Source organism: Chenopodium quinoa, unplaced genomic scaffold (assembly GCF_001683475.1).
Source record: "Chenopodium quinoa cultivar QQ74 unplaced genomic scaffold, ASM168347v1, whole genome shotgun sequence".
NCBI lineage: Eukaryota > Viridiplantae > Streptophyta > Magnoliopsida > Caryophyllales > Amaranthaceae > Chenopodium > Chenopodium quinoa.
The window spans coordinates 2231441-2302045 of record NW_018742292.1 but is presented as its reverse complement, the minus strand read 5'-3'; the positions used below and the strand labels follow the sequence as shown (position 1 = coordinate 2302045).

The following is a 70605-nucleotide window of genomic DNA, read 5'->3' as shown; positions in this document are numbered from 1 at the left end:
AGGCGTCCCCTAGACGACCCTCAAGTTCAGTCGGACCATGATACCGAAAGTGAATTTGAAGTTGAAGCTCATACAGCTTCAGACGGGACCCTAATGGCCCGACGTACCCGTCATACCGAAAGGAGGGAACGGGAGCATCTTCAAACAGGAAGCGAGCCAGCAGGCGCACCGCCTGTTCGGCAACAGCCGACTGATGGGTCTGCTCCCATCACAAGGAACGAACTCATGACCTTCATGAGGGACTTCAAGGGAGAGATTCAAGAGTTGATCAACAAGAAGCCGCCTGCTCCAGTGAAGGAGCAGTCGGCCAAGAAACCCTCTACTTCACTGAAGAGGAAGCCAGTTTAAGGGCGAGAGGCGACTCCTCATCCTAAATCTAGGAAGCGGGAGCCACCTGCCCTTGATTTCACAAAATTCCGTTATCCTACAGGAAATAGGAAACCTGTTCGTCATATTCAGGCAGACGGGTCGAAGCAAACATTCACAGATGCTCGGCTACTGCTAGAGCAGAAGAAGAGTGACCGATTGTCAAAGTCGGCCTCTACTTCAAACTTTCAAGACAGTTTGCGAAATGCTTCGATGAGGCATACTCAGTCGTATCATGAGAGTCAGTCAGGCGGCACCTCCCGTCAGTCCGGCTTTCATAGCGACCAGGCGGTACCAAACTTACCATTTGTGCCGCAACAACAGTATTTTTTGCAGCCACCTCCGTTTGGTGGACCTGCAGCAAAAAACGTCCAACCTATGGACTGGCAGCTACGGTTGCTTAGACTTGGTGAACAGCCGTCGGCCTTCTCCAAGGAAATTACTGAAGCCGCTCAGCCGGCCAAAGTGAAAAATGTACTAGTAGGCGCCTATGACGGTACTACTAACCCAGAAGACCATCTGATGGCATTCACCAACCTGATGTACCTTCAAGGGTTGGATGATCCTACTTGGTGCAAGTGTTTCCCAGCGACTCTCAAAGGAATCGCACAGCAATGGTTCGGCAACCTGCCGACTGGTTGTGTAAATAGCTTCAGGACGCTTGCTTACTTATTTGCCTCCAACTTCGCCATGAACATCCCTGCGAAGAAAACGACCCTTGATTTGGGAACAATTCAGCAGGGCGAGAAGGAGGGGCTTCGTTCTTACATCAGGCGGTTTAACCTGATGAGAATACAGATTCAAGGGTTACCGAATGAGGTAGCTTATACTGACTTTTTCAGAGGTCTCAAAGACGGGTCTACCTTCAAATTTGATTTGGTTCGAAAAAGGGTGGCGACTCTTCAAGAGGCCTTGATTGAAGCAGAAGCCTATATACAGGCGACTGATCTTTGTACGATAAAACAGTCGGATGGGAAAAGGTTCGACAAAAGAGAAGGACGACAGAAACAGTCGTCTAACAAAGATGAGAAAAGAAAAGAGGTCTGGGCGGCTGATTCCTCTAAACAGCCGGCCTAGAAAAAGAAAAAAGAATTCAAACCATACTCCCCAAAGTATGCGTTTAACAAGGATAACCAGTTTATCCTAAAAGAAATCAAGGGACGGATCTCAATTGAGAAGCCGGTCCCCATGAAGGGTTCTGCAAACAACCGGAACCAAGATAAATTCTGTGCTTATCATGATGATGTTGGTCATCACACCAATGACTGCATCAGTCTCATGCGGTACCTAGACCGCCTGGCTGAGCAAGGTGATCTTGACACTTATGTCAAGAAATCTACGGGGAACACTTCCTCAAAAAAGCAGTCGGCCAAAAAGAATCAGCAGGCCGACAGCTCTGATACAGATGATGCAGTCGTCTACACCATTGCAGGCGGCTTCTCAGGAGGCGGCCCCACTATTAGGGGCAACAAAGACAATATCAGGCAGTTAGATATAAATTCCGTTCACCAAGAACGGTCGTCCAAATATTCATTTCCTGAGATTGTCATCACTGAAGAAGATCTAGGAGGGGTAAGGGGGCCGCATGACGACCCTCTCGTTATTGAATGTAAAGTGGCCAACCAGAGAGTTGGCCGAATCCTCATAGATACCGGAAGCTCCTCAGATCTCATCAGTAGCAAATGTCTGTCGAAACTAAAATATCAGACTGATTGCATACATCCGGCCTCCCACCCTTTAGTAGGGTTTGGAGGAGGAGTCGTCCACCCACTGGGACGAGTAGATTTACCCATCCGCCTAGGCGAAAAAGGGGAAGGACGACACATGGTAGTCCGGTTCTTGGTAGTAGAGGAACTCTCGGCCTACAACATGATTCTGGGTCGACCTACCCTGAATAATTCCAAGGCTGTTATAATCCCATCTCTTATGTTGCTCAAGTTTGAGAGGGATAATGGAACAGTCGGCTCCCTAAGGGGAGATCAGAGGATGGCCCGAGAGTGCTACCTCTCGGATGTCAAGCCCACTGTTATGGCTACTGGGTCAAGCGGTGAAAAAACAGACCTTGACAAGGAGAGTGCGCCTGTTCAAGAAGCAGGCGGCAAAAAGAGAAAGGCATCCCAGACAGGGGCCGCAAGAAAATAGCAATCATTGGCAGAGGAGTGGCCGGATGAGTTCCGCCCACAGCCGGCTGGTGAGCATGCGGACCTTATCTTAGACGACTCACGTCCTGACCGAACAGTCAAAGTTGGGACGACTGCTCTGAGAAACCTTGGTGACGACTTTCACAACCTATTGAAAGAATACAAGGACATCTTTGCATTCGAAGTCCATGAAATGCCAGACATTAGTCCTGATCTGGCGGTACATAAACTGGTCGTGGATCCGAAAAAGAAGCCGGTACGGCAAAAGAAGCGGAACCATGGCGAAGAAAGAAGTCAGGCGGCAGCCGCCGAAGTTAAAAAATTACTTGATGCAGGGTTCATTCGGCAATGTTACTTCCCAGACTGGGTTGCAAATGTGGTGCTTGTTAAAAAGCCGAATGGCACCTGGCGAATGTGTGTAGACTACACAGACTTAAACAAGGCGTGCCCCAAAGACAGTTACCCTCTGCCTAAAATTGATAACCTGGTCGACTCAACAGCCGGCCATGCTTTGATGAGTTTTATGGACGCCTATTCTGGTTTCCATCAAATTCCTTTATGGAAGAAAGATCAGGAGAAGACGGCCTTCGTCACTGATCAGGGGTTATACTGTTACACGGTCATGCCGTTTGGTCTTAAGAATGCCCCGGCTACCTTCCAACGAATGATAAACACTATGTTCTTTGATCAGATTGGGAGAAACGTCGAGGCATACATTGATGATATGATTGTCAAGACTAAACTTCAGAAAGATCATCTGTCGGACCTCCGAGAAACTTTCGCCACACTCAGGCGGCACCATGTCATGCTCAATCCCAAGAAATGTGTCTTTGGAGTTGAGTCTGGGATATTTCTCGGATTTCTTATCAATCAGAGAGGAATAGAGGCGAACCCTGAGAAGGTGCAGGCGGTCATTGACATGCAGTTGCCTCGTACCATCCGAGAGGTTCAGAAGTTAACAGGTTGTCTGGCGGCCTTGGGGAGATTCCTAAGCCGATCAGGCGACAAATGCCTATATTTTTTTCAGGCAATTACGAAAAAGGCAAGGTTTGAATGGGGGCCGGATGCTGAGGCCGCCTTCCAGAAATTGAAAGTTCACTTGCATTCCTTGCCGAGGCTGGTCAGCCCTTTGCCCAAAGAAGTACTCTACATGTACCTGGCCGTCTCTGATCATGCGTTAAGCGCTGTTCTCCTTGCTGAAAGAGACGGTTGTCAGCTCCCGGTCTACTTTGTCAGTCACGTACTGAAAAATGCCGAGTTGAGGTATCCCCTAGTGGAGAAATTTGGTCTTGCACTCTTCATGGCTGTTAAAAAATTGAAGCCCTACTTTTTGGCACATACAGTCGTCGTGTATACAGACCAACCTATCAAGCGGCCACTTACCATCATGGAGTCGTCAGGCCAAATGATCAAATGGGCCATAGAAATACAGAGCCTCGAAGTTACATTCGAGCCTAGAAAAGCAGTGAAGGGGCAAGCCTTTGCTGATTTTATTGTAGAGATGACTCGTCCTCCTGACTCTCAAGTTCCAGACCAAGTATGGAAGGTATATGTGGAGGGAAGCTCTACTTCAAATGGTTGTGGAGCAGGCGTCATATGTCAGTCGCCAGAGGGCGACAGGTACGAGTATGCTCTACGCTTCAGTTTTCAGGCTTCAAACAATGAGGCAGAATATGAAGCTTTACTAGCCGGGATCCGCATGTGTAAGGCGGCAGGGGCAAGAAAAATAGACGCATGTTCCGATTCACAATTGATAGTGAGTCAGTACAATGGCGAATACGAAACAACCCATCCGGCCATGATCAAGTATTTACAGGCGGTCCGACAAGCAGTCGGCTCCCTTGAGGATTTCCATCTAATCCAAGTGCCGAGATCAGAAAACAACCAGGCGGATGCACTGTCAAAATTAGCATCATCCGCCTCCTCTGATACTCCTCGAACTGTTTTTTGGGAAGTATTGGAGAAGAGAAGCATCGAGGAAAACCCTATTGGAATCCTAGACAGAAGCTCAACCTGGATGGATTCAATCAGGGCATATCTGACAAACGGTACACTGCCGGATGATCCTCAACAGGCGGCAGCACTGAAAAAACGAGCCACCTGTTTTGAAATGATAAAGGGAGAACTTCACAAGAGGGGGTACCTTCAACCCTTCTTAAAGTGTGTTACTCCAGAAAAGGGACGAGAGATACTAGATGATCTTCACTCTGGTTACTGTGCTTCTCATATAGGCGGTAGGACGCTTGCTCAAAGGGCAAGGCGGCAGGGCTACTTTTGGCCTACTTTGGAAGCAGATGCAATGGAGATGGTGAAAAAATGTGACAAGTGCCAAAGGTTTGGCAAACTAATTCACCGTCCGGCTACTGACCTCACTACCATTCACAGCCCACTACCGTTTGCTTAGTGGGGCATGGACATTCTGGGTCCATATACGCCTGCTACAGGCGGCAGGAGGTACATACTTGTTGCCGTCGACTACTTCACTAAATGGGTAGAGGCGGAGGCTGTAAAGGGAATCAAGACAAAAGATGTAATTTCATTCATTTGGAAAAATGTCATCACTCGGTTCGGGGTTCCCATGTCTATGGTTTTTTGATAATGGTCCCCAATTTGAGACGCCTGTTCTCAAAAGCTGGTTGGGTGATCAAGGAATTGCAAACTACTTTGCATCTGTCGGCCGTCCACAAGCAAACGGTCAGGTAGAAGCCTTTAATAAAATCATCTCAGACGGTCTCAAGAAAAAGATTGAACGAGCAGGCGGCCTATGGGCGGATGAACTACCACATGTTCTCTGGGCCATTAGGACGACTGAAAAAGGGGCAACTGGAGAAACTCCATTCCTCCTAACTTACGGTGCGGAAGCTGTTCTTCCAATAGAACACTACGAGCCGACTCTTCGAGTAATGCTATATGACGAAGAGGCAAACTGGGAAGCCATGCGCCTGGCATTAGACTCACTTCCTGAAAAGAGGGGCAATGCTGTCTTGCGCCATGAGATCTATCGCCTGAGAATGACTAGATCATACAACAAAAAAGTACACAGGCGTCCACTCAAAGTAGGGGACTTTGTACTTAGAAAAATGGAAGCAGTTGGTAGGGCTAATGAGTCTGGCAAACTAACTCCCAACTGGGAAGGACCCTACCGAATCTATGAGGAAGTCAGGGACGGTACCTACCGTCTGGAAACACCAGACGGACAACTGTTGCCTCGAACTTGGAATGTATATAATCTTAAAAAATATTTCTTTTGAATGATGTAAAGTAAAGAGCTACTTAATAAAAGTTTGCACTTACTATTCAATTTTGTACTACGAGGGGCATGCCGTCTGTACCTTTACAGTCGGCTACTCTCCATTGAGTTTTTCACTCTATCTTCAGAGGGGCATGCCGTCTGTACCTTTACAGTCGGCTACTCTCCATTGAGTTTTTCACTCTATCTTCAGAGGGGCATGCCGTCTGTACCTTTACAGTCGGCTACTCTCCATTGAGTTTTTCACTCTATCTTCAGAGGGGCATGCCGTCTGTACCTTTACAGTCGGCTACTCTCCATTGAGTTTTTCACTCTATCTTCAGAGGGGCATGCCGTCTGTACCTTTACAGTCGGCTACTCTCCATTGAGTATTTCACTCACAATAGGGGCATGTCGTCTGGGCATATAGTCGGCTACTCTCCATAAGAAGATGGCCGACTGGTTCCAAACACATAGCCACCCCCCTAATACTTAGCTAAAAAGATTAGGGCCTGGCCGACCCTGTGTCTAACAGGCGGCTACCCTCCTTTTACTTAGCACCTACGTTCACCAAGAACTTACCAAGGCCACAGGCCGAATGATCAGACCAGGCGCCAAGCCAACTGATCAAATCTACAAAACTAATACGACCTGTCCCAACATCATAGCAGGCGTCCGACGGCATCCCTCCAGATGAAATTCGTCGCAGAGAGCAGCTCCCTTTTGGGTGGAACATTGTTCTATAAACTAATTACACGGCACCTATACGACTGTCCCCAAGGGCACCCACGTAGCCGTTTTTGAGACAAGGATAACTCTATCACTAACCAAACCAGTGGTAGCAGTTGACATCTGAGTCAGATGACCGCCTGTATTAATTGGGATAAATGCAGGGGGTACCTATTGAGTTAATAGCCAACAAACATTGGCGAATCAAGGGGTCTAGCCGGCCTACGCCGCCTGGTACCTCTACTTCTCAAGCAAAAGTGACGGCGACTGAGTAACTCCAACGTTAACTCATAGTCACTCCCTCAAATTTGGTATGGAACCTAAAAGGTTTGAGTAGACCACCTGTTTTTTGGCTAACAGGGGCACTCAAACCCCTATTCCTACTAGGTAACCTATTGAGTTAATAGCCCACAAACATTGGCAAATCAAGGGGATCAGCCGGCATCCGCCGCCTGGTACCTCTACTACTCAATCTAGATTGTGACGAAGACTAAGTAACTCCTATGTTAACTTAATAGTCACTCAACTTAGTTAAGGCCTAAAAGGTATGAGTCGTCCGCCTGTTTTTAACAAACAGGGGCTCTCAACCACTACTCTTGCTAGGTTAACAAATTATGAGTTAAAAGCCAACAAACATTGGCAATAAAGGGAAACAACCGGTACCCGCCGCTTGTTATCTCTACTACTCAGTTCCTTGGCGACTAGGTAATACTCTATTTACTTGGTCAGACCACTTTCCTACTTGGTTAAATTTACAAATGACAGGACCGCCTGCCTAAAAAGGATCCAGACAAAATAGTTCGAATACTGATTGGATAAATGGCCGACTGATCGTCTATCCTGGAAACAGACAACCAGTCGTCCAGGGGCATAGGCGGCGTACTAACTCTCCGTACCTGTCTGCAACGTTCGGCCATGTAAAACAGTCGGTCTAGTGAACTATTGGGTATTAGATATGGAATACTTAGACAAATTTGAAGCAAAACAAAAATTCATTAAAAATAAGCCGGTCATTAAAGACCAGCAAAATATTCAAAGCCCCGGCCCCCTGGCCAGGTAAATACAAAGCAAACGGCACGCAGGCCGTGGAAAGAATACATAAAGCTTAAGAAGGGGGCAGTTCAGTATTAGCAGCTGCCGCCTGGTCAGCACTCTTCTTGCTGGACTCGGCTTCAGCTGCATCCTTTTTTGATGCCTTACCCCCAAGCGGCACAAGCGCCACTACCGGCTCCTCCTCCTCCAACGCTTCCCCCAACGCCTCTTTTTCAGCAGCTGCCAGGATCTCTTGATTATATGTATCCGAACACTGGCGGTACGTTCTTTCCCAAGAGGCAAAGTCGGCACTGGGGAAGAGGCGGCCCCAGGTCATGCGCTGGATTTGAGCGGAGTCTTCCATCATCTCCCGGACCAGCTCTTTCTTCTCTTGCTCGGCCTTTTCCGAGAGCTCTTGGGTAACACTCTTCTCCTGGGTCACCAGGCGTTCCTTTACGCTGGCCAAGGATTTCTCCATGGCTTCGTAAAAGTACATTTTCAGGCAAAGAGGTTTCAGCTCGGCCTTGAGATTTGTGATGGTCGCCTCCAGCTCGTCATTCTTCTTCTGGGCCGCCTCTAACTGAGCCCGAACAGCGGCGGTAGCCTGCGCCTGATAATAAAGAATATCAATGGTCAGTACTTCATTTTGGGCAATTTGAAACATTGCCTTATCACAGTCAGAGGCGGCCATAGCTTTTGCAGCCTTTACCTCTTTGTTCTTCCGATCAAGCGGCTTGCGAAGGCCGTTAACTCGGAGCAGGGCCTAAGTACAAAAAAACAGGCGTCAGTTTCCAAACAAAAAAGAAAACAGGCGTCCAGAAATTCAAATACTCAAAAATATGCTAAGTATACCTCAGCAAGGACCCCTGCAATCCCGTCAAGGTCAAGGGTGCCGACACCCCTGACCGCCTCCCTTTCAGCTGGAGGAACTGCCCTGATCATAGACTTGGCCATCTCTACCAAGTCAGGCTCCTGGGGGCCGGCTGCATCAAGCATAAACAAACGGATTAGACTTAGTAAAAAAGGAGCAAGTCTAAAATTTACAAGGACAACTTCATACCTCTAGGCGGCCCAGTTGGAGTTTTAGAAGAAGTGGCCGGCTGTTTCTCAGCCGCCACCTGTTTCCTGGCAGAACCAGGAGAGCTCCCAACAGTCGTCTTTCGGGCCTTGGGGTCCGGCTGTTGGGAAGATGAAGCTCTTGGAGCACCCGTCTAAAACAGAAGAAAAAAGTCAGTATATGCATAAACACTCCAAAAAGAGGGTGAAAGGTTTGGAGCTCACCAAGGGTGCCCCCTTTTTGGGGGAGTCGGTTGAAGCTTGTTGCATAATAGAGGCCCGCAACATGGCCGCCGCAGTCTTAGAGGCGGTGATTTTGCTCATGGCGTCAGCTGCAAAAACAAACAGCAAAGTTAATAAAAGATAAACAACAAATGTATGGAACAACAGAGTATTCGACAGGCCGACTACCTCTTGAGCACCGACTGCTGAGGCCGCAGGCGGCCAAAAAGTACTCGTCATAGAGCCACTTGAAGCTCGGGACGCAGTGCAGGGGTACTTGCTCTCGTACCCCTGAAGTAGAGTCGACCCTCGACTCTACTTTAAAGAGTCCTTTATCAAGGATCTCTTTCTTAGCCTTAGGGGGAACAGGCGGCATGCTACGGCCGCCTGCAAGAAGGGGCGGATTCCTGTTCCACCTATTGAAGCGCTTGTTCTGCTCAATGTCTGAACTCTCAATGATGAGGAAGGTGCTCCGCCAGTCCTTCCACTTGTTTGCTTTACCTCTTGTCATGAGGTAGCCCCTGTGGCTTGTCAATTGATACCAGCCGGTACCGCCTGTCTTAGGGGTCCGGCTGAGATAGTTCATATGGGCGAAAGCCTCGAAGCTCGGCTCCACCCCGTGCAGTTCGCACCCGGCCACATAGCCGAGTACGTTGACCCAGGAGTTTGGGGCTAACTGCCATAACCCCAACTCATACCCATCCAAAATCCGCTGAACAGCCGGATGTAATGGGAAGCGAAGCCCTGCCTTGATGGCCGCCTCGTAGCAGCCAAAGCAGGCGCTTTCATAACTGGAACCAGCCGGCCAGACGACTGTGTCTTCTGGATCCGGCACAAACACTAGAAAGTCGGGGCCCATGGTGTGGTTTGCAATAAAGCTCTCCACTTTCTCTTGCATGGCTGTGATTCGGCCCCGAGGTACCGTGCAGTAGTAGGGGGTATTTAGCTCTCGGTAAGAGGCGGATGGTTCCGCCCAATTGTCCCCCTTCTCAACTGCGTGAGAAAGTCTCGCCTCTTGCAGGCGGCTGTTTTTCTCTTCTGTACCCAAAGAAGCATGGCCAGAAGAGCTTGACTCGGAATCGTCCTCCGACGAGTCTGAAGAGGACGACTCCTCCCCTCTCCCGGAGGGGCCCGCCTCCTCTCTTTGAAAAGGAGCAGATTTGTTAACTGTTAAATGGGAAGGGGTCACTATGACTCCCCCCACAGAATTGCCGGCATCCAGGCCGCCTTGTTTCATTTCCACATCTGGCGCCTGGTCAGATGTTTCACTAAGCGGCACCCTGTGGGAGGAGCCGTCTGAATTTGAGATCCTAGCTGTCTTTTTCGTTCTGGCCATCCTGCTCTGTATAGACACAGATACAGTCGGACTTTGTATAAAGGGAAAAGATGGGTCCGGAAAAGGGCAGGCGGCACTCCTAGTCCTAAATTCAGCCGTCCCCGGTGACCGGCTGATCACTAACCTAGGTCGTGTCGTGTGCTTCTGTGGTGCCATTTCAGAAAATAAAAAGAAAATTAAGAGTAAGAGAACTGAGTTACCTGAACGAGTGACGGTTGATGAAGTTCTGGAAATCCGGTGCAGTCGGCTTGTCAGAATCGGCGGTAGGCAGAAAAGGTCCAAAATGTCAGAGCAAGTTCAGGGGTCCGAATGTTCTCAAAAATTTCTCAAAGTGTGAAAATGACTCAAGACAACTCTCCCTTATATAGGCGAAGGGTCACTTTCAGAATTCAAAATTTGGGCGGGAAAACCTCTCGTCCTTTCGCCGACTGACACCTGTAGCAGGCCGTCGCGTGTTACAGTGCGACACCTGTCACAGGTAACACGTGACCAATCACGTGCCACCTGTGAGGGGCAAATGATTAGGGGATTTTGCTCCCACCAATCGGAATGCGCCACGTGGGCCAATCAGGACCTGCCAAGTGTCCCCTAGTTGGAACTGTCAGGGCTTGCCACGTGGCACGTGCTTATTCGTCCACCTTGGACCTGTTATGTCACGACATGTGGCATACTCCATGCCTAATGGAGAAACCGGCCACCCAGGCCCAACTTCCGAGGGAAGCCCAATCGGCCCTAGGTTAACCTAAACCTAGGATGGGCACGTTTTCCAAGGTTATAAATACCTCCCTTAATCCTCATTAAGGGGGAACACAGAAACATTACGAAAAAAACACATTAATTACACACAGTAATAACCGGCTGATCTCGCTAACAAAGCAGATTACCTACGTTAATCACTCTCACCTAGAGAGACCTAATCACTTTAATTTCCGCATTAATTACTCCTTAATCAAGTACTAACTTGACCGTTGGAGGCGGAGTTCCCAGGAGTCTCCGTTATTTTGCAGGTACAGGCGTCCGGTTCCAGTCTCGGAATTGTAACTCTCCCGCAGGACATCAGAAAACCCCGAAACAGGAAGGATATCCAAGAAAAACACATGGAGTAGACTGAGATTGAAGCTTGTGTATTTTCGATGAAGGAAAAAGAGGGTAACACAAGCAATCGAACACCCTTAGGTGAGAATAATTGGGATGCTTTTCATAAAGGATTTGAGTAGGAGATTTATAGCCAAGAATTTTTGTAGGTAAGACATTGTGAAGATATTTAGTCATTTCTAAGGCATGATGCCAGAAATATGGCGGCATAGAAGCATGACAAAGGAGCGTACGAACAATGTTATTGATCGTTTTTATTTCTCGTTCCGATTTACCATTTTGGGGAGAAGTGTATGGACATGAGAAGCGAAATACCATCCCATTTTTGTGACAAAAATCTTTAAAAGGTTCATTGTCAAATTCACGACCATTGTCACATTGGAAAGCTTTTACTTCTCGCCCAAATTGAGTACGAATATATGTCTAATATGAATAAATAGATTATAGACCTGAGAATTTAGAGAAATGGGAAAAGTCCATAAAAAATTCGTATAATTGTCAAGAAATAGAACATAATATTTATGACCAAGAGAGCTAACAACCGGAGATGTCCATAAATCACTGTGAATAATATCAAAGGGCATAGTAGTATGAGACATAGAATCATAAAAGGCAATTTTATTAATTTACCCAAGGGGTAAGAATGACAAGAATGTTTCAAAGCTTTAGTACAATTTATAAGATTACTACTACGCAAGGAACTAAGAATTGCATTTCCCGGATGACCTAAACGGGATTGCTACACACTAGGAGAAACAACTGCAAAAGCTGACGGAATGGAAGTGGAAATGACTTGACGATCCGTGAAGAAAGGATAGAGATCGCCACTGCTATTACATCTCACTATTTTGCTCCCCGTCCGCAAATCCTTCACAGAAAACCCAAAAGCATCAAACTCAATAGAAACATTGTTATCAATTGTGAATTTTCTAACAGAAATAAGATTTTTGACAAATTTTGGGACATGAAGGACATTTTTTAGTTGAAGTGTGTTTTGGTTTAAGGAAGTGTGACCATAACCTTTAATCGGAACTGTGCTACCATCACCAACAATAATTGCATTACTATTATTTTTGCTCAAATGAAAGTATGACGACAATTTACCTTGGGAATTCGTCATGTGTGATGTAGCACCGATATCCATGTAGTAGTTTGGGTCGGCCAAAGACATGGTGTGCATAGCCTGCTTGATGTTGGTTGGCATGTAACCCGAAGAAGAGGAAGGAGGGCCATCCATATAGTAGGCTTGCTGTGATCGAGGCCCTAAAAGACCGGGCTGCTGTTGTGAGGGTTGTTGAGGCCAGCCACCCCACTGTATTGGGCCTAACCCATGCGAAGGATACGGACAAGGTGGAGTGGCCCAAGGTGCCTGATTCTAGTATGCCCAAGGATGAGGGAACATCCACCTTTGCGGACCTGTGGGGAATATTTTAAACATCAACTTTGGGCCCCACTATGATCATGCACTTAAGCATGGTGGCGTCCAAAGGGAAAGAAGCTAGAGCAAAAAAGTCACCAACAAGATTTAGGAACTTGTAAACCGTTCACGGGTGTGAAGGTTACACCCCATTCACGATCACGGAGATCGCTAACTCCATAGTGGTCTGAAACCATGACTAGATATTGGGGATGATGGTACGAATCCAACCTAAAAGAGATTGAACCCGCCATAAATTGGTCTCTACTTAGTTCTTCTCATATTCATGTGTGCTTTTCGATCAACATACAAACAAGTTAGCCCTAAACCTGTTTATCTATGTTGGTTGATTATTAATGCACAAATAAATCTATTATTGGCGATCACTTGAATTAAAATCATATTAGCCTACAATCAAATTATTAATTATCTTATTAGGCGTGATTTCAAGTACAAATTCCCTTTAAACCTGCAAGAAAGGCGTGAGCAAGCAATAACAATCAAGAATAATCAAGCAATGTAATAATTAATGACACAACAATCATCATAATGAAGCAATATCTCCAAAATAATATTAGCAAGATCCTAGGCATGATAAAAAAATAGATTAGTAACAAATCCTAGCATGTCACTAAATAATAAAGATTAAAGCTTTATCCTAAACATGATACTAGAAAGCAACATGATATTAGAAATATTAAAATAACACCCTAACATGATATTAGACATCATAAAGACATCCTAACATGATACTAGGAATTAAAATAATATTCTAAGCTTGATTTCTATATCAAAGCAAGGAATAAAGATAGTAGATCTACTCACTTTGATGCCTCGTACCTCTTTCTATTAAAACAACACACACATTAGTATCTTCAAGAAAGATTAAATTAAAAAATCAAATAATAATTGAAATAAGGATTTGGGACCAAACCCTCAGAAATATCAACCTTTCACGTCGAGGGCGAAAGCAACTTCGAGCTTGGCTAGATGTATTAGGGTCTTGCAAAGGACGTTTGGTGTGTGTTTGTAAAAAGGGTTTAGAAAGAGATTTAGAAAATCAAGAGGGAAAAAGAAAGAATAAGCTTTAGCTTAGATTGAGAGATGATGATTGTTGGTGAATGAAAACGGAGGAAATTGGCCCTGTTTATAGAGAAAAACGACCAAAAAGATTAGAAAACGAGTTAGAATTCCATCCGGAATAAAACAGGATTCATCGCGACGTGACAGATTTATCGCGATGCGATGACTCCATCGCGTCCCGATAAATCCATTGCTGCACGACGGATCCGACGCGATGCGATAATTCTGTACGATAAGATTTCGTACGGAATCCGACTTCCAATCAAATTGGACTAGTTGAATATCCGTACTTATCCTTATTAAATCAGATTTAAATTTTTTAAAAACACTTATATATCCGATGTAGAATTTTTAATAATTATCTTTTCAAAATATGATAAATTAGAACCTTCTAGAAGATAATAATCAATCCTAATGTCTTTAGAACTTAAAGCAACCTTCTAAAAAATTCTAGAAGCTTAAGATAAATCCTAATGGTTTTAAAAATACGATTAATATTAATGGACCCTCCACATGATCATTGGGTCCGCATATAAAGCTCATTTGGGCCCAGTTTAGCCAAAACTTCCTCATTATAACTCGGAATTGGGCTTATAATATATCGTTGAAAAGCATTTTTCAAGCCCCATCCAACTACACAATTATTGGACCCAAATTGTGGACCAAAATCAACTGGATTGGTCGTTATTCATAAATAGGACACGAAATGAATGATTTTAAGGACATGAAATGAATTATTTAAACATTTTTAGAAAAAGGAAAATTCACGAGACTCTTCAACATTTCACCTTGCTCGATAACCAATGAGGTGAAAGGTACTCATCACTAGGTTTTTGGGGAGACACAATCAGCTGTCTATAGGACCAGATTGCTGTTGCGCCGAGAATTGTAATTAAAGCTTTACATTAGATTACAACTCAATTCCGGAACAAAAAGAACATTAAGATATTCTCAAAAGATAAGATCAAATCAAATGATGCACACAATAATATCAATACCTAATCAATCCTAAAATTAAGGAAACAATATCTCCTCAAAAATATCTCTAATTATCCTAACACTATCCCCCCTCAAGTTGGAGCATATGGAGTGAAGATGCCCAACTTGTGAATTAAATTATCAAACTGATTTTTGCCGAGAGCCTTAGTGAACACGTCGACTAGTTGTGCATGCGTAGGGACATAAGAGGGATCAATCAAACCATCCTTTATAGCATAACGAATGAAATGACAATCAACTTCTATGTGTTTCGTTCGTTCATGGAAAACTGGATTCTTTGCAATATGAAGAGCCGAATAACTATCACAGAAGAGTTTAATTGCCTTTGGATGATGCCCACCCAAACTCAGTAAGAGACCTTTCAACCATTTCAGTTCACAAGTTATAGCAGCCATGGAGCGATATTCTACTTCTGCTAAAGAACGATAAAATGTATTTTGTTTCTTGGTTTTCCATGAAATAGGGAAATGACCAAGGAAAACTAACCATCCTGTCAAAGATCTACGAGTTATAGGACACGCGGCCCAATCAGAATCACACCAACCCTGCAGGGTTAAATCACTATCAAATCGTAACAAAATTCCTTGACCAAGAGTACTTTTCAAATATCGCATAACCGTTAAGGCTACTTCCCAGTGCTCGGTTCTTGGTTCTTGCATAAACTGAGATAAGACATGAACAAGTATGCCAAATCTGGTCGTGTGACTGCCCGATAAATCAACCTGCCCACAAGTCTTCGATAGGTTTCAGGATCAGAAAGTACTTCATCACTAGCTAAGCCAAGCTTGTGGTTTTGTTCAATTAGGAAGCCAACAGGTTTAGAACCCAACAAACCAACTTCAGAGATGATATCAAGAGTATACTTCCTTTGGTTAAGGAACAAACCTGAAGAACTATGAGCAACTTCAATGCCCAAAAAATATTTTAAGCGGCCAAGATCTTTCATATGAAAACAATCACTGAGATAAGCTTTGAAAACCCTTAAAGTAGTGGAATCATTCCCATAAATAATGAGATTATCAACATACAAAAGAATATTTGTTTGAATTTTGCCACTAGTGTATGTAAATAACGAGTAATCTGAATAAGATTGCAATAAACCATATGCTTTCAAAGCCGATACAAGTTTAGAAAACTAACATCGTGGTGCTTGTTTGAGGCCATATAGAGATTTGCGAAGATGGCATACCTTATTAGGATGGGAAGACTCAAAACCAAGAAGGAGTTTCATGTACACCTCCTCATCAAGATCTCCATGGAAAAAAGCATTATGAACATCCATATGATGTAACTCCCAATTTTTAGAAGCTACAATTGCAAGAAAAGCCCAACCAGTAACCATTTTAGCCACGGGTGCAAGTGTTTCAGTGTAGTCAATGTCTTCTTTTTGATGATTGCTAAAGATTACTAATCTGGATTTCAGACGTTCAATACTCCCATCAGAGTTGTATTTGATCCGATACACCCATTGACTACCAAGAGCTCGTTTTCTAGGAGGAAGATTTTCCATTGTCCACGTACCATTATCTTCCAATATTTGAATTTCCCTTTTCATGGATTCTCGCCAACCAGCATCTTTCATGGCCTCCTTAAAAGATCGGGGTTCGATAATGCAAAGAAAAATTGTGACAACTTATATAATGTGCTATAGGATAAGGAGTACCTGAGGGATGCTTTGGAGACGATGTGTTAGGACATGATGAAGATGGACTATTTGTGAGAATTGTGTGAATTACATAATCTCGAAGCTTGACTGGCTCGTATTTTTCTCGCATGCCACGACCCATTTATGTGCCTTGAGACTCATCAGAATGTTGATTAGAAGCTGCTTGAAGTTCGGCATTTGCTGCGGGATCTGCTGTATTGCTTGCAGATGTAGCCTGTGGCTGGGTAGTGAGCTCCACACCCCCCTGTGGCCACCAGGCATTTGTCGCGGGGTACCTGACTGTTGTTGCCCAGCAGGCTCTTCGGTGTGAGATGCACCAACATCTTGCAGTTGGGCAATGAGGTCGATTCCAGCGCCCATGCCCAACTCTTCCTTCTCAAGTACATCATTGAAACTCTCAACTTCCTCACCAACATGTTGAGGATCATCATTTTCCACAAGATATTCCGCGAAGTGATAATATACATCAATATTCATGGGAGCAATATTTTGCGGGATAATATTCGAAGAATCTGGATCAAGAAACGAAAACACATCTTCAAAAAACTTAACATCACGGGAGACAAAAAATTCTTTTGAATCAAGACCAAATAGATTCCACCCATTCTTTCCAAATGGATATCCGACAAAAACACATTTTCTTCTACTTGCACACTTGTCCCCATTTGTCTTTTGATTATGAGCAAAGCAAAAACAACCAAACATGCGAAGGGTGTTGTAACTAGGGGTGCACCAAATAAAATTTCATATGGCGTTTTATTTTGCAGCAAGGGAGAAGGGGTACGATTAATTAAATGAACAGTTACTATAACACTCTCCCCCCAAAATAAATCGGCAAATTAGCCTGAAATCTTAATGCTCTCACTACATTTAAAATATGTTTATGTTTTCTCTCAACTTTCCCATTTTGTTGTGGAGTCTCTACACATGAGGTTTGAAAAACAATGTACCCGTAGCAGAAAAAAAAAAACATGTAAATAATTAAATTCAGTCCCATTATCACTAGTAGAAAAATACAATTCAAAAGCGGTTCAAAACCCCTAATGGGAAGCAAATTTGAACCGCTTGGGCTTGGGGGGCATCCCATTACCCCTTTAAATGGAAAGCGGTTCAAACCGCTCCCCATTATGCCTTTAAAAAATAAAATAAAAAAAAAAGAAGAAATTTTGCTTTCTTCATAGAAATTGAAACAAAAAACAAAAAACATATGTATAAAAATTTATATTTCCATTAATAAGTTGTTGTAATATAACAATTTAATTCAATAAAAAAAAAATTTATACTACTAAAGCCACTAGCCCACCACCACGCATCTGCTATTTTTCCACCACCGGAATTGATGCTACCACCGAATCTAACGCCACCACCGCAATCTGAAGCCAACACCGCATTTGAAACATAAAAAAAAAATTAAAAAAAAAGCTCTAAAAATTTACTCATTATGCAAATAAATTGAAGCAGAATTGAAACAAATTCCTTAACCCATCAATAAATTTACGAACCCTAACCAAATTTTAACTCAGAAACTGCAAATAAACCATTAATGTAATCGATTCAAAGCAATCAAACATAAGCTAACCGTTCAGAAATGCATATAGAAGATGAAATTTGAAAAAAAAAAAAACTAGATCTAAATTCTTACCTAAATTATTATTAGATCTGAAAACGGTGGTGGTGCTCGGTGGGTGTCGCATCGTTGGTGTTGTTGTTGGTGATTGTTGCTCGGTGGGTGTCGCATCGTTGGTATTGTTTCTCGGTGGTGCTCGGTCACGATGTTGATGGAGGTATTGGTCGGTGATAAGAGGAGAGAGAAAGAAAGGGAGGCTTTGAGAGGAGAGAAGAAAGCAAATGGGAGGAGAGAGCAGAGAGGGAAGGAGATGGAGAGAGGACGTGAGAATGGAGAGAGAAGAGAGAAGGAGATGGAGAGAGGAGAGCGTGAGAATGAAAGCGTGAGAAATGAGGGGAAAGAGGAGAGAGAAGAAGGAGGGGGGAGAGAAGAAGAAGGAGGTGTGAGAAATGAGGGAAGAGGCGTGAGAAATGAATTAGTTGTTAGGGTTTTTAGCAAATGGGGAGCGGTTCAATGTTCAAACCACTTCCAGTTGCAATATATGGGAGCAGTTCACCCATAATTGCTCCCTATTTGTATGCTTCATGTTTTTTTTTTTTTTTTTTTTGGGTGGGTTTTTGTAGGTTTTTGGAAGCGGAATTCAATAACCGCTTTTCATTTGGGGCAGTCCAATTGTTTTTTTCTACTAGTGTATCACTTTGAACCACTTTAATTGTTTGACTAGTGTATCACTTTGAACCACTTTAATAGTTTGAAAAAACTGTCGATCAACCATTGCAACAAAAGACATAAACATACTAAACACCTCGGTTTTATCAATGAGCAAGTAGACCCAAAGGGCTCGGGAAAAATAATCTACAATAGTAAAAAAATATTGAGCCCCACAAGAAGAAGGATGTCTATAAGATCCCCACAAATCACAGTGTATTTTCTCAAATATCTGAGATGCATTATTCTCACTTAAAGTGAATTTATCTGTAGGGTGTTTAGCACAAAAACAAACCTCACATACTTTAATTAAATTACCCGTACAATTATCAACGAGAGGGAGAAGTTTTACCACTTTTCCCGACGGGTGACCCATTCTTTTGTGCCACAACTCTAAAGTAGAAGAAGAACCCTGTGCCGAAACATGTTGTACTGAAGCAAAGCCGTCAAAGTAGTATAGTCCAACATGCCTAACACTCGTTCCAATTAGCTCCCTCAACTGGTTCTGTATAACACACATAGAAGAATTAAATTGGACAGTACATTGCATTTCATCAATCAATCGATTGACCCTTTGTTTATACTTCCTCATCAAGTGACCGAAAATTAGGAATCAACCCCTTAACTATCTTCTTGTTCCACCAAGGCACCAAGTTTCAAGTTTTATTACTAGACTAGACTAGAATTGTAATTAAAGCTTTACATTAATAAGTGCAAGATTATAAGTTCAAATATTAATACTAGCATTCGTACTTGAGAGAAGGGCTTCGTAATTGTACTATTATTTTATCTTATAAAAATAATTATCAAATCATTTATGATATTAAACTAATGATCAAACTCAAAAGAACAAAGAAATAGCCCAAATAAGACATGATGTGCTCAATATACTACTCAAGGTAGGAGTAGGACATATTTTATGTCAAAGTGATAAGTGTCCATATAACAAACACATTTTTTTTAATGTATCTAATACGTATTTAGGTGTTTCTATTACAAACACTGTTCAATACATATATAGAAGTTGAATGTCGTGTCCGTGCTTTATAATTGTAAACAATAAGTTGACGGAAAAGTAATAAAAAATTAAGTGAGTAAAAAAATTTATCAATGGACATATAATCTGTATTTATAGTGGACTAGAAGTCTAGAACTAGAAGTCATGGAGAGGTCTAAGACCCAACCGGTCACATCATTTCATGCAAAATAAATAGAAAAATGTACAGTACAAGAGTTATTACTTGTACAATATTACATATTGCAGTCACATTTTTGATGAGATTACTCAAATTTTATTAATAAAAGTACACTGCATTAAGAAGAGGATCCTATTGGTTACCTCGGTAAGGAACTCTCACCTCTCTCATAAACTGACACCTCTGTACACTTCTCATTTATTCATGGTAGCATTTGGTAATTGCCAAATTGCTCATTCTCCCAAAAATTCATACATTTTCCTCAATTTCACTCTCATTTTTCTTCACCTTTTTTTTAAGTGGGTATTCTCTTCCTTGCATTTGGGTTAATTTATCTGTTTTATCTTAATTAATTTGTTAATCTCTTCTCTGAATTATGTTAGGGACTTGCAGCAGATTCTTTGTACTACAAAAGTTTTGATCTTCGGAAAAAAATGAACATTTTCTAAATTCTTGTTTGAATTATGAATAGGACTTGAAGCAGATTTTTTTGTACGTACAAAAAAGTTTTAATCTTTGGGGGAAAAATGGTGGAAATTTTATCATTTTTTTTTTATCTTTTGTTTGATTGATGTTTGGGAATTGTAGCAGATTATCTGTTCTTCAGAAAGTTTTGATCTTTGAGGTTACAATGGTGGAGAATTTTCTAATTTCTTGTTTAATTTGTGTTTAGGAGTTGAATTGAAGAAGATTTTCTGCACTACTAAAGTTTTGATCTTTGGGAAGGAAAATGGTGGAACATTTAGAGTGTAAACATTGCAAGACATGGGAAGAAGAAATGTACTGGAAACATTTCAACTCCATGCATTTCTTCCAGACCTTAACCCCAAACTTCCATGATCATCTTGTAAGTTTTCTTAATTTTTTCTTACTTTTAGAAAAATTTAACCAAGTGGGTTTAGGTTTATGTAATTGTTTATGTTAGTACTCAGTACAAATTAATAGTCCGTTGATAGTGTTATTTTTCTCCGCTATACTCTGAACAGTGGAAATGCACCAACTCCGTCAAAATTAGTAGTCACGTTGATAGCGTAATTTGATATTTTGATCTAGTGGTACCAGGACGGAGATATTTTTTTTTTTTTTCTTGTTTCTAGAACCTGAAATAATGTTTGTTATGGCGACTTTAATACAAGTGTGGTGAATTATCCCACTTTCTTGAGGTTAAAGAATTGTTAAATGTAGGATAATGCAATTTTAATCATCTTTAATGAATTTTTTTATATTTTTTTTTTTCTTTTTTCCTCTTACAAGATCTCTTAAAAAAAAAATTGATCTGTTTTTCTGGCATAAACAAGTTTTTTTTTTTTGTTGTTGTGTTTGGTAATAGTAGCTTTTTTTACTTCTGATTTTATGAATTAAGGCACATTATTTTAGGAGTTAGTTTGTAATGTGTTGGAACTGCTTATAACTAATCATACTACTGTAAAGAATTGCCAGTTAGAGTAATAGAGATAAACATAGATGTGGGTAGAATTAATGGGTTATTTCAAATGTAAAGATGGCCATGTATGACATTGCTTGATGCAGCTTACTCTCATGAGAAAGTTTTGAGATTTGATGATCAGATCAATTCTCGTGGTTGTGAATTACTCGGATAGAGATTATTAATGAGATAGGTATGATGGTTGTGCTATGTTACCTTGAGGAATATATGTACTTAATATTAGTTACCTAGTTGAAAAATATGTAGTTTGTAATACTCTTAGCCTATTTATGATTGTTAGATTTATTACTGTGATGTGGGTATGATGGTTGTGCCCTGTGCTATGTTTTTTGGGGTTTATATGTGCTTAACTGAAAAACATATGTATAGTACTTTGTAATGCCTTTTAGCCTAGTTTCATTGTTATTGTATGATGTGTGTGTGGTACATTTACTCGTTTACCTTTGAAAAATCTTGAAGTCTTGAGCCTCTTTAAGTGTTTTCTTTTTATTACATATCAATCTTAATTTGAGCACGAACAATCAGGTACTGCCTGAGAAATTCACTGCACACATGAGATCTCAGTTGCCAGATAAAGTATTTCTTAAAAGCCCGAGTGGGGTGTGTGGGACATAGAGCTGCTTAAATCCGATGATCTTCTGTTTGTTGGAAATGGATGGAAAGACTTTGTGAAAGTCAATGAATTGAATGTAAACTGTGTCTTGATGTTCAAATTTAAGAGAAACTCGAGTTTTGAGGTGTTAATCTTTGATCAAGGGAGTTCTTGTGAGAAGGAGTCAACCTACTTTGTTAAGAAATGTAAGCATACTAAGTCTGAGCATGAAGATAAAAAAAAGAGGACTGCAAGAGAGGCATCCAACACTGAAATTATTGAGGATGGTGGTGAAGAAGATTCTGCTTTTTTTGTATCAAAGAAGTCCAAGAAAGATGATGAAGCATTGATTTCCTCCGGAGGAAAGGTGAACACTCAAGCTTCAAGAAAAGGTGCGCTGAATGCAGCCGCAAAAGCTAGAGGAGGAACAAGAAGGATACTGCCATGCCGATTGCCAATCAAACGAAAAGTTCAATCTGGTAAGCATCCTAAATTTCTAAAAACTTTTTCTTAATACTTTGTAATCTTGAAATGAAAACATTCTGTAAATGCGGGAGCTTGTTCATTTACTTCTTTTATATGATTTCGTAGAAAAAAAGTCTTTCAGAAATGAAACAGACAAGGAACTGAGTGAAATATCGCAGAGAGATGTGATCACAGCTGAAAATAGAGAAAGTTCCCCTGAGAAAGTTGATTCTGACAAGCTAGAGTCCCATTCTAGTAAGCATTGTTATTTATAGTGTTTTTGTGATTTGAGAAGTTGAATTTTTAAAAAATTGCATACATATGTTGATACTGTGTACTTAATTTGGCAGAAAAGAGCTTGAACAAAAATGATGCTGCTAAGGAACAAAGTCAGATTTCAAGGAGGGAATTGATCAGCCCGGAAAATGGTGAAAATTCTCCAACTGCAGAACGTTCTGAGAAATTGAAGGGCCAACCTGGTACCTTACTTTTGAACTGGCAAAAGTGCTTTGTGTGAATTCTGGAATTTGTAAGAATTTCTGACAGTTATGCATACTGTAGCAGAAGAGCAGCCAAGTGCAAATCATGTTGAAAATGAACCGATGCTGAATTCTGAGATGGACATAACCACTGAAAATGAAGAAAGGGAGTTGGTTGTGGACCGTGCTCCTAAACCGAAGCCCCAATCTGGTCAGTTTAGTTATGCAGATTGTCTTTTAGGAGCTGATTATGAATATATGATAAAGGTGATGTCTTTGTCTACATAATTTGGCAGAAAAGAGGCCTAGTAGTAATGGAACTCCTAAGGAACCAACTCAGATACTAGTGAAGGATCTGATCACCCCGGAAAATGGCAAAAATTTCCCAGTTAAAGGTTCTTCTAACGGATACAACGGTGAAGCAGGTATGCTAATTTCTTCTTGAAACACCAAGATGTTTTATGCAAGTATTCTGAAATTTATTAGCTTACTATTGGTTGTATGTATGATCTGGCAGAAAAGGAATCAAGTAGAAGAAGAGAAATTGTTAAGGAACGGAGTCCGATTTCTGGGCGGGAGGTGATTAGACCTAATTACAAAGAAACTTCCTCAGAGGAGAATCGTTCTCGTAAATCTTGTGGAAAAAGGCACAGACTGAAAAAGCAAGAGCCTCCTAGTTCATCTAAAAAGCTGGTATTCAAAAGTGGTAATCCTCTATTCTTGTAGTTTGGTTGCCTAGTTGATGGGGTTGCTCTAGGAATTATTTTTGTCTTTTCATTTATTACATTAGGGGTGAAAGTACTGTGTCTTCTTACTGATGCAAAGTCGATCTTGATATATGATACTGGTGAAGTGGTGATCATAATATATTTTGTGAACAAAATGATATTAAATGGGTTCATTTGATTGTTAAGTGTGGAAAGAATTTATGGGTTTCCAAATTTTATTTTATTTTAAAACTAATGTGTAAGTAAAACCTGGGACTTCTCTGCTCTCACCCCTCCTCAAATCATCCAACTTTTCTCATCTTCACCGATGCTTCTTTTTCCATCTTTACCCTCTTTCAACATCTCCAATGGATCAGAGTCCTGGTCATAAGGCTAAGCCACCTCGTTTCCGTAGTCTGGGTGAGCTTATAGCCATTCTCATCCCAATGACGGGCAGGACTTCGCATTCTTATCAGATTCTATGGCTACTGTCCTAGGAGTAACAAGGAACTTAAAAATTGCTGATCAATAGTTCAACGTGTATATTCTTTTCAGGCCAGGGCACAAGAGGCTAGGATTGGAAGCACTCAACAGTGTGTCAGCCATCCCATGGTGGATGCAGCGGATCATCTAGCTAAGCTAGCTAGAAAGGAACTTCCAATTTCTTATGTTGCTTTCTCCTTAGGGACTAACCCATTTATCAATAATGTTGTAATAAATCTAGTCTCCTAATCCTAGCTGCTATTTCAAACAAGTTTGTGTTGACTGTAATAACTCTAATATTCTATCCTAATGACTGTATCTTTTGATACTCCAAGTGCGCCTTTAGCACATGCTTAATATAATTTTCTCCTTTAACCAAAATGAAAAGGGCGGATCCGTTACAGGATTTATTTAATATTCTGGAACTGGGTTTTGATTTCAGTAAATATCAGTAATTTCAGGATTATACTTATTTTTTAATTTTTGCTCAAAATAGTTTCGGAAGAAAGAAAGTCTGTGGTGAAGGAGTACATGTCAAACAGAAGGCCAGTGACTGAAGTGGAGAAAGAGGATGCTTTGCTAAGGGCTAATCCGAAACAAAGTGAAGATAGCTTCATTGCAGTAATGCAGCCTACTAGTGTTTACAAAAGATTTTTCTTGGTAATTATATTCGGAAACACTTCTTTTCTTGTTTCGGTGTTTCTACTTTCCAGTATATTTCGGAAATGAGTTTTGAACTTTTGACTGTTCTTTTGAAGGACATTCCTGCAAAGTGGATGCAACAGCATCTCCCCTGCCGAAACCAAGAAGTTATTCTTCGTGTGGGCAAGAAAATATGGCATACTTCTCTAATTACTCACGGCAAGAAAGATGCAAGTATCTCTACTGGATGGAAGAAATTTGCCCTTGACAATTCCTTGGAAGAGTCCGATGTGTTAGTCTTTAATTTGGTTAGTCAGAAAGACAAGGCCAGTGCTGTGATGGATGTTGACATATTCAGAGTCGTCGAGAAAATCACTCCTCTTTCTGTAGTGTCTTAGACTATTAGAAGGCTTTTAGTGGTCTGGCTAAGAAAGTAGACTGTGATTTGCCTAATCTTTGGCTGTGTTTTGATATACTAACCGTCATCGACTTATTGTAAATGTAACTGACAGACTTAACCTATAAAAGTACTTGGTGTATGTATGATATGGTATTAAGAATGCATCAGCTTCCTTAGATGTGGCAATTTCTTCTGAAGTATTTGTTAGACTTCTGTTTTAAACTTTGTTTACTTGATATGTTTCTGAAACAATATTACTGATTGTTGAAACGTTGCTAGTGATCTGCAATAGTCATCTCGCGTTAGCAGCTAAGCTAATGCTTATGTTCTTGTTTTAGGTTGGGAGTTTTATGTTTGTAAAATGCTACACTATGCAGGACAACGGAAACTTATTGTTAACTCTTCTTGTTTATTGGTGTTACATGAAAGCATATACTGTTAATCAGACTTTCCTTTTGATTTAATACAGACTTTGAAATTTAATGGCTCCTTCTATGTGGCACGTACAGACGTAACCATGAGCTTTTCATTTTGATTTTGGCACAAGTTTTAAAAATGTACTAGCTAAAATCCCGTGCCATGTATGGTTATCTTAAATTTTATATTGAATTATTATTTTTTATATAATGTATTAACAAAAAAAATTATTTTTTAGCAATGCAAATAACTTAAATTAAATCTATATCCAATACCATAGACATCAAAGTTATTACCCTTCGTGTTTTTTTTATACATACTTCATATATGTTATCAAAATAATTTTTTTAATGAAATGAATTCTATAGCCAAAAAATAAAGTTTGAGAAAAAAGAATGATAATATAACTTAGGTAAATTCTAATTATAAAATAGTATACATAAAAATTTACCTAGTATATTATTGAAGATATGTACAAAAATTCTAGTTAACTATACAGATTGAATATGATTACCAAAATGAGAAGAAAATAATATAGATTATAAATTGAGATTTTTAATTTAATATACACTTTTGTAGATCTTATTATTATTTTTATTTTGTTTTTGGTGTTCCACCCGATTCACCCTTTGGGCTAATCCGGATTCAGGGATCAGTTCAGGGTGGTTAGGTTCCAGTTCCTTCCCGATTGTTGTTGCGGGGATCGAACACAGGTCCTCCCTACCAAATACAGTCTCAATCACCACTGCACCAATAACCAATTGCTAAGTCTTATTATTGTAATATACATTATTTGTATAAGTGAATCAATTGTAATTATTTAAAATTATTTTGTTTAATAGATTTTCCTTAATAACATATTGCGTTTATTTTTTTTTAGAAAATACAGTATCCGATGACCTAATTATATAGTATGTACTCGTATAATGTTAGTCTATGGTTTTCTGATTTGGTAAATATATATATATGGTAAATGATTAGGGGATTTTTATCCACCAAGCGCCGTTTGACAAGTGGACCAACCAGGTTCCGCCACGCGTCCTCCACGGACCACTTAAGACACGCCACGTGTCCACCCATGCCAAATGGGACAACCGGCCATCAAGGCCCATTTCAGTCTAGAAGCCCGTTCGGCCCTAGGTTTACCTTAAACCTAGAGAGTTGCACGCTTCCCAAGGCTATAAATACTCGATTAATCCTCATTAATCAGGGGACCGAATAATTTACAGAACACACTAATAACCGGCTGATCTCGCTAGCAAAGCAGATTACCTACATTAAATACTCTCACCTAGAGAGACCTTATTACTTTAATTTCTGTATTAATTACTCCTTAATCAGGTACTAACTTGACCGTTGGAGGCGGAGCTCTCAGGAGTCTCCGTTATTTTGCAGGTACAGGCGTCCGGTTCCAGTCTCGGAATTGTAACTCTCCCGCAGGACATCAGAAAACCCCGAAACATTTGGCGCCGTCTGTGGGGAGAGTACTTCAGAGATGGCATCCAAGTCTGTACCGACCCCAGAAGAGAGGCGTCCCCTAGACGACCCTCAAGTTCAGTCGGACCATGATACCGAAAGTGAATTTGAAGTTGAAACTCATACAGCTCCAGACGGGACCCTAAGGGCCCGCCGTACCCGTCATACTGAAATAAGGGAACGGGAGTATCTTCAAACAGGAAGTGAGCCAGCAGGCGCACCGCTTGCTCGGCAACAGCCGACTGATGGGTCTGCTCCGATCACAAGAAACGAACTCATGACCTTCATGAGGGGATTCAAGGGAGAGATCCAAGAGTTGATCAACAAAAAACCGCCTGCTTCAGTCAAAGAGCAGGCGGCCAAAAAACCTTCCACTTCACTCAAGAGGAAGCCAGTTCAAGGGCGAGAGGCGACTCCCCATCCTAAATCTAAGAAGCGGGAGCCGTCTGCTCTTGATTTCACAAAACTCCGTTATCCTACGGGAAATAGGAAACCGGTTCGTCATATTCAGGCGGACGGGTCAAAGCAAACGTTCACAGATGCTCGGCACCTGCTAGAGCAGAAGAGGAGTGACCGATTATCAGAGTCGGCTTCTACTTCAAATTTTCAGGACAGTTTGCGAAATGCCTCGATGAGGCCAACTCAGTCGTACCATGAGAGTCAGTCAGGCGGCACCTCCCGACAGTCTGGCTTTCATAGTGCGCAGGCGGTACCAAATTTGCCATTTGTGCCGCAACAACAATATTTTATGCAGCCACCTCCATTTGGTGGACCTGCAGCAAAAAACGTCCAACCTATGGACTGGCAGCTACGGCTGCTTAGACTTGGTGAACAGCCGTCGGCCTTCTCCAAGGAAATTACTGAAGCCGCTCAGCCGGCCAGAGTAAAAAATGTTTTAGTAGGCGCCTATGATGGCACTACTAACCCGGAAGACCATCTGATGGCATTCACCAACCTGATGTACCTTCAAGGGTTGGATGATCCCACTTGGTGCAAGTGTTTCCCAGCAACTCTCAAGGGAATTGCACAGCAATGGTTCGGCAACCTGCCGACTGGTTGTGTAAACAGTTTCAGGACGCTTGCTTACTTATTTGCCTCCAACTTTGCAATGAACATCCCTGCGAAGAAAACGACCCTTGATTTGGGAACAATTCAGCAGGGTGAAAAGGAGGGGCTTCGTTCCTACATCAGGCGGTTCAACCTGATGAGAATACAGATTCAAGGGTTACCGGATGAGGTAGCTTATACTGACTTTTTTAGAGGTCTCAAAGACGGGTCTACCTTCAAATTTGATTTAGTTCGAAAAAGGGTGGCGACTCTTCAAGAGGCCTTGATTGAAGCAGAAGCCTATATACAGGCGACTGATCTGTGTACAATGAAACAGTCGGACGGGAGGAGGTTCGACAATAGAGAAGGACGACAGAAACAGTCGTCCAACAAAGATGAAAAAAGAAAAGGGGTCTGGGCGGCTGATTCCTCTAAACAGCCGGCCAAGAAGAAAAAGGAATTCAAACCATACTCCCCAAAGTATGTGTTTAACAAGGATAACCAGTTTATCCTAAAAGAAATAAAGGGACGGCTCTCAATTGAGAAACCGCTCCCCATGAAGGGTTCTGCGAGCAACCGGAACCAAGACAAAATCTGTGCTTATCATGATGACATTGGTCATCACACCAACGACTGCATTAGTCTCATGCGGTACCTAGACCGCTTGGCTGATCAAGGTGATCTTGACACTTATGTCAAGAAATCTACGGGGAATACTTCCTCAAAAAAGCAGTCGGCCAAAAAGAATCAACAGGCCGACAGTTCCGATACTGATGATGCAGTCGTCTACACCATTGCAGGCGGCTTCTCAGGAGGCGGCCCCACTATTAGGGGCAACAAAGATAATATAAGGCGGTTAGATGTAAATTCCGTTCACCAAGAACGACCGTCCAAATATACATTTCCTGAGATTGTCATCACTGAAGAGGATCTAGGAGGAATAAGGGGGCCGCATGACGACCCTCTCGTTATTGAATGTAAAGTGGCCAACCAGAGAGTTGGTCGAATCCTCATAGATACTGGGAGCTCTTCAGATCTCATCAGCAGCAAATGTCTGTCAAAACTGAAATATCAGACGGACTGCATACATCCGGCCTCCCACCCTTTAATAGGGTTTGGAGGAGGAGTCGTCCACCCACTGGGACGAGTTGATCTACCAGTCCGCCTGGGCGAAAAAGGGGAAGGACGACACATGGTAGTCCGATTCCTAGTTGTAGAGGAACTCTCTGCCTACAACATGATTCTGGGTCGCCCAACCCTGAATAGTGCCAAGGCTGTTATAATCCCGTCACTTATGCTGCTTAAGTTTGAAAGGGACAATGGAACAGTCGGCTCCCTAAGGGGAGATCAGAGGATGGCCCGAGAGTGCTATCTCTCGGATGTCAAACCCACTGCTAAGGCCACTGGGTCAAGTGGAGAAAAAACAGACCTTGACAATGTCAAGGAAAGTGCGCCTGTTCAAGAAACAGGCGACAGAAAAAGAAAGGCGTCCCAGACAGAGTCCGCCAGAAAGGCAAGAAAATAGCAATCATTGGCAGAGGACCGGCCGGATGAGTTCCGCCCTCAGCCGGCTGGTGAGCATACGGACCTGATATTAGACGACTCCCGCCCTGACCGAACAGTCAAAGTTGGGACGACTGCTCTGAGAAACCTTGGTGATGACTTTCACAACCTGTTGAAAGAATACAAGGACATCTTTGCATTTGAAGTCCATGAAATGCCAGGCATTAGTCCTGATCTGGCAGTACACAAACTCGCTGTGGATCCGAAAAAGAAGCCGGTACGGCAAAAGAAGCGGAACCATGGTGAAGAAAGAGGTCAGGCGGCCGCCGCCGAAGTCAAAAAATTACTTGATGCAGGGTTCATTCGGCAATGTTACTTCCCAGATTGGGTTGCAAATGTGGTACTTGTTAAAAAGCCGAATGGCACCTGGCGAATGTGTGTAGACTACACAGACTTGAACAAGGCGTGCCCCAAAGACAGTTACCCTCTGCCCAAAATTGATAACCTGGTCGACTCAACAGCCGGCCATGCCTTGATGAGTTTTATGGACGCCTATTCTGGTTTTCATCAAATTCCTTTGTGGAAGAAAGATCAGGAGAAGACGGCCTTCGTCACTGATCAGGGATTATACTGCTATACGGTCATGCCGTTTGGTCTTAAGAATGCCCCGGCTACATTCCAACGAATGATAAACACAGTGTTCTTTGATCAGATTGGGAGAAACGTCGAGGCATACATTGATGATATGATTGTTAAGACTAAACTTCAGAAAGATCATCTGACGGACCTCCGAGAAACTTTCGCCACACTCAGGCGGCACCATGTCATGCTCAATCCCAAGAAATGTGTATTTGGAGTTGAGTCTGGGAAATTTCTCGGATTCCTTATCAACCAGAGAGGAATAGAGGCGAACCCTGAGAAGGTACAGGCGGTCATTGACATGCAGTCGCCTCGTACCGTCCGAGAGGTTCAGAAGTTAACAGGTTGTCTGGCGGCCTTGGGAAGATTTCTAAGCCGATCAGGCGACAACAGGCGACAAATGCCTATACTTTTTCCAGGCAATTAAGAAAAAGGCAAGGTTTGAATGGGGGCCGGATGCTGAGGCCGCCTTCCAGAAATTAAAGGTTCACTTGCATTCCTTGCCAAGGCTGGTCAGCCCTTTGCCCAAAGAAAATCTCTACATGTACCTGGCCGTCTCTGATCATGCGTTAAGCGCGGTGCTCCTTGCTGAAAGGGACGGCTGTCAACTTCCGGTCTACTTTGTCAGTCACGTACTGAAAAATGCCGAGTTGAGGTATCCCCTAGTGGAGAAATTTGGTCTTGCACTCTTCATGGCTGTTAAAAAATTGAAGCCCTACTTTCTGGCACATGCAGTCGTCGTGTATACCGACCAACCGATCAAGCGGCCCCTTACCACCATGGAGTCCTCCGGACGAATGATCAAATGGGCCATAGAAATGCAGAGTCTCGAAGTTACTTTCGAGCCTAGAAAAGCAGTGAAGGGGCAAGCCTTTGCTGACTTTATTGTAGAGATGACTCGTCCTCCTGACTCTCAAGTTCCAGACCAAGTCTGGAAGGTATATGTGGACGGAAGCTCTACTTCAAACGGTTGTGGAGCAGGCGTCGTATGTCAATCTCCAGAGGGCGACAGGTTCGAGTATGCTCTACGCTTCAGTTTCCAGGCTTCAAACAATGAGGCAGAATATGAAGCTTTACTAGCCGGGATCCGCATGTGTAAGGCGGCCGGGGCAAGGAAAATAGACGCCTGTTCTGATTCACAACTGATAGTGAGTCAGTACAATGGCGAATACGAAGCAACACATCCGGCCATGATCAAATATTTACAGGCGGTCCGACAAGCAGTCGGCTCCCTTGAGGATTTCCATCTGATCCAAGTACCGAGATCAGAAAACAACCAGGCAGATGCACTCTCGAAATTAGCATCATCCGCCTCCTCCGATACTCCTCGAACTGTGTTTTGGGAAGTAATGGAGAAGAGAAGCATCGAGGAAAATCCTATTGGAATTCTAGACAGAAGCTCAACCTGGATGGATTCAATCAGGGCATATCTGACAAACGGTACACTGCCGGATGATCCTCAACAGGCGGCATCACTGAAAAAACGAGCCTCCTGTTTTGAAATGATACAGGGGGAACTGCACAAGAGGGGGCACCTTCAACCTTTCTTAAAGTGTGTTACTCCTGAAAAGGGACGAGAGATACTAGATGATCTTCACTCTGGTTTCTGTGCTTCCCATATAGGTGGTAGGATGCTTGCTCAAAGGGCAAGGCGGCAGGGCTACTTTTGGCCTACTTTGGAAGCAGATGCAATGGAGATGGTGAAAAAATGTGACAAGTGCCAAAGGTTTGGCAAATTAATTCACCGTCCGGCTACTGACCTCACTACCATTCACAGCCCACTACCGTTTGCTAAGTGGGGCATGGACATTCTGGGTCCATATACGCCTGCTACAGGCGGCAGAAGGTATATACTTGTTGCCGTTGACTACTTCACTAAATGGGTAGAGGCGGAGGCTGTAAAGGGAATCAAGACGAAAGATGTAATTTCATTCATTTGGAAAAACGTCATCACTCGGTTCGGGGTTCCCATGTCTATGGTTTTTGATAATGGTCCCCAATTTGAGACGCCTGTTCTCAAAAGCTGGTTGGGAGACCAAGGAATTGGACATTACTTTGCATCTGTCGGCCGTCCACAAGCAAACGGCCAGGTAGAAGCCTTTAATAAAATCATCTCAGACGGTCTCAAGAAAAAAATTGAACGAGCAGGCGGCCTATGGGCAGATGAACTACCACATGTTCTTTGGGCCATTAGGACGACTGAAAAAGGGGCGACTGGAGAAACTCCATTCCTCCTAACTTATGGTGCAGAAGCTGTTCTTCCAATAGAACACTACGAGCCGACTCTTCGAGTAATGCTATATGACGAAGAGGCAAACTGGGAAGCTATGCGCCTGGCATTAGATTCACTTCCTGAAAAGAGGGGCAATGCTGTTTTGCGCCATGAAATCTACCGCCTGAGAATGACTAGATCATACAACAAGAAAGTGCACAGGCGTCCACTCAAAGTAGGGGACTTTGTACTTAGAAAAATGGAAGCAGTTGGTAGGGCTAACGAGTCTGGCAAACTAACTCCCAACTGGGAAGGACCCTACCGAATCTATGCGGAAGTCAGGGACGGTACCTACCGTCTGGAAACACCAGACGGACAACCGTTGCCTCGAACTTGGAATGTAGATAACCTTAAGAAATATTTCTTTTGAATGATGTAAAGTAAAGAGCTACTTAATAAAGTTGGCACTTACTATTCAATTTTGTATTACGAGGGGCATGCCGTCTGTACCTTTACAGTCGGCTACTCTCCATTGAGTTTTTTCACTCTATCTTCAGAGGGGCATGCCGTCTGTACCTTTACAGTCGGCTACTCTCCATTGAGTTTTTTCACTCTATCATCAGAGGGGCATGCCGTCTGTACCTTTACAGTCGGCTACTCTCCATTGAGTATTTTACTCACAATACTTAGCTAAAAAGATTAGGGCCTGGCCGACCCTGTGCCTAACAGGCGGCTACCCTTCTTTGACTTAGCACCTACGTTCACCAAGAACTTACCAAGGCCACCGGCCGAATGATCAGACCAGGCGCCTAGTCAACTGATCTAACTTTTAAAAACTAATCCGACCTGTCCCAACATTATAGCAGGCGTCCGGCGGCATCCATTCGGATGAAATTCGTCGCAGAGAGCAGCTCCCTTTTGGGTGGAACATTGTTCTATAAACTAATTACACGGCACCTATACGACTGTCCCAAAGGGCAACCACGTAGCCGTTTTTGAGACAAGGATAACTCTATCACTAACCAAACCAGTGGTAGCAGTTGACATCTGAGTCAGATGACCGCCTGTATTACTTGGGATAAATGCAGGGGGTACCTATTGAGATAATAGCCAACAAACATTGGCGAATAAAGGGGTCTAGCCGGCCTACGCCGCCTGGTACCTCTACTTCTCAAACAAAAGTGACGGCGACTGAGTAACTCCAAAGTTAACTCATAGTCACTCCTTCAAATTTGGTATGGAACCTAAAAAGTTTGAGTCGTCCGCCTGTTTTATACAAACAAGGGCACTCGAACCCCTATTCCTACTGGATAACCTATTGAGTAAATAGCCAACAAACATTGGTAAATCAAGGGGTCTAGCCGGCCTACGCCGCCTGATACCTTTACTACTCAATCAAGATTGTGACGAAGACTAAGTAACTCCTATGTTAACTTAATAGTCACTCAAACTTAGTACTGAGCCTAAAAGGTACGAGTCGTCCACTTGTTTTTATAAACAAAGGCTCTCAACCAATACTCTTGCTAGGTTAACAAATAACAAATTAGAGGCCAACATTGGCAATAAAGGGAAACAACCGGTACCCGCCGCTTGTTTTCCTACTTAAATTCCTTGGCTACTTGGTAATTCTATTTACTTGGTCAAATTGAATAAAGAGTTCGAATACCGATTGATTAAATGGCCGACTGATTATCTATCCTGGAAACAGACAACCAGTCGTCCAGGGGCATAGGCGGCATACTTACTATTTGTACCTGTCTTAACGTTCGGCCATACACAACAGTCTGTCTAGTGAGCAAATTTCAAATACTTAGACAAATTTGAACAAAAACAAAAAATTTGATTAAAATGAGCCGGCCATAAAAGACCAGCAGAATATTCAAAACCCCGGCCCCCTGGCCGGGTAATTACAAAGCAAACGGCACGCAGGCCGTGAAAAGAAAAAATATACTTAAAGCTTAAGAAGGGGGCAGTTCAGTATCAGCAGCAGCCGCCTGGTCAGCACTCTTCTTGCTGGACTCGGCCTTAGCTGCATCATCTTTTGATGCCTTACCCCCAAGTGGCACAAGCGCCACAACAGCCTCTTCCTCCTCCAACGCAACGTCCATCGCCTCTTCTTCAGCAGCCGCCAGGATCTGTTGATTATATATTTCCGAACACTGGCGGTACGTTCTTTCCCATGAGGCAAAGTCGGCACTGGGGAACAGTCGTTCCCAGGTCATGCGTTGGATTTGGGCGGAGTCTTCCACCATCTCCCGGACGAGCTCTTGTTTCTCTTGCTCGGCCTTGTCCGAGAGCTCTTGGGTAAGACTCTTCTCCTGGTTCACCAGGCGTTCTTTTACGTTAGCCAAAGATTTCTCCATGGCTTCGTAAGAGTGCATTTTCTGACGAAGGGGCTTCAGCTCGGCTTTAAGTTTGGTGACGGTCCCCTCCAGCTCGTCAACCTTCTTTTGGGCCGCCTCTAGCTGAGCCCGAACAGCGGCGGTCGCCTGCGCCTGATAATAAAGAAGATCAATGGTCAGTACTTCATTTTGGGCAATTTGAAACATTGCTTTATCACAGCTGGAGGCGGCCATAGCCTTTGCGGCCTTTACCTCTTTGTTTTTCCGATCAATCGGCTTGCGAAGGCTGTTGACTCGGAGCAGGGCCTAAGTACAAAGAAAAACAGGCGTCAGTTTCCAATCATAAGGGTTAACAGGCGTCCTGGAACTTCAAAAGGGTATACCTCAGCTAGGATCCCCGAAATTCCATCGAGGTCAAGGGTGCCGGCACCCTTGACCGCCTCCCTGTCAGAGGGAGGAACTACTTTAACCATTGACTTGGCTACCTCAACCAAGTCAAGTCCCTGGGGGCCGGCTGCATTAAGCAAAAGGAAAAACAAGTTAGACCTAATCAAGAAGGAAGCAAGAGTGAGTTTTTACAAGCAAGTGTCCATACATCTAGGCGGCCCCGCCTGGGTTTTTGAAGAAGTGGCCGGCTGCTTCTCAGCCGCCACTGTTTTCCTGGAAGACCCAGGAGAGCTTGCAACAGTCGTCCTCCGGGCCTTGGGGTCCGGCTGTTGCGAGGAAGAAGCCCTTGGAGTGCCAGACTGAAAACAAAAAGAGTTAGTATATGCATAATACAACTAAAAGGAGAAGAGTTTTCAAGGCTTACCAAGGGTGCCTCCTTGCTGGGGGAGTCGGCATACGACTGCTTCATTAGCGAGACCCGCAGCATGGCCGCCGCAGTTTTAGACGCTGTTATTTTACTCATGGCGTCGGCTGAAAGAATTAAACAGCAAAGTTAGTAAAAATCCCAAGTAAACAAGGCGTGAAAAAACAGAGTATTCGTCAGGCCGGCTACCTCTAGAGCACCGACTGCCGAGGCCACAGGCGGCCAAGAAGTACTCATCATAGAGCCACTTGAAGCTCGGGACGCAGTGTAGGGGTACTTGCTCTCGTACCCCTGAAGTAGAGTTCACCCTAGTCTCTACTTTGAAGAGTCCTTTGTCTAGGATCTCTCTTTTAGCCTTTGGGGGAACAGGCGGCATGCTGCGGCCGCCTGCAAGAAGAGGCGGATCCCTGTTCCACTTGTTAAATCGTTTGTTCAGCTCCGTGTCTGAACTCTCGATAATAAGGAAGGTGTTCCGCCAATCCTTCCATTTGTTTGCCTTACCTCTCGTCATGAGGTAACCCCTGTGGCTTGTTAGTTGATACCAGCCGGTACCTCCCGACTTAGGGGTCCGGCTGAGATAGTTCATGTGGGCGAAAGCCTCAAAACTTGGCTCCACCCCGTTCAGTTCGCACCCGGCCACATAGCCGAGTACGTTTACCCAAGAGTTGGGGGCTAACTGCCATAACCCCAGATCATACCCATCTAAAATCCGCTGAACAGCCGGATGTAATGGGAAGCGCAGACCAGCTTTGATGGCCGCCACATAGCAGCCAAAACAGCCGTCACCATAGCTGGTACCAGCCGGCCAGACGACAGTATCTTCTGGATCCGGCACAAACAGTAAATACTCCGGGCCCATTTTGTGGTTAGCAATAAAGCTCGCCACGTTGTCTCGCATGGTTGCGATCCGGCCCCGGGGCACCCTGCAGTAGTAGGGGGTGTTTTCCTCTCTGTAAGAGGCGGACGGCTCTGCCCAATTATCCCCCTTCTCCACTGCATGGGAACTTCTCGCCTCTTGTAGGCGGTTATGTTTTTCTTCTGAGTCAGAAGAACTATGGTCAGAAGAGCTGGAATCGGACTCGTCCCCTGACGAGTCCGAAGAGGACGACTCCTCCCCTCTCCTAGAGGGGCCCGCCTCCTCTCCCTTAGAAGGAGCAGAAGGTAAATTGGACATGTCCACGGTTAGATGAGAAGGGAACACCTTGGTCCCTCTCTCAGAACTGTCAGCTTGACAGTCGCCTCGTTCCACATCTGGCGCCTGGTCAGATGTTTCGCTAAGGAGTACCCTTTGGGAGGAGCCGTCTGAGTTTGATATTCTAGCAGTCTTTTTTGTTCTGGCCATCACGTTCTGCATAGACACAGATTCAGTCGGACTTTGTATAAAGGGCAAAGATGGGTCCAGAAAAGGGCAGGCGGCACTCCTAGTCCTAGATTCAGCCGTCCCCGGTGACCGGCTGATCACTAACTTAGGGCGTGTCGTGTGCTTCCATGGTGCCATTTCAAAAAATAAAAAGAAAATTAAGAGTAAGAGAACTGAGTTACCTGAACGGATGACAGTTGATGAAGTCCTGGAAGTTCGGGTCAGTCGGCTTGTCAGAACAGGCGGTAGGCAGAAAAAGTCCGAAAATGTCAGAGCAAGTTCAGGGGTCCGAATGTTCTCGCAAAAATTCTCAAATGTGAAAATGACCGAAGTCAGCACTTCCTTTTATAGGCAAAATGAGAAGGCGAAGGGTCGCTTCCGAATTCAAATTTGGGCGGGAGAATCTCCCGGCCGTCTGCAAGGTGACACCTGTAACGGGCCGTCGCCTGTCACCGTGCGACACCTGTCACAGGCGACACGTGACCAGTCGCGTGCCACCTGTGAGGGGCAAATGATTAGGGGATTTTTATCCACCAAGCGCCGTTTGACAAGTGGACCAACCAGGTTCCGCCACGCGTCCTCCACGGACCACTTAAGACACGCCACGTGTCCACCCATGCCAAATGGGACAACCGGCCATCAAGGCCCATTTCAGTCTAGAAGCCCGTTCGGCCCTAGGTTTACCTTAAACCTAGAGAGTTGCACGCTTCCCAAGGCTATAAATACTCGATTAATCCTCATTAATCAGGGGACCGAATAATTTACAGAACACACTAATAACCGGCTGATCTCGCTAGCAAAGCAGATTACCTACATTAAATACTCTCACCTAGAGAGACCTTATTACTTTAATTTCTGTATTAATTACTCCTTAATCAGGTACTAACTTGACCGTTGGAGGCGGAGCTCTCAGGAGTCTCCGTTATTTTGCAGGTACAGGCGTCCGGTTCCAGTCTCGGAATTGTAACTCTCCCGCAGGACATCAGAAAACCCCGAAACAGTAAATATTATTTTTTTTTGAATAAATATATGGGAAATCTTGTGTATCAATGGTTAATTAAAAAAAATTAGATTCGTGTCAATTCCTGGTGTCTGTTTTAGTATTATGTTATGTTATTGATTGTAGAAATTTTATTAAAATTATACTTCGTATATGTATTGATAGATTTACACCAAAAAAAGTGGTTTATAAGAATACTTCCTTCATTTTTACTTAGTATATTAATAGATTCGTAATTTGCATAAATCACAAGTTTTATTTTGATTAAGGAGGGTTGAGAGCCGAACTGCGTTATGCCTCGTGACAAGCTTGCGTGCCATGACCTTGGCTAAAAATATCAATAGTCTTGAGTGTGTGTACACATACATGTATTTTTCTCGTGCCTGATACGGACCACCATTTGAAGCCAATAAGCTGTTACAATTTGTCAATTTGTATAGTTCTATTATCTAGGGAAGGTAAAGAATATGTCAAATTCCAAAGATTTTGTCTTTAAAATAAATTGCATTTCTACTGTATCATGCAAAAAACACATTAAACATCCCATTGGCAAATTTCACACCCTATAATCTTTGTCACAAATCACTAATCTCGAGGTACAAACACTTCAAAGTTTCTGAAAAAGTGTGTTTTTCTTCAATCTAGCTTCTGGGTCGTCACTTGTGAGTAAAATCTTCTCTTCTACTCCAGATTGTTTTTTTAAAAAAATATTTTTTATTTTTTGGGTGTTTGATTATTTTTATGTTTGATTTTTTGTAGGTGATTAATTTGAGCAACAATGGAGGAGAAATCAGATTGTGAGAATTGCAGGACATGGGAAGAAGAGATGTATTGGAAACATTTCAATTCCATGCATTTTTATCAAATTCTACCCCAAAACTTCCATGATCATCTTGTTAGGTTTTTTTTTTTTTTTTTTTTTTTTTTTTTTTTTTTTTTATATTAGTTTTTTAATTTTTCAGAATTTTGCTGTCAATTTCATGTTAACTATTTTTAATTAATACAAGTATTATAAAATCCAGAATTCCATATCTTAAATTGTGCCGAAAATTTTAGCCATTTAATGTGCAAAAATGTTTGTTGATATGCCTTTATAATATGCAACATGTTAGGTTTTGAGTTGTTTGGGAATTATAGTTATTTGCTCTTGAAAACATGCATTTTTGCATTTGATTTGATTTCAGTGGGAAAGACTGTCTTAAATTGGTACTGAATGTAAAGTGTTAATGATTGTTGTTAGGCTAATAAATTAAATGTGCTTGTACATATTATGGACTCAATAGTGAGTAGGAGTGATGGGTTGATAAGTATTTTTATTTTTCGAATGAATCACTAGGGCATTACAAATTACAAAAGAGGAATAGGGAAGGGGCTGGGGGGATTCAAACAGGTGACCTATCGTATAAATGCCCTTAGTGAAGTTTGCATAGGTATTAAGGTGATTTGGGAAGGACATGTAAAGAATGATGAAAGGTGAAACAAAGCCTAACTACGTACAGCTTGAATTTTGTTTGATAGAGATTTGCTTGATAGAATCTGTGTACATGGGGTGAGTTATTTAGTTCACTGCATGATGGGAATTTGTTGATTGTATACATTTACTCCAATTGAGTGGCTGTGTGAGGGTTAAAATTTCAGTGTACTTGAAGAATTTACTATGTATTGAGTACACCTTTGGCCTGTTTGTTATGCTTTATGAAAGTTTGTGGTACCCGTTCATGAATTATCTTCATAATTCCAAACTTGGCCATCTTTATTGAACGGCGATTATTATACTTTTTATTTGTATAGAAGATGGCCTTGTTGATACATTTTCCTGTGTAATATGAACTTGATCATGAACAAACAGGTATTGCCTGAGAAATTTGCTATGCATATGAAAACCCATTTACCAGACAAATTGTCTCTCAAAGGCCCCAGTGGTAATGTATGGCATGTGGTCATGTGGATATTCAGACAACTGATAATGTGCTGCTTGTCGGGAATGAGTGGAAGGACTTTGTGAAAACTTATGAACTTAGAGAAAATTGTCTCTTGATGTTTAAGTATAAGCGTAACTCAAGTTTTGAGGTCTTAATTTTTGACCAAGAGAGTTTCTGTGAAGAGGAAGCATCCTATTTTATAAAGAAATGCAGCCACCCCAAGCCTGTACATGAAAATCATAAGAAGAGAATTGTGAGAGAAGGTTCAAACACCAATGTAATTGGAGACAATATAGATGATGATTCTGCATATGTTGTATCGAAGAAGTCTAAGAATAATGTTGATGGGGAGGTAAACTGTTTGGGACGAGAGAACACTCAAAATCCTAGGAATCAGACGTCCAATTTGGTTATAAAAAAAAATGGCAGAGGCAGACCAAGAAAGATAAAAGAACCATGCAATTCTTGGAGTAAATCAAAGGCCCAATCTAGTAAGAACCTTATATTTTGTGTTTCGTGTTTCTTGAAAGAAGTTTCTACTTATCATAAAATAAAGAGTGTGTTGAATATCCTTGTGTACATCTTTTTGCAGAGGAAAAGCCCGGCATAAATGAAGCTACCCATGAAGTGAGTCAGGTTTCACTACGAGACCTGAACACCCCTGAAAATGGAGAAAGTTCCCCCGAGAAAGATCATTCTAACAAGTTGAAGGACCAAATCGGTAACTGTTAGTTATATCATATTATCCTGAAATGAGTAGCTATTTAACTATTTTGTGTAATACTGTGAAGTTATGGTACTTGGCTCTTATTTATCTTGAATAACTGTGCTGGACCCTCAGCACTCCAACGAGAGTGTGGTCCTTATACATGTGATTTGTATTCAAAATTGGACTTGAGATACGAATTTTAATCAAAAGTAGGTACAAGTAAATCTAAATTATGTCACGATTTATGTATTTTATCAGAAGTATTCTATTATCATAATTATGCTTAATTGCTTGATCTTTGGACCCATAATTTTGAACTGAGGGTATATTAAACTTCCTTGTGCCTGTGTAATTGTGTATCATAGTTAAGAAGTTATGAATTCATCCTTTTTTTCTTTTTCTTTTTTTTTTTTTGGATATTTTTAGCAGACAAGAATCCTAGCGGAAGTGACACTGCCCAAAAACCAGGTACAAATTCAGGCAGAGACTGGAGCACCCCTGAGGATAGAGAAGGTTCCTTAGAGATGAATAATCACCACAAATCTAAAACATTATCTGGTAAGCATTGTGATGTATTATTACATACTTGTAGATATTAGAAAGTTACTACATCACTATTGACTATGCACGAAATTTGGCAGGAAAGGAGCCAAGTGAAAATGGTACAGCAGAAAAAATAAGTCAAGTTTTGGGTAGCAAGCCAATAGTTCTAAATTTTGAAGAATGTTCCCCGACGGCAGATGATTCTCACAGTCATAGAAGGAAAAGAGGCAGACCAAAGAAGCAGGCAGTTCCCATGTCGTCAATGAAACAGGTGTCCAGAAGTGGTAATTCTCTTATCTAATGAACTTATGTCACCTCAATGTTACTGAAAAATCATTTCTATTTTAAAGTTTTGTTATTACTACAATAAAAATTATGGTACCAGGTAAAACATATACAAGTAAATGTTAATCTCGATTTTTGGTGAAAATTTTGTGTCTTGTTGTTCTGGTGTTGATACATCATTGTAGGCTTAACCTGCTTTTTGTGCCCTGAAATAGTTTCATCTGAAAAGGGGTACCCCGAGTATGTGTCCAATAGAAGGGCAGTGACTGAGATGGAGAAAGAGGATGCTTTGCGAAGGGCTACCCAAGAACGAACTGAAAAAAGTTTCACTGTTGTGATGCGACCTAGTAGTGTTTACAGGAGGTTTTACTTGGTATTGATCCCTTACCAATTCTATCAATTCGTTCATATAAATCCCTCCGTTACTACTCCATATAAGCTTTGCTGCAGTGTATCTAGGTTCAATTTTGAGCGTATTGATAAAATTATGTTGCTGTATTTCATATATAAACTTACATTCATAATATATCTTGTTATAAACCTACAACCATAGTTCAATCATGAAAACAACAGCTATTTAGTAACAAAGGGAGTAATGAATTTTAACATCATAACTGTGAAAATTTCTTTTGTGATGTTCTCTTTGCCAGAGCATTCCTGCAGAATGGATGAACAAGCACCTTGCTCTCCAAAACCAGGACATCGTTCTCCGAGTGGAAGATAATATATGGCACACCAAGTTTTATTATAATGGGAAAAGATGTGTGGGAGGACTCTGTGGTGGGTGGAAGAAATTTGCCTTCGAAAACTCCTTGGAAGAATTTGACGTCCTACTCTTCAAGCTTGCTAACCCGAAGGATGATGCAACTGTCTTTGACGTTGAAATATTCAGAGTGATCCCGAAGATCCTCCCTCCCCTCCAAGTGAATTCTTCCATTTTGACATGAAGATCTTTTATAGGCTGCATTAGCTTGTTGATCTTTAACTGCACTGTAATGGGTTTGCAGGCATATTTTAGATCATCTAATATTGTATGTAGTATTTAGGGCGGTTTAACTTGGTCATAATTATTATTAGTTATTTAGACTTCTTATGAATGTTGGAGTCAAATATTTACTCTTCAACTCTTTTAATAAAAATTGACATAATCATGTAACATTGGTCTAGTGACATTGAAGGGGCTTTTGGTTCAAATCAGTTGAATGGAACGGATTGAGAACCCATAAAAAGGAGGTATGGATTGAGAATCCCATATTGATTGTATTGGTGTCTTAAATCTATGGAAATTTTGTCAATTACTACCCCTAAAAATGTCATTTGTGAATTAATACCCCTAAAAAAAAAGTTGTTAATTACTACCCCTAAAATTGATTAATTCTAGAAACTACTACTTTTTTTTCCTAATCAACCTACTTAATGACATCATTATTTGGTCGAATTGTAATTAGTACTCCCTCTGTCCCATAATTTTTGCCCCAATTTCCTTTTAAGGGTGTCCCTTTAATTTTGCTTCATTCTGTTTTTGGACATATGGGTCTACATTTCTACTCTCACAACCCCACCATTTTTTTTCTCTCATCACTTTTTTCCAACCAAAACTTAATAAAATAACATTACACTATGGAGCAAAATACAAGGGACGGAGGGAGTAACTTTTAACCCTTAATTAATTAGCTTGCACGACCTCCACACCACCTGTGGCAGCCCCCCTTACCACCTCCGGCAGCTCCCCCACCACGATATCCACCCCCTCTTGCTCATCCACCGCGAAACCCACCCCCTCCCGTTCCCCCACCACGAAACCCACCTCCCTCCCGCTCCCACACCGTGAAACTGACCCCTTCCCATCTCCCCACCAAGAAATCCACCCCCATTCTACTCCCCCACCACAATTACCACCCCACCCCTTGCCCCAAACCTCAAAGCCCATCGCCTCTGTTTTCCCCAACCCCGATTACCGCCCCTCCCCTTCCCCCAACTCCCAGAAACAGCCCAGCCACGTTAAGGGAGCCGCTGGAGGTGGTAGGGGTGGGTTTCGTGGTGGGGGATCGAGAAGGAAGTGTGTTTCACGGTAGGGGAGCTGCCGGAGGTGGTAGGGTGGCTTTTGGAGGTGGTGTGGAGGTGGTGGAAGGGTTAGTTAATTAATCAAGGTTTAAAAGGGTTACAATTTGGTCGGATAATAATGTCATTAAGTGGTTAAGTAGATAGATTAGGGAAAAGGGTAGGATGGGACCAACTCCACCTTTTACTTTACATGTTATGGCTAAAAGTTAACGTGTGTGCAATTATGTAAAATCTTTACTCTCCCTCCTTTTTATTGGTTTGTGTACCAACTCTCAAGAATACATCAATGGAGGATGTATATCTCAATGAAAATGAGTCTAATTCACTGAGAAATTCTAAGGCTCTCAACATGAGAAACAAACATGTTTCTCTAATGGCATAGTTGTGTAAATAAATGCATTTTTTTTTAGTGTTCATCGGCAAAAACACTATTTAAAATAGGGATTTTGCCTATAATTTTCCAAATTTAATCTCTTGAGAAACAAATTTTGTTTCTCATGTTGAGAAACTGGGACTGCCTTCTAATTAACCATTTATCAAGAGGAAATACAAGTTTATCTCCGTGTTTATCATGGAAAAATAGCGTAATTTTTGCGGTGAAAATGGGTAAAACCGCTACCTTAAGGCAAAACTGCAAAACCTCAAGTAGCGGTTTACTCCGTGATAAACGAAATTTGTTTATCGCGGAGATTAAGTGGGGCAGCCTCATTTATTAATCTAACAAAACTTAAGTAAGAAAAGTTTTTTTTTTTTTTTTTTTTTTTTTTTTTTTTTTTTTTGAAACCCAAAAAATAGGATCCGTAAAAATAGGTTGGGTAGATCAAAGCCTCTGAAATTCGAGTTAAAAAAAATTAAGTTGGTCAAGGTCAAAGTAGATTAGGATATTAGTCATCTATGAAGTGTAAAGTTAATCATAATCACATCACTGAAAAATATAAAGGAAGAAAAAGCACATAAGACAGAGCATGAGAATTGTAATTGTCTTTTGTAATGAGCATGATTATTCTACTTAAAGTAGGACACCAAGCAAATCGTTATGGCAGTAACTAAATCTTTTAAAATTAGCACTGGCATGTGATCACAGTTTCAATACTACTGGATTATGAAAAGAGCAAGTTATACCATTTCATGCTTTAGATCCCTTGCTTTTTAGGTCATGTTCTCTTATGTTATTTTAGATTAAATTAAATTAAATTAAATCTCATTTTACGTGATTGTGGAATAATTAGACTAGGTTAGTGTCTTAGTGTGACCTAACAAAGTTTATTCTATCCCGTAAGGGATTTGGAATAAACCCAAACAGAAAACCATAGTCAAAACGACTACAACATTAGATTGAGGGTGATGTTTTCGAACCCCTATGCTAGGTCATTCGTTATCAATATACACAACAATAACTAGTCGAACCCATAGGAAGGGAATTTTGTTTAATACTCCCTCCATTTTTAAAGTGTCTCATAGGTTGTGTATCTGTGGGATGGAATAACTAATTTACCAACTAATTCAATCATCATAATACCAAAGTCTTCATTGCAGAAGCTACGACGCTCCACAAAGGATTTTCATAGTTCTTCAACAAGGTATTCGCAATATTCAAATTGAGGGCGACAACCTTATAGTTATCGACGCAGTCCAAGGTATCTGGTCCATCTAGGGGTGAAAGTTCGGTTTGCGGTGTGGTTTATAGCCCAAACCGAAACCAAACCATATTAATACGGATTTGAGATTTTTCAAACCACATCGCACCATATTACTATTGAACCGAACCAAACCACACTGTTTTAAATTTGGTTTTTTTTAAAAAAAAACCGAACCACAGCGCAATTTTTGGGCTTAGTGATTTGGGCCTTAATTTGCAACTTTTTATGGGCCTAATTACTCAAAATCTGTTTTTTAGGTTTGATTATCAAAAAGTAAAGCCAACAAATGTCAAATCGCAAATAATGAAATAACATGTTCTAACTTCTAATGAAGTAATGATAGTGACTAAGTCTTACAAGACCTATAATTTGGATATGGGACATATTTCCGTTTGGAATTTGGTTTTTCGGTTTTTCAAATCCTAAAACCGAAACCAAACTGCAAACCGCAATTTTTTTTTCTCAAACCAAACGGAACCATATTAGATAAAAAAAAAAAAACCGCACCGCATTTCTAATTCGATTCGATTTGCGGTTTGGTTCGGTTTAAAACTGCATTAGTTTCACCCCGTCCATCCCTTGGGAGATCGAGTACATTATCTTCGATATTAGAGCTCTTCTTTCTCAGTTTCACAGTTGGATCATTCACCATATCTACCGAGAGACGAATAGAGCAGCAGATTGGATAACAAATGCGGGTCATTTAGTTAGCGATAATATGGATATTATCCCTTGTAATAACTCTAGTTTAATTCTCATTCTTTCCTCAGATGCATTATAAATTCCCGTCGTGAGGAGGGTTTCCTAATATTTTTTCTTTTCTTACCTTTATTATTATTAATAATAATATAATAATAATGATTAAAAAAAAAGCCTAATTCAATCATGAGTTGGTTGTTATTGATTATAGCAGTAATGGTAAAAAAAAAAATTGTACCAGTACGTAGTAATCTTATTTAAATCTGTATATTTAATGATAAAACAATAAGTTCATGATAAATGTGAACAATCATAACATTATGGTAATTTTTTTTTTTTTTTTTTTTTTGAACTGTATAAGTGAGGTGTTAAAAAGTAGTTAAGCTATACGGAGTTTTTATTGGGCTGCGATGCCCCATTCATACCCGAATACTCATTATTTCACATTTTAGATTTCAAAGGTTTTCATGTCACCAATCTCATACTTCTACTTCTACATTTAATCATCTTGAACTTGAACATATTTGTACCTTTAAGTGAATAATGAATATCATATGAGTAGCTACTTTAGATGACAAAAACAATGAATATTAAGTTTTTATTTATCTTATGTCGTAATAAACTAATGAAATATTCTCTCTAAAACTCTAGCCTCTATTACAAGATATAAAATGCTTATTAACGGTCGGAAATGAAAAGTAAAGTATTTATTAAACACAGTGGCAAATGTGCCTAAAGAAAATGTGTCAACTATAATGAAACGAAGAAAGTATATCTTATTCAAATTCACTTCACATGTCGCTTGTAGATCTCAAAGCCCTTCTCCGTCAACTATATGGCTTGGGATCTGCTTCGTTAGCCAAAAACCGTGGAAGTCCTTGATAGCAGCCACGGGCGATAATTTTAATTATTACTCAGATTTGGAGCACCACTACCCTAGATAGTTATCAGTCTTGTTGCAACTTGTAATGCTCTAATATATTTGTCGCCATCACTTTCAGGGCATGCTTGGATTGAGAGAGATGTATTAGTAGGGTAATAAAAGTCAAACTAAGCAAAATAAAAGTGAATGAAGGGAAGGAGGAGATAGTGATGGTGTGATTATAAGGAAAATTATGTAGTGATGGTGAAGAAAGAGGAACTAATACCCTCATTTTGGGGGTAATAGTTACACTAGGGAGAGTGTTGGTAACTATTACCCTCATTATGAGGATAATAATTCCTCCATCTCTCTCTTTTCCTCGTGGCACGACTATCTTTCTCATTTATAAATACCTTGTCTCCTACAACAACACTTTTAATTACTTATGTTTTTTCAAGTTTGACTTTTATTATCCTCTTAATATATTACCTCCAATCCAAGCATGTCCAGAATGTAGGAGGGTGATAGATCGCTACTCTTGAGCAAGCTAAAGACGGCCGGGTAAAGTCATCATCTTACAAATATTTCATAAAGATAGGGTGAAAGCGGCATAAAGTGGGTGAAGTTTTCAAAAAATCATAGTGAAAGCTACTTAAAATAGTGGGCCGTAATGGACTAATAGCGAGAGAAAGAGTAACAAATGATTCACAAACACTATTTCATGAACGCTATTTCTATATTACTTCCTTCATTATTTACGATCGTTTCTTATTTTCTCTAACATCACCCCTAAAATAGACGCAAATAATCTTTAAAATAAACCAACACTAATGAACGTTCTTGTAATAGTGACACAAGCTCTTGACATCTCTTCAATATGTCAACTTCGTCAAAAAAAAACAAAAAAAAAATGTCAAAAAGATTCAAGTACTAGGTTAAACATAAAGACAAAATGTCCTAATGTCTCATCTTAGTGAAAAATCCAAATAAATCATTAAATAGAGTATCAAAAATACACCAAAATTAGAAAATAAAAAAATTATCCAAATAATTTATGAAGATCTCCAGGCTCCAGCAATGTAGAATTGTTTCTTTCAAATTTAAGAGGGGACAAGAATAGAAAATGGGGGGTCCGTATCCCCACTTCTTTAATATTATGCTTTTGTTGCTCTTCTTTTAATAACCCAACCTCACTGCATAAAGCAAACCAACCACATTTTTTGAATTAATGTTGCTTTTTTTGGTCAGCAAAATCAAAGTTCTATGTTAAAAAATTACACATTACAATTAAAAAATTACAAAAAAAAAATATGAAAATAATTTCACTATGTTATCCAAACTTTCCCTTTCCTTTTTTTAACTGTACAGTTATTTTGAATTTTCCTATTTCCTTCTTTTTACTCCTGGCAAAATAATCCAGGGAAGGGAAAACACAAAAATAAAATTTAAAAAAATTCCAAAAAAACCAAAAAAAAAAAAAAAAAAAAGATACAAAAAATAAATACAAAATTTATGCTCCCCAACCCAAATGCATTATTGTTTCCTACAATGTACAAAATGTATTCACCCCTCTTTGATTAATCTCTCTCTTCAGTATAATGGCTGATCCCAAAAAATTCAGCCGCCATAAAAAATTGTATTAGTAGTTTAGTACGATATGATTCAACGAGCTATTGATGGTTTAGATAAAGATCGTTGAAGCCGTGTTTTAGGAGCCCCGAGAGCTGTGCTTCTAGGGGGTCCGAGGCCAGGGCCAGGGTCGGGTTCACAGAAACAATCAACAGTGTGTTAATGGTGATCTGATGATAGGTTTAGTGAGTGATTGTCCTTGGTTCTTATGCTTACTCATCTTCCACAAAGACGCGATGCATGAAATCCCGGAACCTTTTGGAGTAGAGCTTTGGATCCACAGCTGAAATGGAGGTGGGATCCACTTGCAAGGACTTGTAAGCATGTTCGAATTTTTTGATGAAATCATAATCTTGGAGGATGTCAATGATACCAAAATAAAGAATTACTTCGAATACCTCCCCACCACCACCAGTTACACTTCGTGGAGTTCCATTCCCTTCGAATTCTGTCCGTGATACTCGCTCTGCTCGTGCAGGCATGTTTGCTCCTAGCCGGATGAAAGGTCTCCTGTGATTTAACAAATCACAATAGCACGGATTAGAATAATACTGGTAGAGACACTACGTGATTACTGTATTATATTATCAGGATTAACATCAAACGAATTTCTAACTACTAACTACTACATTAAACATAAGTCACGTAGTTTGACTCGTGATGATCATGACAGCAACGCTCACAATCTGACTATTTCACGAGTAAAACTCTTGACGTATTCGTTCATTCTTATTATTTTATTTTTAAGTCCAGCTTGTACCTAATCACATAATTTACATATTAAGTTCTGTGATATGCCAGTCATGTTCTGCGGTCATTAACACAAGTCCTAATCATCTACATTATTGTAAGCATACTAGATTTTCTATTTTTGAAAGTATTCGACAAACTCCAACTTCCACCTATTAGAGATTACTACACATAACTGAAGATAATAACAGCTATTACACCGGCCAAAAGCATAAATTGCATAAACTACTTGTATTACTGCAAGGACCGCTAAAATTATTCAGATTCGTAAGAACGATTTACTGCCACATCACAACTTAAAGGTTCCAACAATATATTAATCAATTTGAGCAAATCAAAGGGCTAAGTAAGCAGTATATAGCATTTCCAGCCTGTCAGCTACCAAATTATGAACCATTCCAAAAAAAATTTGACAGTTCAATTTATTGGACCATATCCAACAGGTCATATATATAAACAAAGAAAATGACAAACAAACAAGTTCCTTTCATTTTAAGACAATTCATTCAAGGCTTAAGGGAAAACTACTACGTCAGGAGACCAAAATCTATCAATGCTAAAAATAAATGAGATTAAACAGAGACATTCCAATGGTCTGTCTTACAGAACAGCATAAACAGCAGTAAATGCAATGTCGACGACTGAGGGCAGAAATGTAGACAAATCAAGGGTAGGAATGTTGGACCAGTACACTAATTATACACTTACACCATAATGTTTAATCACTGCCACCACTTAAGAAATATGCGGGATTGGATGATTTCCCATCCCAATATATCTTACAATCGTAGCAAATCAGATTTAAGGAAATTGATATTCTGGTTGCAATATTTGCACTGAATGGACAATGAAAAAACAATGGTAAGAAGACTTACGTTCCCTCCATTATGCAGTTTGAGTCCTGCATAAATATCTCGTACCCTAGAGGCGAACTTTTATCATGATTTGTACCCCCTCTGCCTGGAAAGAGCCAAAGAAACAGTTCAGTAAATATCACTAGTTCAGAGAGGCTACTTATGTGAATTCAACCCAAAGAGAAATATTGGAAGTAATAGTATTAGAAATGAAAATACAAAAATATGTAAGAATGGCAAGAGTATACCAGTAGGTGACAGTCCTTGCTCATTACTGGAACAATCCTCGCGGAAATGAAGACCGATCAACAGACTATAATCCATGATTTTCTCTGCCTCTAAGAATTCGCAATCTCTATCAACCTGACTGCTTTTTTAAAATGTAAACCATCAGATAAATGCAAAACTGAATGAAACTGTAGTTTTGAACAGTTGAAACAAATTTTGAATGAAGCTGACCTCATGAGCTCTTGGAACCAAGATTGCTGCAAGCGAAACACAAATTTTAGGTCAAGGTCCTTAAGGGTGGTAGTCTCATCAATTTCACCTTCAGGCTTGTCAATTGACCGACCATGAGAAGAACCTTTTAGATCAAATCTTTTATGAATCCGGTACTCAGAGTGAAACAAATTTCCCATAACAATGAAGCGAGTCTATTGGCCATCCAAAAAAGAGTAACAATTAGTTTTTCAGCACACCAACAAATTTGTAAGTTTACTCGATTAAGGGCAAGATAGTACCTTTTGACCACCCACTGCTTTGAGTTTGACACAATGCACACCAAAGAACTTTGTCACCAACGTATTCTTGTATTTGGCAACATGGTCATAATACTTAGGCAGCATTTTGATGAGTACCTGACATAAATTCCCGAAATAACCAATTATGAGAATCCATTTTCAGAAATATTATGATGACTCTCTCATTCTAGTATATTAATCAACCATTATGAGTTGTAGTATTCGCTCTTTTTTAATCTACTACATGAATGAATGTCTTAATAACTAAACCTAATAGACAAGTGCAAACTGACCTTAACCTCAGCCTTCTTGACAGTTTTAATCATATACCGATCATCTTGAGTTAGATAGAAGCAACTTCCACTCTTTCCAGGGGACGAAAACTCTCTCAACGCGTCACTTCCACAAATAGCTAACATATACTCAGCTGGATCAATCCCAAATAGTTCTCTCAAATGTCTTGACATCCATATCAGCACATATGGCAACAATGAACAAAGTCAGCAGATTACACAAGCAAACTGAAGTTCGGTCATGACATCAAACTAGTACAATTCATTCACCTGAACACCATGGGACAATAATCTTTCCATCTGAAATCAGCTGATTGATGTGGTGGTGTATGCTTTGATCCTTCAGGAGGGAACCTAGTCCAAAATTTCTCCTTAGGCTCAAAATCAGAACCCTTAAGATCCCGAGTTTTCGAGGCATGCTTCCCAACAGAATGCCTGTACATTTATCAAATTTAAAATGCAACCCACCATACAAAATCAGCATAATTACCTAAAAACAATGCATTCATGCTAATCAAACTCAAAATATAACAATCACAAACCAACAAAACAACCACATTACCAGAAAAAAAACCAATGCTGATAATGTTATTACCTGACACCTAACTGCAAATTAAGCATAAGCTCATAATTCTTATGACCTTTCGAAATCGGTTGTCCAGGCTTCTTAATCTCATCACATCCACCACCATACCAATACGGAGTCGAAGGCGTTGAACCAACATTTGGATTATTATGATTACATACAACAACATTCATATCCCTAGGACTTTGACTCCTACTCAAAGCACCCTTAGGACTATTCCTAGCACAATTACTAGCAACCCTATACAACTTAGAAGCCTCAGAATTATCAATAATATCACAAGTAATATCCCCAGCATCCTCATCCGCTTCCCATATACATATCCTAGGAAAATTCACCCCTCTATCAGAAACACTCATCCTCCCCCCATCCTCCCTCTTGGCATTCGTCGTAACGAAACCATCATGATTAGTCCCACTCCCATTCCCCCAATTCCCAGCATAGGTACTCCCATCAGGGCGGGTAAAAACTCCAGCCCCTTTCGGAACACCATTCTCCCAATGCCCTTGATACCTATTCCCATTGGCCCAAATCAATACCCCCTTCCCAAAGATCACCCCATTCCTCCACTCCCCAACATAAACATTCCCATTACTCCAAACATACCTTCCTTCACCATTTTGCACATTCTCCTTCCATTCACCCTCATACAAATCCCCATTAGCATACAACTTCTCCCCTTTACCACTCTTCTTATCACACACCCACATTCCTCTATATGTATCCCCTTCCGTCCCTGTAAACGTCCCTAACCCCTCCATTCTCCCGGATTTGAATTCCCCCTCATACGTCGCACCCGACGGCCACGAAAACCTCCCCTGCCCCGTCGCCTTCCCTCGCCGCCATTCTCCCTCGTACATACACCCATCTGACCACAAATACTTGCCGTTTCCATGTGGTACATTCCCCACAAATGTGCCCGTGTAATAATCCCCATTTGCCAAATTCCTCTCCACCACCTCCGGCACCTCCAACTCCGGCGACACTCGCCGGAGACTCGCCGGAGACCGGTTTCTCATCTCGGCCGTCGGTATTACAATCTGGGGTGGTTTCTCTTCTTCTGAAGATGAAATCTCTTCCTCTTCTTCCTCTTCCTCCTCCTCCTCCGCTTCTTCGTCCGAAGACTGCGTCGATTCGGAATACTTTGTTGTTGCTGAAGCGCGTGAGCATAAACTGTAAGATCTTCTGAGTGTTTTCAGCTTAACGGTGTCCTGCATTTTGTGCACCGGAGAAAGTTTTGCTGTTTTAGACAACGGTTGTTGTTGCTGTGCTGTTGTCATGATGATATCAAGTAATGGGTAGTCGGAGATTTAAGCATTCTTTGATTATTTGATTTTGAATTTTGTTTTGTTTTGTGAGTTAATTAGTGAGCTAAAAATGGTTGGTTTTTGAGGTGGGATTTTTGGAGAAATTGGTTGGATTTTTGTTGGGATGATGATGAAGAAGAAGGAAGTAGTGTGTTGTTTTTGGTTTGAAGAAAGAAGGAGAATCAAGAGACAGAGAAGACAACACAGGAAGAAAATGGGAAAGTGTAAGAATGAAAGAAATTTAGGAGAGAGAAACAGAAAGAGAAAGAGAAAGAGAAAGGCCGGCTATACGTTTGAGAGACTACTTCAAATTTTATTTTATTTTTTTATAAATAATTTTTAATACTAAAAAATAAATTGGAAGAATTGTTGTTATTATTTGTATTTTATTTTTATACTCTTAAAATAAGTTATTAAAAAAAAAAAAAGAATCATTGTTATTATTTTTTTTGAAGAAAAAATATTATTATTATTGATAATAATAATAATTATTATTTATTTCAAAAATAATAATAATAATTTATTTTGTTCGGTTTAATTAAAAAAATATTTGATTTTTTTTTTAATATAGAATAAGTGTTATTTTTGGTGATTTAATAATTAATGGGGGTGTTAATAATTTGGTTTGGTGAATCTAAGTGACTAATAAGTGACCTCTCAAAATTAAAAAAGAAAAAAAAGAGGGGCTAATAAATGTGATTTGTTATGCCAACAACTTAATTTAATTGAGGTTATTATAATGAAAGAGAATTTTGGGAGTAGTGACATAGCATTATAGTAGCATCATTTATAAGGTTGCTGTTTTCTGATTTTGGTTTAGTTCTGTGCTTCATTTTGGGAGGAGTGACTACTTTATGACTTTTGATTTACTAGCATTATTTTATTATTTCAAATTTGTTTTAATTCATGAATTAATAATGCAAGTCTTTGATTCTCGTTAAGTTGTGCTGCTAAAATGGGTTCGGTTTTTTTAGTTTTTACAAAGAGCCTTAGAGGTCTAACTATATTATGTACTTCGTAGTATGTAATCGGGGTGCTAACACGAGTTTTTACTGTTTATTCACTCCGTCTTAAAATAATTGACACAGTTAATTATTGTATTAATTTTAAACATCTTTTATTGCTATTATACTATTTCTACCTCCACGTGAACGAAGCAAAAAACACTTCTGCTCTCAACTACCTATGTAAGCTTTAAGTTAAACGGTTAAGCCTAGTTTATTTCTCTTTTTATCATTTGTTGTTTTAATTTATTCATACAGAGTATTTTATAAAAACAAACGTTAGAAAAATAATCCTCACCAAGGGATTTCAGATGTAGGCATAATGTTGTCCTCAAAAAAAAAAAATGTAGGCATAATGTTAATATAGTACAATAAAATAGTTTTAAGTGCTCATTTGGTTAGATGTGAGAAGTAATTCCCTTGAAACAAGTTGCAATTCTCATGAAAATTTACTTCTTAGAAATTGTCAAACCTTTTGTGTTAGTGGCTACACTAGCGATCGACTTCCTCCACCTTTACGTGTTAGTGATAATCAAATAAATGTACGTATATTCAGTTTCATGGAAAATCATCTTTTCATGTATTTACATGTTAATACCAATCAACTACTTGACGAGAAAGATCAGACAAGTATACTAAACTCCATTACTGTAATCGGAGAGAGATTTCAGTCATTACAGTTCTGATGCCATGGAATTAAACAGATTGAAAAAATTCTAGAGTGAGACATTTCAATGATTACAGTTTAGGTGCCATGTAATGAAACAGATTTAATAAATTCTTGAGTGAGACTACAACTCAGAGTATATAAATCTATATAAGCCTAATTAATAAATAACATAACAATCACCTAACAAACTGTGTTGACATTGCATCAGAAATAATAAACCCATCAAACTAAACTCCCGCCGATGACTTTATGATCCCCTGGTTGCTATTCCACAGAATATCACTAGATCATCAACAAGCAATCTTATTGGACTTGCCGACTCGGACTTATTGCATTCTTAGGCTGATTGCATAGTCCAACAAAAGCATAAAGCTAAGGCTTGTGTCGAATGCCTACCTTGGACTTAAGCACATTGAACTGAGGTGATGGAAGTACCTTTGTTATACATCAGCCAGCTGAGAACCTATAGGTAGATAAGTGTCTTTCAAGTACCTTGTCTCGTGTAAAATGACAGTCATTATCTATGTATTTATAATTTAAGGTATTGAACACAGAAATCTTGGCTAGAGATTTGCGAGCCCTATCTCTTCAAGTAAATGCACCACCTATGTAAGTTCAATTGTTCAAATATGCTACAACCGCCATTGCTCTGCACTCGACTTCTAAAAAAACAAGGAAATCGTGCTCTACTTCTTTGATTTCAGCTGATCCAAGCCAAGAAGAATTTGGAATTAGGAGATGATTTCTATCAGGACTTACTTGAGAAGGCTAATACTCTGAGTTGATCAGTTGCCATCAGTCGATGCCTTCTCATGCTGCTGTTGCTACATTATTGAGAACATGCACTAAATTGTTATAATGTGGTTTCCTTGGTTGATGCATATACTGACTTCAGGGTATATATGAAACCTATAAGCAAGATTAAGGCCTTGTTTAGTTCAACGTATTTTTACTTATTTCAGAAAAAATAAGTTCAGATCAGATCATCGTTTTATGTACAATTTTTTATCTCTAAATACCTTTAATTTCGTAATGAAAAAAATTATGAAAATTGCATATCAATAAAATACACATTATTTCGAATCTAACAAGACCCCACTTGATATATTTTTTCCTTATAGATTATCGTACACTTAAGGTCAATGTTTGGTCAAATCTGACAACCAGACAAGATCATATCAGATTAAACCAGACCAGATAAGATAAGTTCAGATAAGCAAAAATAAGGTGAACTAAACAAGCCCTAAGCCAATAAAATTGAGGAAATTCAACTTCCAAACTAGGTTCCTATATAACTTGCTCTAAGGTAAAGGTGTAGCTATTGGTTTAAAATATTGATTCCATTATCTTTAAGAATTTTCTTAGTAAACTTACCCTAAGTGTATAGTCCGTACCAATCTACCACATAATTAAACTCGATACCTAGAAGATAGTTTAACTGTTGAAGTATCCCAACTATCCAAGGCTTCAATGTTGAATGCATTTTGCAGATGAGCCTTGAGATTCTGAATTTCAGCTATAGTCCTCTTAGAACTACATAATCTACATATACTGCATTGAAGGTGATATTCCCTTTTCAAGTAAGGAATTGTCATCCTAGGATCATAGTCTCACATCTCTAAGCCTTAAATTAATTTGGCAAACCATTGTCTACTTGCTTGTTTCAAATCATAAAGCTGGTGGATTGTGAAGTCTAGCTGACTTCCTAGGTTCAATGCTTAAGGTTTTAGCGTTAACTGTGATCTCATGAATTGGCAATAAAATGTCAGTGAAATGTTTATTGTATAAGATGTAAATATGATAATTTGAGGAATTATGTGGTATTATTTGCACTGTTGATAAAGGAACTTGAGGGGTGTAACATCTGAAATAAGTTGAGAAAGTGAACTGATATGGAAAAATGAAGGTTGAGGTTTGTAGTATTAAGATGTTTTAGAATGTTGATCATGGAATTAAAAGTGTTCTTCAGGAGATGGCACATCTCTAGGGGTGATTGATCTCGAGTGTCGAGGTGCAACATTGAAGCTCTGATTTTTGTGCACTCTTTATCAGTTAATCCAATAATTTCCCATAACTTCCAATGTTGTTATCTTTGCAAGTTTGTTATGCATTCTACTCTTATATATTATGGAGTAATAGAGTATGCTTTTCACCAAATCTCTCAAAATCTTAATGGTGAATGTAAGTGCAATCCTTCCAATAACTCCCACACAGTAACTTACGTTGGAGATTAAAAAAAAAAAACTTCTAATATGTTCTATAACTTGTGCATTAGCACGGTACACTGTAGTAGATTAAAAAAAAGCCAAATACATATAGCCTTGAGGTGATTCAAACAACTGTAGATAATAAAGGTGTAAGTGTAAGCATAACAAAGTGTCCAAATGGAGAACACATACCAAATCAATGTGTAATTTAGATAGCCTTGGAGCATGATTGAGCTACGAATCAAAGCACTACCATCCTGTGGATCACAATATGGATTAACTCATTCATTGATGTCCTTGTCTTGTAGACTGTATTGAGGAAGAACTGATGCAATGGCAATGGCAGGAATATCTACGAGAAACCACTGACTAGACGCAGGATTAATTCCTGGGCAGAGAAATGATTGGCTTCTCACTCTCACAAACCACACCAACTACTTTACACTTTCACAGGAGTAACAGACAAAGTTGGCTCCTGCACTTAAAGAACAGGGGAAATTGGATCAACACTAAACATATTTACTAATGTAGCTTAAATAACAAAAAATAGTGCAAAGTTAAAAAGCTCAATCATTTGGGGATTTATTTAGACCAAAATCTCCAGAAAGAAAGAATTTCACCAGATGCTGCACTGGGTAAAATTTTAAATTCTTCGAGATCGTAATAAAACTTCAGTTACTTGTCATATCCAAATACTGCAACCAATCCCAAATCAGTGAAACTAGGGACTGAACATTAATATTTGAACCATCATAAATAAGAAAACAAAAACCAAATCATACTTCGTATTTATTAAACATAAAGGCATTATACATGCAGAGAATTTCAGCAAAGGCAATTGGTATTCAGAGCTTTTTACAAAAAATACTCACCCCATTTTCCTTTTCAGGTAACTCGAATACTTGCCCCATCCTTATATGGTCAACTTTTCCTCTAAAATATCAGTGAAGTTAGGCCCTTCCCTCTCTACCTTTTTCTCTCTATTTTTTCACTCATTGAATAATACCAACTCTGCCAACTGCATGCGGAGCAAGTAATTTGAGAGATTGAGACTAAAGAGTAGATATTTCAGCAAGAAGTATTCCATAAATACTAATGTGACTTTATTTGCAATCTGACCGGATTTTACCAATCAAAACCTCTTCTCTGACTTCTCTCAGCTAAACATTCTCTCACTCTTTCCTCCTACAACGATCTCTCTCCTCACCATCAATCTAACCATTGGGAAAAGGAAAGATTAAAAAAAAGAGAGAGAAAAGAAAAGGCATACATCCAACTTTAGGTCTCAAATGATAAGCTTTAAAGTTCAGATCCCAAATGTTAAAATCTCTAAAAATCCGTTCCCAGAAGTACAGGTAACAAAATGATGACACAGCACCGTATTTTATTGACTGCTTTTCCTGAAAAATGATCAGCATCAAACCTAAGTTTGTGAAGCAGATAAGCTAATAGCAATATGCAGCTAAATGCTAAGAAATTCGTGAACTATCTATGGTAAACCATGATCAAAATGAAACATGTAGAAGACAAGATCAATTCTGAAAGAACAAAGCGAGACAGATAAAATCTACATAGAGTAAAATGGATCACATTGTATCTTTATGCAGCTGACAATCAACACTAGAACATGAAACAAACTGCAGGTACAAATTCACAAACACGATCATTCATCTGCTCACCTATCAACATTGTCATATATAAGCGCAAGAGGTGTGATAGGTCAGTATCCAATTTCTGCAAGTCTTGATATACTTCTGGATTGTTGGGCCACAACTATTGAATTCTACTCTTCAAAAGCTCCTCTGCAAATCACTCTCTGAAACTCCCAAGTGATGGAATTTTCACTAGGAGCTGTAGCAAAAACTTGAATAGGCTTCATTGCCAACCTTTGGTTTTCAGTAATCCAACATTTTGATCTGCAGCAGCATGCATCAACAGTTAAACAAAACAGTATAAAAAGTAACACAAATGGTACTTGAATTCAAGTATTTCCTAAACATACAAAGCATTTACCACAGAACAAAACCATACAGTTCAAGTTCCCTTCAACTTTATGAGGGAATATACAATCTAACAGTCCCTCCAAAATTTCCCCCGTCCCCAAATTTAGGGTGGAAATGATCCGACTTATATATCCCTCAAAATTTCATTTGCCTGAATTCATACAACTATTAACGAAAAAATCCCACTGAAAAAGCAGCATTTCAAAAATAGGATATACATGCTCTGATTTGGAAAATATATACTTGTATTACTAGATAAATAAGTGATCACGTATACTCTTCTAGAGTATTAAGTAACCAGTTCTAATCATCCTTCTACATTCGTTCCAAAATCAATCATACATGTCTCTAAGTAATATACTAAAAAAATTGTGCAGACATTACTTAAGTAACCAATTTGAAATGATGATATATTAATACCTCAAAATAAATATACATCTGATAAGGATGTGAAATTGATGCCGTAATAAATGAATCATAAACTCACAAAGCTATAATATGCATCACAGATTGCATTAAATCTCAGAAGGTAGAAAGCTGGAATAGTTACAAAGTGAAACAATATGGTTTTTGATGAAACGCTGCAAAGTGAAATGTAATCTGCTATAGATAAGGTGATCTCTCCATACCAATATCAGTCAAGCAGTTTAACAAAAAGAGACAGTAAAAAGTTTATCAGATTGAGATCAAATTTTAATCAACAATAGTTGTTTTGGATTAGAATGATCAGAAAGATGGAAACAGATGAGCATGTACCCACCATCATAGCTCTGATATCATTGATCTCTGTCAGTATTGTCTAAAACTGAAGGGACAGAAATCTGTCTAACGTCTTTGTCTTGCACATCATGTTTCTCATTGACTGACTCTTGAGTCATAGTTAACATTCCACGGCATTCCATCATAATAAGATAAAGAAGCTTCATCCTGGCCTCATAAACAGGATTTGGGTTGATCAATCGTCCCCTTTCATAAGCTTCTCTCAAGAAAACTGTATGCATCTTCCCTTTGTTAGACAAATAAAATATCCCAGGGTGATCCAAAAATAACTCCCTGATATTCAAATCAATCCCAAACCACTTCCTAAAATGACTAATCTTCTCCACCTCCAACATCCTCTCAATAGTCAAACTCATGAATTCATGAAAAATGGCAACCGCTCGTTTCTCCAAACCCTTTAAACCAATCTTTGCTCTCTTCTTCTCTCCTACAACCTCATACGGCCCAACATACGGCAACTTCTGCCATTCCCGAACCTTTGTCCTAAAAGTCTTCTTCAACTTCATTCCAGGTGGAAACCCTTGCTTAAAACTATATTGCAACTCCGTCCTAGCAACCTTCGAATCCTCCTTACAACACTCCAAAACCCGCCAATCCTCCACCGCAGCAGTAAAATGATCACTAGGGTAACTACCAACAAGCTTCAAAACATGGGTATTAGGCTCATTCCCATCACAAAGCAAGAACAACTGAGGATTCCTTGCAATCACAGACTGCTCAAAATCATCAGGAAGACCCAACTCCCTCCACACTTTAAAAACCGCCCTCAACGGCACTGACCTAGACACCGACATCAACAACACTCGAACCAATCGTTTCACAACCAACGACAAAGACTCATTAATTGCACCAGCCTCCAACCGAGAAATCTCAACCACTTTATCAGTCAATTTACAATAAGGCATAGACTTAGTATGATCATAGAAAATCTCAAAAAAATGAGGGTACCGACGAAGAAAAGACGGTGCACCCCGGTTAAGGTGAAGTCTTTGAGACAACATAGACAAGAAATCAACTGAAACTGAAGGTGGGTTTTTGTTAGGGTTTGCCAAGATTAAGTCTTGAATAGCAATTACTTTAACAAGCTTCTTGTAATGATCCATATACTTCTCAAATGTTGGGTCTCTTGCCCTAGATGCTACATATTGCACTGAAGAAATTGTTCTTATTGTTGAATTTGAACTAAATGAAACAGAATTTGAGAATTTTAACATGAATTTCACTAATTGAATTACCATTACATTAAATTCAGCTTAAATTCAAGGCTACTGTACCCCATAATCTGGGGAAAAACTTGTAAAAATTGAACAAATTGATGTGAATTTGAATGAAATTAAGAGAAACATTGATTTACCTGAGTGAGAGCGAGAAAGTCTTGAAATCAATTTTCTGGAAATGTTTAACAACTCATGAAAACATGAAATCCCTTCCTTTGTGTTAATTTGATTGCTATAAATATATTTGATTGTAAATATGGATTACTAAAAGCTGCAGTAGCACACTAGCTAAATCTTATGAATAAAGATCCAGGTTCGAACCCTGGCTGCAGCAAATTTTTTTAATTTTTGCTTTATTTCATCGCTTCTTATATTAATATGATATAAAATATTTTGTTTGTAAGAAGATATTTTAAATGCTGCAGTAGCACATTGGCTAAATCTTATGTTGAAGATTCAGGTTCGAATCCTGGCTGCAGCAAGTTTTTAATAATTTTTTTTTTAATTTTAACGCTTTAGACCATGTTAGGGGTTGTGGATTGGAGACTTGGAGGTACTAATGTGGCATAAACATCTTTTTTAAATTCAGTCTACATTCATTTTATCTTTTTTTTAAGTACGTGATAATTAGGCGCCATTTCAGCTATTCTTGACTTATTTCAGGCTTAGGGTTTTATTATTTATTAATCGGGCTTAATTAAAAAACCAACGAAATGAATTAAAAAGGGTTTGGGCTGAAATGTGAGTTGGATTGAGTTTGAATAAATGCTTGGATTGATTTGTAGATTGAATATGTTTGATTGAATAAGGGTTTTAAGCACTCCCAAGATTAAATACTTGACCCGACCAATAATTACGATGAAAGGTTGTTCATCATCGGGTTTGGTTTTGGGGAGACATTTTTAGGTGTCTATAAAAGCCCCCACTTTGACTGAGTTTGCAGAAACGTAAGTTTCGAAAACAATAGTCAAAGTAGTAGATTGGGACGAAGAATGATTTAAGACGTTCTGCGATCCTAAATCACTCTGTATACGCCAATACTTGCAGAAAAAACGTTAGTTCTACAGATAAAAGAGTAAAAGGATGGAATGCGTATCTCCACCAATGGCCAGCAGCAAATATGTTTGGTAGTTTTCTGCGCCTCGAGAAATCTATTGGATGAGAGTCTTTCGCGCCTTGAGAATTCTATCGTGAACCGATATGCCTCGAGAGATCCAACGAATAAAAGGTGACAAGCTTCTGCGCCTCAGGAAACATGTCGTAGACTCCTACGCCTCGAGCAGCCTACTGTAAGACGATCTTTTGCGGCCTCGGGATGAACACTGAGTGTTTGATGAATGATGATGGTTCGTTTGTCCCCGAACGTGGTCTGTAGATGTTTATGGTTCGATTGTCTCCAAACGTGGGTTATAGATGGTTCGATTGTCCTCGAACGTGGGTTGTGGATGGTTTAATTGTCCCCGAACGTGGGCTGTAGATAGTTCGACTGTTCCCGAACGTAGGTTGTTGATGGTTCGATTGTCCCCGAACGTGGGATGTTGATGGTTCGATTGTCCCCGAACGTGGGCTGTTGATGGTTCGATTGTCCCCGAACGTGGGCTGTTGATGGTTCGATTGTCCCCGAACGTGGGCTGTTGATGGTTCGATTGTCTCCGAACGTGGGCTGTACCTGAGACCTGCAAAACGGGATTTGACAAAGGACTCGTATGAACTGCAATTGACTTGACCAAGCTTGACTTGACACGACATGACATGTGTATGACATGTGACTGTGTGTGTATATGTATAGTTTGAGTGTGTGCGCAAACGCAAACAACTAAAAATGCAAATAATTTCCATCATTTTTTGTCATGAGTGGAGGGTACCGACTTTCTCTCGAAAAAGAAAGACGCGAAAAATGAAGTAAGAGTTTTCGAACTTCCCTCGATAAAAGTTTTGAAAAAGTTTTTGAACTTCCCCAAAAGAAAAAAAAAGATGAAAAATAGAAGAAGTTTTGTACTTCCTCGCTAAGAAAATTTTGAAAAAGTTTTTGAACTTCCCCAAAAGAAAAGACATGAAAAAAAGGACTCGATGGGCAAAGCGAAATGAACCGCATGGGTTTTCTTCTTATCAAATTGAATTGCTCGTCTTTGAAAATAATGTATGCATGATGAATGTTCATAAGCCAGGAGGCTAAGGACAATTACATCATGTGACACGATCAATTAATGAACTTAGGTCATGAAGCTAAGCATAGTATAATCGTAGTTTATTTTCGCTGTATGTTGCTTAGGTCAGGGAGCTAAGCATCGTACATAGTGTATGAAAAAACAATCTTGAACGTCTCTTAGGTCTGGAAGCTAACACGTATACAATGGTGATTGTTGAGTAATGCATGAAATAATTCATGTATGTAATAGTGAATGTTACTTAAGTCAGGGAGCTAAGCACGTCTTGCATGAATCTTGATAAATGTACCAAGGTCAGGAAGCTAAGTACATTTGTGATAATGCTATCGAATGATGATGACTTTGCTAGATGCTGTCGTGAAGCATGCGTGGTGTGGGAACAAGCTTTCATGATAAGGGGTTCCTAAGGGAAAGAGAATATGGCCATGAATATGTGAATGAAGTGTGTAAAAGTGATACTAAGGTTATACAAACATGGAGACTAATGTGAGAAGGAAAAAAAAAAAAAAAAGCAAACCAATCTTAAAGCGACTATCATGTTTAACCGATTTAATAGGTTATACAAACATGGAGACTAATGTGAGAAGGGTAAGTTAATAGTTAGGATTATCTCGAGTTAAAGTATTGTTCAGATTAAAATGAGAAGGTGGTTAATAATTGGATTATTTATGTTAATTTTTCCTAAAACTAATGTACTTTATACAATAATAATATCTTTTGTAATAAATAAGGTAATAAAGTAGAAAAAGGAAACCCATTAGGAAACCCTAATATAAAACTACTAATAATATGGAGTCACATATAATACAAGTATAATGATGGTGTATTCTACAGGAATGAAAAATTTCCAAGCATCACAATGGTATTTTTAGAATCGGAAACCCAATAAAAAGAACATTTTTTGTTGATCTCCAAAGTAAGTGACTTCATGAGTACATGTCAAAAGACATTGATTAGACAACTCACTATAAGTCTAGAAAGACGTGAGTATATAGATAGACGAGATAATGGTACAGTTAATAAATTTTATTTTGTAATATCATAAATCTTTTTTTAAATAATTTCATGGATTTTTCTTTTGGTTTTCTATTTAATTTATATTATGTGTGTTTATCTGTATCTATAGTAATATATAAAGTGAAAGTGGTTTTGAGTGATAAATTATATTTTTCCAATTTACCTCTTTCACATTTTAATTTCTTTAGAATAAGATAGATAATATTTCAGGAACAAGAGGATAATTGAGCCGTATATAGAAATTATATAAGATACACGCAATGAGCGTGTGTTTCCTAGCTCGTAATTTTTAAAAAAAATTGTGATATGTCCTTTGTAAATTAATTTTATGAATTATGCAAACTGATTTTTATATGTCCTATTGACATGAAATACAAACAATGTCAAGGATTATTAGTGTAATTTGTACAACGATTCTCCTAATCGTACTCAGTCGCTCCTATGTAAGTTAATGTTACAAATTAAATTAAACAAATAGATATTTATATAAATATTTACATCCAATAGAATCAAACAATTTGATGTATTACATGAAAAACGATGTTTGTGATTGTATACAATTACACGTTCATAAATACTTATTAAGTATAAGCAACTTAGTAGAACTACTATGATATACCAAAGTCATACAAATCTCTAAATCAATTACAAACGGTTTAGGTTGTGTTCTATTCACCTGATTTTCACTTATCTTAACTTATTAGATCTTATGAAAACTTATTTTAGTTATAATTTGTACTTGGATAGCCCTTATCAAAACTTATTTTTCTTGAACTAAACTTATATGAACTTATTACTCTTGAAATAAGTGAAAGTACTGTATTTTTGTGATTTTAGACAAAAATAACAACCTAACTCGTGACCATAACCCTAATCATAAACCCTAAATCCAAAACAATGTTATTATAACATAGGAACTAACAACATTTTACGATACAATTAAAAAACTTGATAACAAAAAATGTAAAACAAATGCAAAAGTATCTTACGAACGACCGAACAAACAAACAAAAAAAAAAAAGTAAAAATCAAAACTTTTAGGACTGCTAATTTTGAAATATTGCACAAATTATAAAACATATATAAGATATTGACATATTCGTATCGGACATGTTTTAATAAAATCAGTAAGTATATTAGTATAAACTTTTATTAAAATAGCGCCATCATTACATCCTTTGCCTACATCCCCCTTACTTATACCTATGATTAGACAATTCACTGTGGCCTATTTGATTTTTTAATTTTTTTTTTGATATTTTATTAAAAAATTCTTAGAAAAATAATTATAGTCACTGATGTGCTCTTCACAGAGATAGATTTTTTGAAAATAAGTTTTACTAATAATCCTTGTCAAAAATATAATATGTAATATTTTTAAAAAAAAAACTTGTACTGTTTCCTCGAAAAAATATATATATAAAAAATAAGAAAAATTTGTGATGTGACACAACATTTCACTAAAACAAGAACCGTCAGTTTCATTTTTATAAATATTGTATTAAGAGTGAAAACCGCTCTAGTCAAAGAAAAATCAATTAAAACAAAAACTACCTGTCTTTAATATTTCATAACTCTCCTCTTTCCTCTGTAATCAACAAATTCAAGGAAAACAAAACCGGCAGCCGACGAAGACTTCTTCGCTTCTCTGTTCATCCAACACCAACAAATATCTTCCCAAATTCTACCGTGGAGTCATCTGATGTGAGCCAAAATATGAGCAAGCATGCAGAGCGCGTGATGCCAGGAAATGAAGGAAAGGTTGTGTAAAACGGCTAGCTGAGCTGTCCAGCAAAGTTCTAGAATAAGAATCTTAGCATAACAAACTTCCTTGTAATCAGCAAATCTGTTATGACGACTGAGCATAGGGGAATGTATTTGGCTATTATATAAAGCCAGCAGTATCAATGTAATGGGGATCCAGAAAATATCTATCCATCCTTTCCTTCACTCTCTCTCTCTCTCTTACTGTTTACTAATTTTATGCATTTCATCTTGATATAATTAATTCTTGTGGGTTCCCTTCTTAATATTGGATTTTCACTGGATAATTGTATGCTAATACTCCCTTAAATTGATTAAGGCTGGATTGGACTATCATTCGAACTATCCTATAAACACTGTCTCACTAGACACTGTTATATTACGAACCCGGGTTGCATCATCATCTACCAAAAAGTAAGTAACAACAAACTAAGTTTTTCCCTTATTTATATAATTCGCTCTATTTATGCTTCAAATTCGTACCATGTTGGTAATATTGTTGAATTACTTTGATTAAGTAATTGTGGGATCGAGTAATTTTGAGATAATTAACAAAATTACACATAATTTAAACTCAATGACGAGTTTGGGGACTCCAATTACATTTGTAAATTATGTTGTTTTGGGAAAAAAGCATTTTTTTGTTTAAAAATGAAGTTCTTTCAATTTTAATTTAGTTCCACTTAAACCCTAGGTATATGTTAGATATGGTAATTGAACAAAAATTAGTTTATGTATTTCTTAATTGAACAAATGTGATCTAACTTAGTAAAGTTAGATATGGTATATAATCAATTTAATTTTTGCCTTTTCAAGGGTTTCAGAGGATGATGATCGCACTGCGAATAATCAATGGGGTACGATAATAAATTTGGCAGGGCAATTGGCAAAGGATTCTGAGGTAGAAACGTAGTATTTTTTTTTTTATTGTGGATTTTGTTATACTCATTTCTATAAATAATGTCATGTTTACTTCACTTAATTGAATGAGTGAATTTCAAAAAATGTAGGAACAATCAACCAGTGCATCACTTTTGACAAAAGAGAATAAAGCAAGCCTAAACAAGGATGACATGGCTGACAATGAGGTTTCTAAATCAACAGGACAAGTATTTTTAACTAATTAACCTTTTAATAAAACACTTATGATTCCACTCAATAAAAAATGACCCTATTAACAATTATACCAACTATATTTGTGTTTTATAAGGACCAAGTGGGAGGGGAACCTACACATGTGTCTAATGTAGACACTGTGGGTATTAGCGGAAAGGTTGCCATTAATGAATCTAAAACAGAGAAATCCTACAACAAAGGAGAGGTAAAATGAACAATTTACTATTTATTAATGACATTGATGCATGTAACTCGTTTAATTACTTAGTTTTTATAATAGCAGTCTCAAACGGGAGGAGCATCTCATTCTACAAATGAGAATGTAACGGGTGACAAAGATACTTCTGAACCACAAGCAAAGGTAAAAAAGTTAATTACCCTTATAAAACCTCATTAGATTCAAATTAAAGAGAAATGATTCTGGAACTAGTAAAAATTCGAATAATATTTTCTTTGTAGGAATTGGAAACTGCTGATGTTCACGGTATTCCAAAAGAAATTCCTGTTGTTTCAAGTGCTCCTAAAGATAGAGAGGTAAATTACATACTAGGGGATCTAAAACGTATTAGACATTAGAATAATTATAAATAATATGAACATGTGTGTGTATTTGTAGCACATTTAAAAAGTGTCAGAAATGTAAAAACAAATATTTTTTGTATATGTAGGAAAAAAATGCAGAGGAACCTACACGAGGTTCTCAAGAAACCCCAAACCTGGAACTCAGGCCATTAGAACAAACAACAGAAAATCAAACAACCGGAGGCATCCCATTAAATCAGCCCTTAGAAAAAGCTCAACCTACCTTTGTTGATAAAATTACTACTGCTGGAAGTTCTTATGCTACAAGTAATCCTATAATAATTCCTACAGCTGAAGAGGTATAGTAGGGCATTTAAATAATATTTGATGCTAGAAAATTATATTTTACCATCTAAAATTAAATATGATTAATATGTCTACGTATTGAACAAGAGATAATGATACAAAAAATTTAAAAATGATATTGAAAATAATAGTAAATGTATTTCCTTAAATTGTGTGTGTCTGTAGGAACAATCAAAAGAAAATGAAACAACTAAAGGCAACCCAGAAAATCAGACCTCGGAGATTTCTTAGGCAACACCAGAGGTAAAGTAGATAGTTGCCCCTACTTTATTCTTTTGATTCAAATAATAAATAAATAAAAAATAAATAAATATTTCATAAAATAAATAAATGATGTTGGAGATAATATGTAGTGTGTTTCCTAATATTGTGTGTGTGTGTGTGTGTAGGAACCAAAAACTAGGCAGCTAAAGCAAACAACAATATCTGAATCTGCTACCCAAATGGAAGGTGATAAGGAAACCTCTAAACCAAGAACAAAGGTACAATAGATAGTTGCCCCTACTTTATTCTTTTTGATTCAAATAATAAAATTATATAAAAATAAATAAATGCTTCAAAAAATAAATAAATGATGCTGGAGTGAATATGTAGTGCATTTCCTAATATTGTGTGTGGATGTAGGAACAAAAAACTGGGCAGCCTACAGGAGATCTTATATCTACAGGAGACACTGGATAGCTTACAAGCACTCAAGGTGCAACCAAAAACCCAGAGGTAAAGCAGATCGCCCCTACTTTATTCTTATTGATTAAAATAATAAATAAATAATTCAAAAATTAAATAAATAATTCCAAAAATCATTAAATGATTCAAACAATAAATAAATGATAATGGTAATAATATTTAGTGTGGCAGAGGTTTAGACTAGGGCATTAAATAATATCCAATGCTAGAAATATAAATATGATACGATAAAAATAAATATGATTAATATGTCTATGTATAGAACAGTCTGCAGGGATTTTAGGATATGTAGCCACAAGTGCAACAGAAAACCCAGAACTCGACTCACAGGACACAGAAACATAAATCAAACCAAAGAAGCTCATTCCTCATAAGCTGAGCCCTCACAAGTTCAGCCATCACATAGGAACCTCGGCCTAAACAAACTAAGAAGCGTGGACGGCCAAAGAAGAGCACATCCGCAACAACTTCCTCTATGAACCCTGTGGAACAAGAGATTGATGAACCTAAAAGAAAACGAGGGGCAAAGCCAGAGGTGAAGCTAGGAAGGCCAGCACTTCCTATATGGGAAAAAGAAAAACCTATAAGCATTATTACATGCATCAGAATTTTTTTTTGCGTAACATTTATGCTAACACTTTGTAAAAATGTTTATTTTTGTGCGATGTAGTACCCAACCATGAGGATATATCCTGACAAGATATTTGATTTAGTGAATGAATTTGACGAACAAAATGAATGGGTAAGCAGGGCAGGTTTTAAAACATTGCTTGATGTGCAATTCACCATTGTTGACAGATACTTTCTATCATGCATTGTTAATAGGAAGGTGGGATCCCAAAACCCAAATTTTGCGGATTAGGGATGATTATGAGATAAAGATCACATATGGAAATTGTGGGATGGGTATATGGCTTGACATTTGGGAATTTCACATTGAAAATTGAGGAGCCAAATGCAGGTAAATCATTATCTAATAGTTTGCATTTATTAATATTTTTACAACATCATTTTTTAATTATCAGTTTCAATGTGCATTACATAATTTTTAGGTCAATCAATTATATAATATTTTTACAGCATCGTTTTTTAATTTTCAATGTGCATTACATAATTTTCAGGTCAATCAATTATATAATAGATAGCATTTGTAAAACATTTACATCATCATTTTGTTATTAAAAGTTTAAATTACCCTAAATATTGTTTTCCATTTGTTGTGGTAAGATATGGATGTAGGTGACAAAGAGTACAAGAAGTTGAAGTCCTCATACTTTAACACAGGGTTAATAGTTATGGTACTGTTGAGGAAGATATTCAGAAGAACAAGGACAACGAAAATCAGTTCCTAAAGTCATTCGTTTTGTATGCATTAGGAAATATAATTTGTACAACGTTGAACAATTGGGTTAGTCCTACTCTGTGTTGGGTCTTGAAAAATTGCTACATAAAAGAGGTACAAAAGTGGAACTGGGCACAGTACGTACTTGATTGGATGATCCACACAGTTGGTGAAACAGAAGCAAAAAAGGGTGGAGTGAAAGGATCTGCCCTAGTACTCATGGTATAAAATAACTCAATTTATGGTACTATATTGTTACTGATAATAGAATTCCATGATTTTGATGATCACTTTTGCCGTGTACAGATTGCGTACCTTGGCAGGCTAAACATTGAGGAAAGGGTCATCGATGGGATGTCACGGTTCCAAGGCTAGGGATGTGGCAGCAGTTAGACATTGATAAAGCTATCGCAGTAGATACTTCAGAAGATGGGTCATATGGTGTGGTAGAGGTTAGTGTTTGCTTTACTCTGTATGCCAAATATATAAAATTCATGTTATTATAGCGTACTAACATAATTATGATTTGAATTCCACATATATGAAGGTTGTAAAAGATGTTATTTACGGTAAGGAATACCCCATTGGCCCATCAACTGCTCTTCCGTCTTGGTTGCAAGTTCCATCAACATCAACTAATGTCTATCGAATTGTGGTGAAACGAAAAAAAAAGTACCAAGTGCAAACCTAAAGTCAAAGAGTTGAATGGCTACAAAGGTATTCATCACATAAGCTCAAGCGAAGAGGTAATTGGAGTTATATTCTGTACATATTAGAATGTATCTGTTTTCTACCGTTGTTGAAACCTAAACCTTTCCTATGTTTTGTAATTTCAAAAGGAGGATGATGGTGTTTGGTTTTGCGGTGTTCGACACCGCGCGGAAACAAAACTCGATAATCGGATCGCATGCATAATAATTACAACATAAATAAAAGCATGTAAATAAACACAAACATAAGAGAAGAGAGAGAAAGAATGCCCACCCTAGTAGCGT

General features: G+C 39.3%; 5 protein-coding genes and 1 long non-coding RNA gene across 14 annotated transcripts; 3 read left to right on the top strand and 3 right to left on the bottom strand.

Moving 5' to 3' along the window:
- Window positions 1–15675: 15675 nt before the first annotated feature.
- LOC110686364 lies at window positions 15676–18855 on the bottom strand. Of its 2 annotated transcripts, XM_021862966.1 has the most exons (3): window positions 18014–18855; window positions 17655–17744; window positions 15676–16883 (listed from the first exon to the last, which is right to left on the bottom strand). In XM_021862966.1, the coding sequence occupies exons 1-3, from the start codon at window positions 18063–18065 to the stop codon at window positions 16438–16440; spliced, it is 588 nt and encodes a 195-aa protein (XP_021718658.1). In that variant the 5' UTR covers window positions 18066–18855; the 3' UTR covers window positions 15676–16437. The 2 variants fall into 2 exon arrangements, with proteins under 2 accessions (XP_021718658.1, XP_021718663.1); XM_021862971.1 differs by lacking the exon at window positions 17655–17744 and having other exon boundaries at window positions 18014–18846.
- Window positions 18856–19959: 1104 nt separating this feature from the next.
- LOC110686359 lies at window positions 19960–21884 on the top strand. Its single transcript, XR_002504171.1, has 3 exons — window positions 19960–20141; window positions 20516–20689; window positions 21815–21884. It is a non-coding gene; the product is annotated as an uncharacterized LOC110686359 (long non-coding RNA).
- Window positions 21885–21892: 8 nt separating this feature from the next.
- On the top strand, window positions 21893–25248 carry LOC110686353. The gene is made up of 8 exons (XM_021862949.1): window positions 21893–22360; window positions 22473–22601; window positions 22697–22825; window positions 22908–23036; window positions 23122–23250; window positions 23343–23531; window positions 24512–24675; window positions 24774–25248. The coding sequence occupies exons 1-8, from the start codon at window positions 21994–21996 to the stop codon at window positions 25053–25055; spliced, it is 1518 nt and encodes a 505-aa protein (XP_021718641.1). The 5' UTR covers window positions 21893–21993; the 3' UTR covers window positions 25056–25248.
- A 13053-nt stretch (window positions 25249–38301) lies between these two features.
- LOC110686333 lies at window positions 38302–43624 on the top strand. Of its 4 annotated transcripts, none has more exons than XM_021862933.1 (8): window positions 38302–38526; window positions 38624–38692; window positions 39714–40277; window positions 40379–40507; window positions 40922–41053; window positions 41137–41322; window positions 41539–41696; window positions 41974–43624. In XM_021862933.1, exons 3-8 carry the CDS (start codon window positions 39794–39796, stop codon window positions 42268–42270), a joined length of 1386 nt encoding a protein of 461 aa, XP_021718625.1. In that variant the 5' UTR covers window positions 38302–38526; window positions 38624–38692; window positions 39714–39793; the 3' UTR covers window positions 42271–43624. The 4 variants fall into 4 exon arrangements, with proteins under 4 accessions (XP_021718625.1, XP_021718632.1, XP_021718617.1 ...); XM_021862940.1 differs by having other exon boundaries at window positions 38624–38759; window positions 40925–41053; XM_021862925.1 differs by having other exon boundaries at window positions 38624–38759.
- Window positions 43625–47908: 4284 nt separating this feature from the next.
- LOC110686324 (phosphatidylinositol 4-phosphate 5-kinase 1-like) lies at window positions 47909–53122 on the bottom strand. The gene is made up of 8 exons (XM_021862917.1): window positions 51450–53122; window positions 51125–51289; window positions 50855–51020; window positions 50562–50678; window positions 50281–50474; window positions 50070–50188; window positions 49843–49927; window positions 47909–48727 (listed from the first exon to the last, which is right to left on the bottom strand). The coding sequence occupies exons 1-8, from the start codon at window positions 52718–52720 to the stop codon at window positions 48430–48432; spliced, it is 2415 nt and encodes an 804-aa protein (XP_021718609.1). The 5' UTR covers window positions 52721–53122; the 3' UTR covers window positions 47909–48429.
- Window positions 53123–54359: 1237 nt separating this feature from the next.
- On the bottom strand, window positions 54360–60897 carry LOC110686284 (protein ROOT PRIMORDIUM DEFECTIVE 1-like). 5 transcript variants are annotated; one of them, XM_021862903.1, is made up of 5 exons: window positions 59392–60756; window positions 58308–58544; window positions 57501–58028; window positions 56821–57103; window positions 54360–55330 (listed from the first exon to the last, which is right to left on the bottom strand). In XM_021862903.1, exon 1 carries the CDS (start codon window positions 60647–60649, stop codon window positions 59408–59410), a length of 1242 nt encoding a protein of 413 aa, XP_021718595.1. In that variant the 5' UTR covers window positions 60650–60756; the 3' UTR covers window positions 54360–55330; window positions 56821–57103; window positions 57501–58028; window positions 58308–58544; window positions 59392–59407. The 5 variants fall into 5 exon arrangements, 4 of the variants coding, with proteins under 4 accessions (XP_021718595.1, XP_021718598.1, XP_021718592.1 ...); XR_002504167.1 differs by lacking the exons at window positions 57501–58028; window positions 59392–60756 and adding an exon at window positions 60766–60897; XM_021862906.1 differs by lacking the exon at window positions 57501–58028 and having other exon boundaries at window positions 56821–57108.
- Between the last annotated feature and the right edge of the window lie 9708 nt (window positions 60898–70605).

What these genes read in the sequence shown, in the direction of transcription:
- LOC110686364 (XM_021862966.1), bottom strand. Translation starts at nt 18,065, where the DNA reads ATGCGACACCCACCGAGCACCACCACCGTTTTCAGATCTAATAATAAT. An exon ending in CAGATCTAATAATAATTTAG is followed by an intron (nt 17,745 to 18,013) that starts GTAAGAATTTAG and finishes TGTTGGCTTCAG; the next exon opens with ATTGCGGTGGTGGCGTTAGA. An exon ending in GTGGGCTAGTGGCTTTAGTA is followed by an intron (nt 16,884 to 17,654) that starts GTATAAATTTTT and finishes TTCTTGATCCAG; the next exon opens with ATTCTTCGAATATTATCCCG.
- LOC110686353 (XM_021862949.1), top strand. Translation starts at nt 21,994, where the DNA reads ATGTTCAAATTTAAGAGAAACTCGAGTTTTGAGGTGTTAATCTTTGAT. An exon ending in CAAACGAAAAGTTCAATCTG is followed by an intron (nt 22,361 to 22,472) that starts GTAAGCATCCTA and finishes ATGATTTCGTAG; the next exon opens with AAAAAAAGTCTTTCAGAAAT. An exon ending in TTTACAAAAGATTTTTCTTG is followed by an intron (nt 24,676 to 24,773) that starts GTAATTATATTC and finishes GTTCTTTTGAAG; the next exon opens with GACATTCCTGCAAAGTGGAT.
- LOC110686333 (XM_021862933.1), top strand. Translation starts at nt 39,794, where the DNA reads ATGGCATGTGGTCATGTGGATATTCAGACAACTGATAATGTGCTGCTT. An exon ending in CAAGTTGAAGGACCAAATCG is followed by an intron (nt 40,508 to 40,921) that starts GTAACTGTTAGT and finishes GGATATTTTTAG; the next exon opens with CAGACAAGAATCCTAGCGGA. An exon ending in CAAATCTAAAACATTATCTG is followed by an intron (nt 41,054 to 41,136) that starts GTAAGCATTGTG and finishes GAAATTTGGCAG; the next exon opens with GAAAGGAGCCAAGTGAAAAT.
- LOC110686324 (XM_021862917.1), bottom strand. Translation starts at nt 52,720, where the DNA reads ATGACAACAGCACAGCAACAACAACCGTTGTCTAAAACAGCAAAACTT. An exon ending in TCAAGAAGGCTGAGGTTAAG is followed by an intron (nt 50,679 to 50,854) that starts GTCAGTTTGCAC and finishes AATTTATGTCAG; the next exon opens with GTACTCATCAAAATGCTGCC. An exon ending in AACTGCATAATGGAGGGAAC is followed by an intron (nt 48,728 to 49,842) that starts GTAAGTCTTCTT and finishes GTTAAATCACAG; the next exon opens with GAGACCTTTCATCCGGCTAG.
- LOC110686284 (XM_021862903.1), bottom strand. Translation starts at nt 60,649, where the DNA reads ATGGTAATTCAATTAGTGAAATTCATGTTAAAATTCTCAAATTCTGTT.